Source organism: Vitis riparia, chromosome 7 (assembly GCF_004353265.1).
Source record: "Vitis riparia cultivar Riparia Gloire de Montpellier isolate 1030 chromosome 7, EGFV_Vit.rip_1.0, whole genome shotgun sequence".
NCBI classification, from domain to species: domain Eukaryota; kingdom Viridiplantae; phylum Streptophyta; class Magnoliopsida; order Vitales; family Vitaceae; genus Vitis; species Vitis riparia.
In genome coordinates this window covers 18,093,298-18,163,720 of record NC_048437.1, presented here as the reverse complement: position 1 = coordinate 18,163,720, position 70,423 = coordinate 18,093,298, and the positions used below count along the sequence as shown (strand labels likewise).

General features: G+C 31.6%; 2 protein-coding genes and 1 long non-coding RNA gene across 4 annotated transcripts; all 3 read right to left on the bottom strand.

Moving 5' to 3' along the window:
• Positions 1–16,793: 16,793 nt before the first annotated feature.
• LOC117919293 (cyclin-dependent kinase inhibitor 3-like) lies at positions 16,794–20,405 on the bottom strand. Of its 2 annotated transcripts, none has more exons than XM_034836442.1 (3): positions 19,890–20,405; positions 17,411–17,617; positions 16,794–17,293 (listed from the first exon to the last, which is right to left on the bottom strand). In XM_034836442.1, coding segments are annotated over exons 1-3 (591 nt in total). In that variant the 5' UTR covers positions 20,273–20,405; the 3' UTR covers positions 16,794–17,292. The 2 variants fall into 2 exon arrangements, with proteins under 2 accessions (XP_034692333.1, XP_034692332.1); XM_034836441.1 differs by having other exon boundaries at positions 17,414–17,617; positions 19,890–20,404.
• A 14,152-nt stretch (positions 20,406–34,557) lies between these two features.
• LOC117918438 (E3 ubiquitin-protein ligase PRT1) lies at positions 34,558–48,091 on the bottom strand. The gene is made up of 7 exons (XM_034835101.1): positions 47,622–48,091; positions 44,590–44,618; positions 44,314–44,493; positions 39,613–40,011; positions 39,307–39,507; positions 37,263–37,384; positions 34,558–35,323 (listed from the first exon to the last, which is right to left on the bottom strand). Exons 1-7 carry the CDS (start codon positions 47,702–47,704, stop codon positions 34,925–34,927), a joined length of 1,413 nt encoding a protein of 470 aa, XP_034690992.1. The 5' UTR covers positions 47,705–48,091; the 3' UTR covers positions 34,558–34,924.
• A 15,264-nt stretch (positions 48,092–63,355) lies between these two features.
• Positions 63,356–63,823, bottom strand: LOC117919465. Its single transcript, XR_004652065.1, has 3 exons — positions 63,789–63,823; positions 63,639–63,683; positions 63,356–63,422 (listed from the first exon to the last, which is right to left on the bottom strand). It is a non-coding gene; the product is annotated as an uncharacterized LOC117919465 (long non-coding RNA).
• Between the last annotated feature and the right edge of the window lie 6,600 nt (positions 63,824–70,423).

The window sequence follows — 70,423 nt, the reverse complement described above, 5'->3', positions numbered from 1 at the left end:
CAAAGGAGTATCTTGTAGGTAGAGTCATGCTGACAAGCAACTTGCTAATCTTATAGTGCATTTGGGATTGATTTTAAAAAGTGTTTTTAACATTTTTAACGCTTGAATGATAAATTTTTTTTAAGTATTAGAAATATTAAAAGCGTTTCTTAGAATCACTATCAAACGGGCTTTTAAAAAAGGTGAGAACAGACTAATTTTAATTAAAATGCTTTTACATGGAATGTTTTTAGAATTAATTAGTTAAAAATGGTTAAATGATTCCTAAATTTGTAAATTTAGCTCTTCTCATGTTTTATTTAAAAAATAATCCATTTTTTTTAAATAACCGTCTTTTACCATTTTAAAATGAAGAAGAAATCATGTAATGATAAAAATTCTTATTTGTATAACTAGTAATTCGAACATGAACCAATATAAAGAAATTAATGATTACTTCTTTATCTTTTGTACTGTTTTATTGGATTGGTTGCTCAAAAAATTTAGTATATGTTGAGAGTCAATGAAAAAATAGGATTACTTCTTACGGGCTTTGTTAAAAATCCCTATTATAAATTTAAATAATCACTTAAGTAATTGATACACCATTTAATGGATATTTTCATTAAAATTCACTTTTTTCGTCCTTTTTTTTTTGTCATGGAGATACTTTTTATAATTCATCTCTAAATACTTGCTAAATCTTTATAATAGCATTTATGACAAAAACATTACTCATAGAAGTAATGTTTTGTCTTTCAATTCACCCGCAAGGTGGGTGAGGTTTGCACTTAATTTATGGGCCCACGTGTCTTTATATTATATGGATTGTGAATAGCAAGAATTGATGATAGTGATAAGACTCCAAACTTGTTTCATTCCACCTACCCTCCCTTGTTTTTTGGCTTTCATTTTCCTTTGTACTTTCCAAAAACCTCCCATGTGGCCAAATTTGTATACATCTAAAACTTTGCTCAAACACGGTTTTCCAAAAATACCGGTGAAAGAAAAAAAAATATATTAATTATTTTCCAAAAAAAAAAACCATCCACAGATATAAAAATCATAAATAAAAAATTGCATAATTACAATATATTAAATATGATAAAAGAATGATATAGATCTATCAAAAAGTTATGATTTTTTGAGATTTATAATCCATAACCTACACGTAAATGCTAGAGAAAACGGATCTTCTTTTACGATGTTTAAAAAAACTCCATTTCATTTTTTTTCTGATGATGTTTTTGAAAAACGAACTTGATTGATTGATTCAGAACATCTGCTCCTCAATAGTATCTATCGATCCTTTCAAAGTTAGAAGAAAGAAGGAATCACTCGATTTTTTGGATGACATGGTATAATATATATATTTCCTTATATCAAATATTATACAAATCCTTTTTATACTAATAGATTATCACGTAGCATCATGCAAACTCCTTAATAAACTTTTCTAACACTTAGAAAAAACTTATTGGTCTAGTAATCAATTTAACATGTTTTACAAAATAAAAAATAAAATTAGGAAACTTAAAATTTTTCAAAAGATTTTAAAACTTTTCATAACTTACCAAAAAAACACAAACTCGAAAACTTAAAAATTTAAGAATAATTTGCTGATTTTCATATTTTTAGTTTAAAAACATTTAGAAAGAGTTTTCATTTTAAAATTTTAATTTAAATTCTTTTCTTAAAAGATTAGTAAAATTTCTCTTTTTCAAATTCTCAATTTAATTTTTTAAACTACTTTTATTATTAAAAGATTATTATTATTTTTAAAATTGTTTATTTAAACATCTATTTTATCTTTTGTGACATTATTATAATTTAATTTAACGTGCATAGAATAAGTAAAATCCTAAATTAGGATGGATAAAATAAAATTGTTAACTTAATTTAAATAGCTTAATGTGCTGATAGAAGGATTCCTGGCATATCAATTATTTTTGGCCATGAAAATAATTGAAATAAAAAGGGAACAAAAATAAAAAGAGAAACGAAAAAGGAAAAAACACTGTTGAAATTATTAAATTTGATTGGAAATTAATGATGGGGGGCAAGGTCATGTGGCAACTTGTGCCACTTGACATCAACCTGTCGGCGCCGCCATCTTATCCTATCAGAACTTTTATCCACGTTTACCATGAAATCAAATAGAAAAAGTTAATATATTAATAAGTTTTTATCCTTTTTTTACCCTCCCTTTTCAATTAATAATTGAGGGGTAAAAGCCCTCAAAAGTTCAAAATGTCTCATTTTTCATGACTTCCAATGGTCTTTTTGTTTTATCTTGACCACATTTTTTATTTCTAAATTGTAATTTTTTCTCATATTTAAATTATCTTTTTTTTTTATATATCTTTACTTCATAATCTAGATTTGATCACATTTATAGATTTTAAGTTTAATGTGACATTGAATGAATACCTTAAAAAAATTTAAGGTAATATAATATTCACCTAATCCATGTGTTCATCTTTTGTCATGTTATAAAATCTAAGATCTAGTTTGATTTATTTTAATTTCCCTTTAAATTCAAAGAAAATATAAGTCTTATTTATTTATTATTGAGAATAATATAAAAACTTACTAATTTTTAACTTTTATTATTTATATAAGAAAAAAAAATTAAAATGATTGAAGAAAAACCTTATGGGGGAGGCTTAAAAGTGAGAGTTGTCCGATCTTGAAGCTTTAATTGGATGATAAATATCTATTTCACTTGATTTGTTAGTGGTAAGAAATCTCTAATTCAACATATGCCAGACCACGCCACCTCTATTCTAGAGTTGGGTCCTTTTCTTGTAGCTATCTTTAGTAGGTTGATTATCATAAGGTAGTAAGAGATGTTGGTTATATAGTGTTTAAATTATTTTCGTTATGCTAATCTTTAAGGTTCTGATCAGAATGAAACAACTATGGTATGACTTTATTGTGTTGTAGCATGGTGGACCCCTTAATAGTGTGTCATGTGGTTCAAGTGCACCACTTTTATTAACTTGACATATGACAGAGGATCTATGAGTGCCTACATTTTTTTTTTCTCTCATTTTCTAGGTCATTTTGATGAAACGAGTTGGAAAATCGAAGTGGTTATGACACATTTTTTCAAGGCGAGTGATCGTTTCATCTTCAAGAGATGTCTTAGGTAAGTCAATTGTCACTTTTATAAAAGGGGGTTTGGTTCTAAGAAGTTTTGCTTTTCTATATCCTTTCTCTTCTACCTCATTCTCAGATTCTTTAGATAATGACAAATTTTAGTGAAATCAAGAAGCGCCATAAGATTCCTTCATGTGTAAGGATTTTTTTCTTCAAAGGTGATCTCCCTTTGTTGAAGCTTGGGGAATGCTTAATTCCTATTAAGCAATTTGAAGGATGGCCTTTGACTCCTTTTACCCTTGCTTATGTGTTATTTATTTTATTTTGTTTTTTGCTTTTGTTAAGGTGTCTTTCCACCATTTTAATCATAATACTATAAGTGTTCTAATGGCACTAACTGTTATGAACCATATGCTTGATCATAAGATCGATTTAGGGTAGTTGCACTTCTTATACTAGGTGAAATGCCTTAACACTAGTCCATAGTATATTTCTCCAAATGATCAATTAAGGATTCTAGTTTCTGAAATTCCAAACCTCAAGAAGCAAATGAGAGGAGCAAGGTTTTTTCATTGGTCAATGAAGAATGAGAAAGGCTGAATATGCTAGAGGTTGCATCTTCAATGCCTTTTAAAAGGCATTTATGTTCACCCTTCCATCCTTTTGTTTCATTTTCCTTATTTTTTGAGTTGGGATTGCTTATTATTTTTTATTTCTTAGAGAGTCTTGTGGATACTAGGCAACTCACTCGTTAGGGGAGTAGTTTTTTGGAGTGGTTAAGATGGTGAATTTTGGTTCTTCTTACTATTTTTCCATATTAGAAGTTTTTTTTTTTTGGTTTGAGAAAGTTAGTTTGACTCCTTACTCTCGGGAGCATGTTTTTGTTAGGGTCATTAAGGGGGGAAATTCCACTAATTTTAAGATTTTTAGTCTAATACCTTTCCTCTTTGCAATAGTTTAAGGATTTTGTGATTCATCTCAATAAAGATATTCCCATTAAGGATATAAAGACCCCCATTTTAGATCTATTAAAGGTGTTATAGATCCTTGTGCTTAACCCAAAAAAGAAGTTAGTTGGTAGTGAAGGCTAGAGTTTTTGTCATACACTCGAATTTAATTTGATTACTATTAAAGGATTGCATATCACACATTTGTTGCACTTTCGATATAAGGCATTTGTTCGCTTGTGCATTATGATTTTTAGGCCTGACCCATCATAGAGGATGTTGAGCTTATTGACCTAGGACTAGAGGTTTGACATGGGGAATTCAAGATTGTGACTCATTTATCTTACAATCCGAGTAGTACCTTACCTTATCTACTCTAACACCTTGATTTTATTAACCTATACCTATCTATTTTGAGCCTTGTATAGCATCACCCCTTAACACCATTACATGACTTTTTCATTCCCTATATAGAGCCTTGTATATCTTTTCAATCCAACTAGGTAGACTCCAAGGAGATTGAGCCTAAGGCGAGTCTTGCATGATGAGGAGTGATTTATGATGAGAAAGTGGATTGACCACTTGATGATATCGTTGATTATTCTATTATTAAGAGTAGCATTTTTCAGGTTGTTGCAAAGTATCCAGTTTGGGCCCTTACACATGACTTTAGAGAATTAACATGACTATAGAGGTTGATTTCTTGGATGATGACAAGGGGCTTGTGATGAGTGAGTGGTTTGATTGCTCTATGAGTTTGTTAACTATTTTGTGGATGAGGGGAGTGTCTTTGAGGTTATTGTAGAGTATTCCAATTAGGTCTTTACATATGACTTTAGAATTCGCATGACTATCGAGGTTGATTTCATGAGATGATCAGGGAGTGACTAGTTTCTTGATGAGATGCTTAACTATTTGATGGATGAGATGGATAGAGAGGTTACACAGAGTATCTAGAGTAAACTTTCGCATGATTCCAAAGAAGGTGACATGATATATTATATGGATGTCAACCTTTAGTGTCAATTGTTAGGACATTAAGTCTTGTTTACTTGTTAGCAATTTTGTTCATTTTAATATTTGGCCATAGAAATCCTTTTAGATAGTGATTTGTTCTCCATTGAAAATCAAGGGTTGTTGTTCGTCTAAGTAAGAAGTTACAACTATGTCTAAAAAGATTTGGTTTATGGCAAGTTAAGCTCTTAAGAAGTATAAAGCGGAACAATACCCTTTCAATTAAAGAAAATTGATTTCTCATGAATCTAGAAAGAAATAAGGGACACTTGAGCAGGCAGCAATGCTCAACTGCTTAGCACTGCTCAATGGCCTAAGGCGTTCAAGCAATGGTTAAGTGGGCTTGAGCACTAAGGTGTTTTCTACCGAAAATTAGAGAATATTTTTTAGATTTTAACGTAAATTAGATTTGGAAACCTATTCATATCGAACCTCTTTGGGTTATTTACCTATACATACCGCATTATAACCTCAGAAGGGTTAGAGATCTTAATTTCTTTAAAGAGGTTTTCATTGAGGAAAAAGCTTAACAAGCCACACCATTTCCTCTCTCTCATTCAAAGGATTCAAGCTTTGAATTTTGGGTTGAAAACCTTCATCCTTTCAGGGAGGCTAAAGTACTCTGTTCATTGAAGCAATCAAAGGTTATTATTTTACGGACATGGGTCAAGTTTTAGGTACTAAAGAGTAAAGTCTTTAGGGTAAAGCAACCAAGTAAATTTGTGTAACTTTATCTCATATAATGGATTTAGATTAGCGGTTTTAAACCTTATGGTTTTTTTATTTCCATAGTTAGTGTGGAGGTTTTTCGCATAGAAATCCTTATGCCTTATTGCATATATTTATTATCTTGTTTGCATTGCCTATAATTGAAAGAATTAATAATCCCTAACTTCTCGCATGGAAAAATTTAGTTATAATATACAAATAATTTTTTAAATACACTCATTCACCCTCCATTTGTTACCCGACTGGAATTCCAGGCTTTTTCAGTTGGTATAATCCTATTGATTAAAAATCAAATTTTTATTGATCATATTGGTTAAAACTCAAATTGTTATTAATTATATAGGATAAAAATCGAATTTTATTGATCCTATAAATCCAATGTGGAACAATAAAAATATAGGGCTCCTTTGAATAGTCTACCTTACTTCAATGAGAGTAACTATCCCCACTGGAAAACTCGGATGAAGTTCTTTCTTAAAATGCAAGGTGAACGGGTATGGAATTTAATGGAATATGGATGGGGACCCCTATTAATTCTTTATGTCCATGGAAGATGAACTAGAGAACTAAAACCTAAACAAGATTGGGACAAAGCCAATAATAAATGGAGTAAAAGCCAATGCTAAGACTCTAGTTAGTATCTTTAATGGAGTTTGTCAAGATGAATTTCACAGGATAGAAAATTGTACTTGTACTAAGGAAGCATGAGACATTCTTCAAGCCACTTATGAAGGTACATTTACTGTTAAAGTTTCTAAATTACAAATGCTTACTACTAAGTTTGAGAACATTAAGATGCATGAAAATCAAAACTTTTCTTCCTTTTATTCTGAACTAAGTGATATAGTTAATTTGTCTTTTAACCTTGGAGAACCTATTCTAGATTCAAAGGTTGTAAGAAAAATTTTGAGATCTGTTCAAGAGAGATTTAGACCTAAAGTTACTGTCATAAAGGAGAGAGATTTTGATATAGTTAATGTTGACATTGATTCAATGAAAGTTGATGAACTTTTTGGCTTCATACAAACATATGAGATGAACTTACCTAGTTCTCAAAAGCCTAAAGACATTGCCTTTAAGGCTTTTGGGAATCAGGAAATAGATATTGAAATGCCATATAATATAACTAGGGATGAATTGGCTCATATGGCTAAAAGAACTAAAAAGGTCATGAAATTCAATAAGAAGTTTTACAAAAATCAAGAATCTAGAAAAGGAAAAATACTTATTAAAAAATCCTTTAAAGAAAATGATAAAGGTTTCTCCAAAGGTAAGAAAGTTGAATGCTTTAATTGTGGTGGTATGGGACACTTTGCCATTGATTGTCTTAGCCTCAAAGATATTAAAAAGTCTATGTAGACTACTTGAAGTGATACAGATTTTGAAGAAAGTGGTTCCATGACTTCTGAAGATGCAAGGTAAGATCCTAATGACTTTTTAGCTTTTATTACATCTACGAAATTTGTGCATGATAGTGATAGTGATGATCATTGATGATCAAAAGACTGTTTTTTTGAATTTCTTATTGTTGTGCATGAAAAACTAATTAAGAATTATCTAAGAGATCATGATATACTTAAAGCTCACAAATTTAAGATTGATGTGCTAAAAGAAGAGAGGATTAATCTACTTGAAAATTTTTTTGAGTCTGAACATCATTTTTTCCTTGAGAAGAATAATGCTCTTACTCAATAGTTGAAAAATAATAAGCCTTCTTCATCTGTGAATGAGATCTTTCATCCTAAAACTGAAATGCTTAATGAAATGATTGATAAATGTAAAACCCATGGTTATAAAAAAAGGTTTGGGATACATTAATAAGGATAAAAATCCCTTTAGTGGAAAAACCATGTTTGTCAAAGGTAAAGATAAACCTTATAACCAAGCAGTATCTCTTGAAAACCCATCACTATGCATGCATTGCAAGAAAACAAGACACATCAGTATAAGTGCTACACTAAATTCCTAAAGAGATTTGAATCTCAAATGAGTAGGCTAATGAATGACTTTAATCTCTTAAAAATAACATCTTGAATAATGGGAAAGAGAAAAAATTTAATTAGAAGCTTAGAAGTCAACAAAGCTCCTCTAAGTCACCATGTAAGATTAAACAAGTTTGGATGAGAAAAAATAGGGTTAAATGTCAAATAGCCTTCCCGCACTTAAAGTTAAATCTTCTAGTGAGTGGTACTTTGATAGTGACTACTCTAGACACACGATAGGAGACAAGTCTTTTTTCACTTCTCTTAAGGACTATAATGGTGGGATAGTTACCTTTGGGGATGGGAGCTTAGCTTGTGTGAAATACAAGGGAAATATATCTATCCTTAGTTGTCCTAAATTAGATGCAGTTCTCTATGTAGATAGATTTAAGGTAAACCTCCTAAGTATTAGTCAAATATGTGACAAAGACCATAGGGTGATTTTTTGTCAAAACTTATGTGAGGTAGTCAATAAAGAAAGAAAAGTAATTATCATAGGACATAGGATAGTTGGCAACCATTATGCAATAATACTAACTTTAAAACACCTCTTATGTGCAATAGAGCTAGATTTTATTGAACTTTGGCATAGAAGGCTAGGTCACATAAACTATAGGGATCTTGTGCACTTAGTGCATAGTGTAAAAGTCAAAGATATCCTTGAACTCTGTGGTGAACCTAAACCCATTTGTGGTAAGTGCATGAAAGGTAAATGAACTAAAAGCTCTCACAAAAAGGTTAAGGAAATTAGGGTCACTACACCTTTAGACCTTCTTTATATGGATCTTATGGGTCCCACACATACTGAGAGTAGAAGTGGTAAGAGATATGTCCTAGTTGTTGTGGATAATTTTTCAAGATACTCCTTTGTGAATTTTCTTAAGGAGAAATAAAAGATCATAGAGCACTTGAAGTCTTTGTTCACCAGAACATAAGTGGAAATAGGTCATCCAATTGTAAGGATTAGGAGTGATAAGGGGACAGAGTTTGACAATATGGATGTTGACCTTTTTTGTGAGTCAAAATGTATCAAACATGAATTTTCAACCCTTAGAACTTCTCAATAGAATAAAGTGCTTAAAAAGAAAAATAATGTTACAAGAAATGGCTAGAGTGATGAATCATATGCATAATACCCCTATGCTATTTCAAGCTGAAGCTATAAATAAAACATGTTATACTACCAACAAGACTTTTCTTATACTTGGAACAAAGAAGACATCTTATGAATTATGGATTGTGAGAAAGCCTAACCTTAAGTATTTTAGGACTTTTGGCAATAAGTGATACATACTCAGGAATGGGGAAAACCTAGGGAAACTTGATGCAAAATTTGACATAGGTAGTTTCCTAGGTTATTCTACTACAAGTAAAACCTATAAGGTTTATAATCAAAATTCACAAATTATCCAATCTAATGTGGTTATAAATGATACAAGGTATGATCAGAATATAATTAAGAGTCAAATTTTGATAACCTTAAAAATGTGGTGACCATAGAAGATAACCTTAATAATATGCTTGAAAGTAATGTTAACCCCAACAAGGATGAAACTGTACCTCAAGAAGTTAATTATGAAGAAACGAGGAATAAGCATAAATCCAGAGTACCCAAGAACCACCCTATCTCAAATGTTATAGGTAACGCGAATGAATGTGTGGTTACTTAGAGACAATCAAGATTAAATGAGATGGGTCTTATATGTTATACCTCCCAATTGGAGCCAAAGAGTGTGGAGGAAGCTGTAGGATATGAGTTTTAGACCATTGCACTCCAAGAAGAGTTAAATCAATTCACTAGGAATGATGTATGGTATTTAAACCCTAGGCTTAAAGATAAGCATGTCATAAGTACAAAATGGATTTTAAAAAATTAGCAAAATGAAATTGGGGTCATAGTAAGGAACAAACAAAGACTAATTGCCCAAGGATACTCAAAGATAGAGAGGATTGATTATGAAGAGACATTTGCACTTGTAACTAGATTAGAATCAATCAGGATACTTTTGGTAGTAACATACTCCTTGAGGATAAATTTTTATCAAATGGATGTTAAGAGTGCTTTCTTAAATGGGATTCTAAGCAAGAAAATCTATGTTGAGCAACCTAAGGGGTTTGAGGATTCAAAATTCTCCAATCATGTCTATAAGTTAAAGAAAACCCTTTATGGATTAAAGCAAGCTCCTAAATCTTGGTATGAGAGGCTCACTACCTATCTTTTAGAGAAAAAGTTTGACAGAGATGGAATTGATAGAACCTTATTTATACATAGGTCCAAGGATGAGTTATTAACGGCACAGATTTACGTCAATTATATTGTTTTTTAAGCCACCTCTAATGACTTTACCCTTAATTTTGCTAAGGAAATGAAGATTGAATTCAAAATGATTATGGTAAGTGAGCTAACTTTCTTCCTAGGATTGCAGATTAGACAACTCAAAGATGGAATCTTTCTTTCTCATTCTAAATATGCTAAGGAGTTGGTTAAGAAATTTGGTCTATAATCCACCAAACACTCTAGGACACCTATGAGTACTACCACTAAGCTTAGTAATGATACATTTAGAAAAGAAGTTGAGCAAAAGCTTTATATGAGTATGATAGGAAGCTTATTATACCTCACAACAAGTCATTCTGATATATCTTTTAGAGTTGGAGCTTGTGCTAGGCACCAAGCAAACCTCAAAGAGTCACACTGAATCTCTATTAAAAGAATTATGTTACATTAATGAGACTCTTAACTATGATTTGTGGTATCTCCATGATTCTTTTCTTGAGAATGCTGGCTATTCTAATGCTAAATGGGCCGAAAATATTGAGAATAGAGAAAACACATCTAGTGCTTGCTTTTTTGTTAGTGATTGTCTTGTGGCTTAGCTTAGTAAGAAACAAAATTTTCTATCTTTATCTAATATCGAAGTTGAATACATTGTTCTTGAAAGTTGTTATACACAACTCTTGTGGATAAAACAAATGATGAAAGACTATAGGATTGAGTAAGGGACCATAAACATACATTGTGACAACTTTACCGTTATAAATAACTCAAAGAATACTATTCTTCATTCCCATACTAAACTCATTGAAATTCCTCATCATTTTATTAAGAATCTTATTGAAGAAAAGGTTGTCTTTCTAGAGTTTATCCTCATTGAACATCAATTGATAGATATCTTTACAAAACCCCTAGATTCTCTTAGGTTTGAGTTCCTTAGGAAATCCTTGGGCATATGCCTAATCAACTAACCATCTAGAGCTATAGGTCTAAAAGGTTTTAAGCTTGGTTGTTTCATTTTCTGCTTTTCTTTGGCCTTATGATTTTTGTTTACTTTGGGCATATGATTTTTGTTAAGTTACTTGATATATTAGCATGATTCGTAATATCTCGAGTTTGTGATCTAGAGAAATATACTATATCTATAAGACTTGATGTGAATTGGTTCTTAGATACTTGTAAATCATTATTGACGTATTTGATTCCTGATAATAAAATGTCTTTGTATAGTGGAATTTCAATCTTAGTTACACTTTGTGCTTGATTAAAAAGGAGACTTCTTAAGTTTAACTCATAAAATAGACTTTTTTTCACTTTGGAAAGATCATTTTTCATGCTTAAATCTTATAATCCATATGCCTTGTTTGACTAAGATTATTATAATTGTTTCCAGAGATAAGTCAACAAATTCTTGACTCATTGCTTAAGCAAAAATCTCATATACTCTCCAAGATTCATGCTCTCAATTAGAATGAAAGGAAGGAAAAGTTTCTCATTTGCAACATTTTGGAAACACCCTCAAAGTGGATACAAAGGCAACCATGAATAAAAATAAAAAGAAATATCAATAAAGATCATGGTGTACAATGCATCCACTTTCAAAAGAAAAAGAAAAAAGTAATATATATATAAATTAAGGGAAAGTCAAGTTGTGTTGTATATAGATTAACGAGGTCGTGTTAAACAGAAATCCAATGATCTTAAATCAAATTGACTAGATATGTACTTTAATTTGACTAGATCAAATTGACTAGAAGTGATCAATTTCGAAATATAGAACTAGATAGTGAGTTGTATTCCCTTGAATATCAATACTTACGTCTCTATGTTGGTCTTCTCATACACTAATAGTTATGCATTGGGTTTCAAATTTGAGATTATGATTAACTCTAATCCTTGAACTTGAAACTTCATTCTGAATGGATTGATATATACTATCTAGGAAATTCACATGGTATATTACTAATTAATCCAATGTTGAGAGTTTAAGAACATTATGATTCTACCTCAAGATGTTTCTCATAACTTTCCTTCAATTCTTAAGAATTTCTTTAAAGTTTCAAAGATTTTAGTTTGTCTTTCTTTCCCTTCTCAATGCTAAGTTTCTACTTCCAACGCTCAAGCATTGTTACTAGTGCTCATTCCAACGCTCAATTACTATTATTAGTATTTAAACACTCATTCCAACACTCAAGTGCTCATTCTAGCACTCCAAGTGCTCATTATAACGCTCCAAGCACTCATTCTAGCACTCCAAGTGCAACATTATAAGTTATTTCCAGTGCCACTTGGAGCAGTTCGAGAGCTATAATTCGTATTTAGCTACACTTCCAACGCTTGTGACACTCGAGTGCTAATTTGTATTAAGCGATCTTGTAGGCTATTTAAAGCCATTTAATGCACCATTTCACCTTTCCTGGTTGTTTTGAACACTTTCATCATAGACTGTACCTTTATGATCGATCACGTTTAGTTTTGTTTGAGTTTGGATTGCACCTATATTGATCTGTTATTTTCATGTCAGTTTTGTTTTAGTTTGGCTCACACTTATATATTGATTGATCATTTTCATGTCAACTTGTTTTAGTTTTAGGCCACACCTATATCCATCATCATTTTCATGTCAATTTTATTTGAGTTTAGGACTGCACCTATATCCATTTATCATTTTCAGGTTAGTTTAATTTGAGTTTTGGGTCGCACCTATATCGATCAATTATTTTCATGTCAGTTGAGTTTGAGTTTTAGACCACATCAATATCAATCAATCACATTCAGCTTCATTTATGAGTCTATTTGGCTTTGAGTCGCACCTTTATTTTCATTTGATGAGTCTTCTTATGTCAAGTCTATTATCCTCTCTCTGCATAGTCCTTTGAGCTTACTGCATCATGTGTTAGGACGAAATTCTAGTTTTTCTTGTCATATGGTATAGTTCACTTTGTTCCACTCATTACTCACACTTGCATGTATTTTCAGTACTCACATTATTTACACTTGTGATCTTTACCGAAGAGGGACATATTTGTAGATCCATTTTATCCTCATAGCACATGTTATTCATCATATTTGATCCCCTTCACCTTGCATGTTCATGTAGCATGCGCATAGGATCCTGTTTTACTTAGTCGTTTGTCATGATCCTTGGTGGTCTGCATGTTACTAGGTTTAGCATGGACTCTTAGGCCACTTTTGGAGACCTTTAATAGGGAGTTTTTGGATCCATAGTGTGGTTTTAGAGGTACCCTAGGTGTTCCCAAAGTTTCATTGCAATTGGAACTCATTTGGGCACTTTTTAGTGACCCGAAACTCATGTTAACTTCTTTTGACCTGTGTTGAGGGTTCAACCGGTTACCATAACAACTCAACCAAATACTGTAGCAGTTCAATTGGTTATTGTAGCAACTAATCGACCTCTTTCTATATTTATTTGTATTAATATTTAACTTTGTTAAAAATTGAAATTAAATAATTTAATAAATTTATTATTTATTTTTTATATTTATTCTTATTAATTGTTTTTCTTTTTTTCTTATTAGTAAATTCAAATATGAACTCAAATATACAACGAGTGATTAAAAATATTGAAATTATATGGATTATGACATGTCTATACATATGTTCTAATATTAATATTTTGAATAAAAATTTAGATATTAAATAAAAAGTAATTAATTATTTTTTATTAAATTAATTAATTGTAATGAATATAATTATATTTTAATTCAATTTATTCTTTATTCTTTAATAAATAAGCATATTTTATTATTTGTTGAGTTTTGAAAACTAAAATAATAATCCTATTAAAATAAGATTTCTAACTCTTATATATATATATATATATATATACACTTTAATTATAATTTTCTTCCATAATGTATCAAAACTAAGTATGAAAGTAGGGGCATTTATAAATATTGAAGAAAAAAAGTAGGCCTTAATTTTGTGACACCTATTATAATTAGAAAATAAGTTTGTTTTAAATTAAAAAGAAACTTAAATTTTAAATTCAAATAATTATTTGAATTTTGAAATCAATGTGTCATTGTCTATAATTTTATATAAATAGAGAAAATATTTAGAGAAAAAGAAAAATAGAAAAGAGTTTAATATAATTTGGTAGTTTTATTACAATTGTAACTAATCTTTAACTAAGTCTATCAAAATAGCAATATCTTCCATTGGAAGATAGAATAAGAGAATTATATATTTTTTGTTTTAAAGAATATACAAAATTCTTAATTTTTTTTTTTGTTATTTAATTTTATAAATTGAATTTGTTTTAAATAAAAATAAAGTTTGTATTATATATATATATTATTTCCATTCAAATAAGTGTAATTATTTTATTCCCCATAATTTCTTGATTTTCCACTCTTCAAACGTCTATGAGAAAATTCTAGTTTTGAGAAAAAAAAATTAAATTTTTTATATGAATTCTATAATCATCCATAATAGTAAAAAAAGATATAATAATGAAAAAATGTTATCTAAGCACGCTTTTTAGATAAACTTTTTATAATCTTATTGTATTGTTATCGATCTCTCACATGTATTTAACCTTGAACAAAATTTACCACCTGATTGGGGCATGAAGTATGCCCCGACCTTTGGCATGGTGTCATGACTCGTGCCAAGACACGTGATGCATGTCACCATCCGTGTCATAACGCGTGCTAAGGTCCCTACTGTCAGCCCCTTAGCCTCTTCAAGGGTGTGACACCTACCATGGTGTCATGGATAGAGCCAAGACAAGTGAGAGCATGCCTGTCAGGACCCAAATGATGGTGAACTATACTCGAGTGAGGTGAAGAAGACAAAATAAGAAAATTATATATATTTTTTATTTTAAAAAATATCTTAGAAGAGTGTACTTATATTTTTTTTCTTTTAAATATAAATTTGTTAGTATACACTTACTATTAAATTTCATATATCAAAATTTGTATTTATTAATTTTATTATGAGATGTTTATTTTTCTAAATTAAAAAAAAAATTATATATATATATATATATATATATATATATATATATATATATATATATGTATATATCTAAATCTTATATATTTGACAACACATGAGGTAAGTGCAAGAAAATCATCAAGGGGAAGGGGTAATGTGTTTCTCATATCCCTCATGTGTCACCATCCCATCTTTTCTCTCACCGACAATATTCAGATTACATAGAAGCAAGGAGACTAAGGCTATGTTTGGTTCCCGGAAAGTACAAAGGAAAGAAAAAAAAATGTTAAGGAAAATGATTTTCTCATGTTTGGTTATCCTATGAAAAATATCAAAGAAAATAAAATATAATTAAAACTAATTAAAAACTTATGTATTTTAAAATTATTTAATTTTTATATTGATGAGTTAAAATAAATAAAATGAGTTTGAAGTAACAAAAAAAATAATTTATCAACTTTTAATCTATTTCTTTATTTTCCTTAACTTTTTCTTTCCTTCTACTTTTCCTTTGTATTTTATTTCCCTCACATTTTCCCTCAAATTTTTCGGAACCAAACATAACCTAAATGATTATTTAGAACCTTATATATTTATTAAACATCTAACTTTTGCAAGGGACATACTCATAAACATTAGGAATTGCTTCTAATCCTTGTTGAATTACTCCTAAACCGACCTTAAAATCTGGAAAAATGAACAAATAAGGCCTAAGTTGAGATGGAAATAAGAAACATATGTGGAACCAACTCTCAGTGAAACTTTCACCCTCAAATTCATAAACCTGGTACCCTTCCTAATGGCCCAAAAAATTTAAACTTTTGTTTTTATTAAGGGGAGGGGAGAGGATTGGTGGAGAGTGAAAAGGGCAAGAGGAAAAACATGGAAAATAGTAGAGGAAGGGTGCCCCACAGGGCCACAACTAACAGGGGAAGTAGATTGATTAAGAAAGAAATAGTAAAAGAGAGGAGAAGAGGACATCATCAAATCTATGTTGAAGCCAATGCTACAAACTGTACAATACAAACACTGCCAACACCCGTACTGTGTCCCATGTGAATAGCCAAGTAAAAGTTTTTTGTCACACAATCCCAACACCCCCAATGCCCTCTCAGTCTCACACACTCAATAAATGAATGCCCACTTGTTATGCTGTCTTCTGCAGCTTTTTTACCACACATTCAACACTCCCTCTCTTGTAAAATGTATAATACTACGACACTACATTAGTGGAAAAGTATCAGCACATCTTCATTGTCAGAACAGCCCTGAGCCAGTGAACCCCTCCCTCTCCCTCTCCCTCTCCCTCTTCCCCTGCCCCCCTGAAGTTAAGACAGTAGTCCTCAGCCCAACCCCACCATTCTTTTTAGGCATATCAGGAAACCAAAAGTCCACTTTCAACTACCAGCCCATGATGGAGAGTTTGAAGAGAATTGGAACCCAACATATCATTGAGCTTTAGAAAGGAGGGAAGGTGAGCAGAGTAGAGTTGGGAAGAAAGCCAGTGGGGTTTTGGCCATGGCCGTTTCTTTCAATCTGACTGGCAGGTGCAGTTAGGGCCCCTTTTTATTTTCTTTTTCCCTTTTTTAGAGTACCACTGACCACCATCCCCATGATCACTACAGGTTAAAACACGGACAGAAAACAATCTTACATAAGATTTACATACTGAGAGTCATCACTATCAAAACATAAACTGAAGCTGCAGGCTTTGTTTTTTCATAGTGGAGAAATGGAAATGGTAAAAGAAAAAAACTACTGCAGGATGCGCAACACGGGCAAAAGATAGAGACGAGAGACTTAAAGAAAATAGGCGACCTTTATTGCTGAGGACCATCCCAAACAATATAGGCATAATGGATAACAAGAAGAGAAATTGTGAAAATTTAAATATACCCATTGAAAGAAGAAAAGAAATTACAATGATGAAAGCCATCAAGAAACTATGACTACCAATTCTCCCCATTATCCCTCTCGAATGATTTTCTTGTTTTTTCCTTTTCCATTTTTTTTTTTTTTTCTCTTCATGAACAAAGGATTTTGGTTAGTGTAGTTCAGCAGCTCTGATGTGTTAGTCTTACAGAGGATTTTGGATTACACATCTTTCACAGCTCTAAGTCTTTTTACATGGATTTAGAAAAGGGCGATGAGAAATGAACTGAACCGCATCCACTCTTCTGAACCCCTTATCCAGATCCAGAGACCCCTCCAATGCAATGGCATTCCCCATTCATGGGCTTACTTGAACCCATTCAAAGCGTCCAGGGAGAGGTGTATCATTCACTATGTCAAAGTTGTACCTGCAAGTATCACATGGAAAAACAAAGGATTTTTCAGAAATCTGCGGGTGTGGATAAAGTTATTACTAAAGAAAGAACTCTTTAAACAACTAGAATAGAAATGAAAGTAGTATATACTACTTGTCCATGAACTCTTTCTGGGCATGTTCCTCTGCATGAGTAAAAAACTCCTCTAACTCAGCAGCTGTTGGGATGTCCCCCAGCACATTACTCCGAACTCTTCGGGTGGTTACACTTGAGCTTGTCGGCCTTGTTGTAGAACCAGGGGTTGCAATGGTGTCTGGGTCCCTAATCAAACTGCAGGGTGTACTTTCCCTTGTGCTTCTGCAAAGCAAATCAAAGTTAAGGCACTACCTGAATATAAAACACTTACCACATTTGAAAAAATTTCAAATTGCATGACTTGTACTCAAAATAACTTCTTCATTGAAGAATTTAAGCCCCTAAAACAAATTGTTATTGCTAACTACAGGTAAATTCAACTTAGCCAAGCAAGAACAAGAAGAAAGAAATCCAGTTTACTTGTTTACTAAGGGAAGCAAAAAGGGCTAACGTAACAAAGACTCTCGGATATTGACCAAAAATCCAAAAGGACAAGCCAAATTTTGGCAGACAGCGTCTATACAATGAAAGAGCCTGAGATTTTCTATTCTTTGCCACTTACATATGGCCCAACACAGAGTATCCCACATACAAGTTTCAGTCTGTAACATGGCCCCCGATGAATACGATACATCATTGCAAACACAAATGTGGCAGAAGAGTGAATGTAGCCATTATTTACAAAATTAATATCATGATTCGTTTAAATAAGCACCAAAGTCTCCATGAGGCTATTTTGGGGATCAAAGAGAAAAACCGAAAAAACAATAACCACAATCACAACTGCAATGAATTCATATTCCACAAGATCACTTTCCGACCATTTCCCAGTTCCATTCATCTGGTATACACAGAAAACACTTTCAAATAATAGCCACTCAGATGAAGTAAAATGAGAGAAGATTAAAGATCCCTATCACCAAAGCATATGCAACAACATTAACACAATAAAATGCATAATATTCTATTTGATTTCATTTTCTCTTGTCCCTTTTGAAGAAATAAAGAGCATTAATTTAAATCAGTCACCTCAAAGCTTGTGACATAAATAACCCTGCAGAGAGGTACCCACATCTCAGAAATATAATATACAGTATAAATACGGCAGATGAAAGAGTAAACTAAACATGAGAGACCCTCAAGAAGAAAGATTGCATTCAAGTAAAGAAGCCTCCCCTTTTATTTAATTGAAATAAAATAAAGGAGTATACATGTTCAGAAACACAGACACACGTTCTAGTAACCCATTTAAACTTCACATCCCATGCCCGGGTTGCAGCTCAAGTTGTAAAGAGAAACAGTAGACTAATATCAAAACACATGAACAACTTATTACCTAACTCACAAGCATGACATATTCAATTTTTTTTTAAAAAGACAAAAATCATAAAAACCAAAATCAAGGAATGAAAGAGAAAAGAAACCCTACTTCACAAGGAACAGCACTCTGGATTTTTTATATCTCAGGTTACAGCGACAGATCATACAAATGAACCCACAAATTTCAAACACCAAAAACAGGTGGGTTTTTTCTTTTTTCTTTTTCTTTTTTTTTCCTCATTGTGAAGGAAATTGGTAAAGGAAAGGAAAAGTAGGTGTTTTTTTCTTTATTTGAAAGCTTCTCAAAGAGCCCTTTAAATCAAAAGCCACAAAAGGACCAAAAAATTTCATGCAAAAACTCAAATCCTTAAGCCTAAATGCTATCAAACACATCAAAAGACAAAACAAAAAAGACGAGCCACTGCAAGTAACAAACAAGAACTCTCCCATAAAACACCAAAAATCCAAAAAGGAAGAGATGACAAATCTAACACCAACCACTACCAAAAAGCAAAAGCAGCATTAATATAGACAGAAACACTCTCGAGGATATGTTTGGTTCGCAAGAAAACTGATGAGAGGAGAAGTAAAAAGAATTATGAGATCTTCCATTTTTCTTTTGTTTGATGAGGAATCAAAGCAGCAGAAATCATGTGAGCTAAAGCTCTGGCTTTCTTCATTTTTCCTCCACTTTTTCAACAACTAAACAAACAAATTTTGTCAAAATGAAAAAAATAAAGGAATTAGGCCAAAGCAGAGAAAGCCCATTTTAGAAACAAACAAGATTCCACTTTCTTTCATTTTCTTCCGGTTTCTCGGCAACCAAACAGAGCATAATATTTTCGAAAAACTAAAAGGAAAAAATGAATTATGGAAAAACAAAGTAACCCATTTGAGCAACCAACAAGATTTCACTTCGTTTCTTCCCCACCCCGCTCCTTCGCATTCTCAGCAACCAAATGGAGCATAAAATTTGTTCCAGAACTGAAAATATATATACATATGGAAAAACAAACAAAAACCCAATTTCGAAACAAACAAACTTCCACCTTCCTTCATTTTTTTTCCTCAACTTTCTCAGCAACCAAACAGAAAAACTTCGCGAAAACACCAAAAGAAAAGGGTGAAACAAAGAAAACCCGTTTGAAAAACGAACAAATTGAAGCAAAAGTACCTGTCTCTGCCCTCAAACTCCAAAACATTCTCGCCATACGAAGCCTCAACACCCACATCCTCAGTTTCCACGGCATTAATTTTCTCACCGGGTGGCACAGACCCAACAGAGTTTGAGTTCACTGAACCCAGCTCCACCCTTGAGCTCGCCTTAGGGTTAGGGTTTTGCTTCTTGTTGGGTTCGCTGAGCAGTGGAGGCTTCTCTAGCCTACGGCTTCGGAGCTCGAGATAAGAGGTGTCTGGCTTCGGCCCTTCCTGGTGAGTCGTTTTCTGGAGCCTCTGCAAAGCTAGGGTTTTGGCTCTGGTTCGAACGCCCAGAGAAGATGACACCTCCATGACTGTCACGTCGCCTGTGATTTTAGCTTTCTTCATGTACTTCCCCATATTCTTCTTCTGCTTCTTCTAGCAAAGCTTCATGGGATGTTTAGAAAGAGAATAGAGGGGAGAATTTAGAGAGAGAAAGAGAAGAGTTTCTCAGAGAGAGGGAGAGAGGGGTTGGAGAGGAGGGAAACGGAGGCACCAATTTGTATATATGGTGAGAGAGAGAATGAGAGAGGGAGAGACTGTGAGATAAAAAGGTTAGGGTTACGGTGGCACACTTTTGTGCTCTATCCCAATTTCTCGTGATATTTTCATGGCATGTTCTCACTGATTCTTTATTATTCTTTTCCCCCTCTCTAATTTTGTTTTTGAATTTTCAATTTTTATTATCTATTACACAGATAAAATATATATATATATATATATATATATATATATATATATATATATATATATATATATATATATAAAGTATATAATTTTAATTATTAAGTATATTTGGTAAAATAATTTAATTATGTGATTTAAAGTTAAAAATAACTTTAAGTAATAAATAAAAATAATTAATTTATTCTTAAATTCATATTTTTATTTTATTTTTTATCTTGATTCGTATTAATTACTTTTAACATCTTTTTTTTTATTTTACGACATTTATTGTTACTCAATTTCTTTTACCTTATTTATAACTTATTTTTTTTACTCTACTTATAATTTATAAGGATAAATATGTCAATTTGATGATTTAAAATAAATTTTTATTTAATTTTATCAAACAACTTAAAATAAAAATCAAGTAATAAGTTTTAAATCAATAATTTAAATATAATTTAACTTAAAAGTTAATTTAAGTCTTTAATTAATAAGTATTAAATTTTTAAGTGATAAGTTTTATCGAACATTCCGTCCACTTTTTTTCCTTTTTTTTTAACCTCCTATTCTCTCTTTCTCATGACTAAACTTATTTAAGAATTAATTTGTAACTTATTTCTTAAAAAAAATAAATAAATCTATACATTAATAATATAAAGAGAAAGCTACGTTTTAGCACATAGTAGCTGTGGGAAGTGAAGAGAATATAACCCAAAAGCTTAGAGCACCTTTCCTCCTTATGGAAACCTCTTTATTGCACTCCTTCATCCCTTGCTGTCCACATTCTTCATCCACGTGTAAATGAAAACATGCATTATTTCTTTTTCTCAAGGATGAAAATAAAAATCGATAAACATAAAATTGATCAAAATTTATAAAAATATAAAAAAATTTTCATAAAAATGTAATTAGAAGTATAATGACATTTTTAAATTGTTTTATTAAATAATTTAATATATATATAATATAATTTATCATATTTGATAATAATATTATATGTGTTAATAAAAAAACTATAAATTTCATAAGTATATATTTATTATTAAATTATATCAAATATTATTCATAATAATATTTGTGATATTTGATTATAATATGTTTAATTTAAAAATATATTTAATATTAAAATTATAATTAATTTAATTTAATTGTATTAAATGTTATAAAATAAATGATGATATATGTATAATTTTTAATACTTAATTAATATATTAATAATATTAAAAACACTGTGAAGAAAATTATCATGATAATTTTTATATTTTTGGTATTCAAATAGATGAAAAAAATTTATTTAATTATAAAATAATTATAATTAATTTGTTCTTTAAAACATTTTTTAAAAATTATGTTTATATGATGAATTTGACTTTATATATATTTGGTGCACGTTATATATCAAGGGGCAAACTTGCCACAACAGTTGGTTTGCTGCCAGCTGGGGTTCAAGCCCCCGCAGGCGGAAATCCTAAGGCATTTCTAAAAGTTTGACCGTTGATCCTCATTTGACCGCCCAAATTATCGCGATATATTGAAGATAAAATGATAAAATGTCAATAAGTCACGAGAAGAAGGTGAAATTCACGATAAATTGATAAAAACATCATGGAATCGATATTTCTCTAAGATATATTGTGTCGAGATGCTCCGATACACGAAATATCGCAATATTTTCCTCCCGCTTTTTCTTTCTCGTCAACTTTTCTTTTTTAATTAATATCTTTTGTTAGAAAAAAAAAAGAAATGTTATTAATTCAAAATAATGAAAACGAGGAAAAAAATTATTTTTCACTTCTATTAAAGAATAATTTGATAAATTAGTACTCACAAGGTAATTAGATAAATTGGTTTAGTTACGATATATTTGATCATTCTAATTTAACAACTAAAACCTAAATCTTACATCGATTTTAAAACTATACATTAATAATTTATTATTCAAATATGACATTGTTTGAGATAATAAAGGCTTAAGATTTACTAATGATGTTTCGGTTATAGTTTGTAAGATCGTGATATTCTCTTATTTTATCAATCTTTTAATAATTTATTTATGTTTACTTTCATATTTTCTACCAATATTCCAAATATATGGTGTAAAAGAAAAAAATTATCTTAGATGCTCAACATAAAAAGGAAAAAAAAAATGATTAATAATGCAATGTCACATGCTACCCATAAGCCAACAAAAGAAGATCTTTTAAAAACAAATTTTTTTTTTCTAATATTGATTGGACAATTGAAAAAATCTTTTACCAACCTCTTACATGTTATAAAGCTTGAAATAAAATACACACCTAATCATTTGGCATTTTAGGGGACAAATCTTGTGTTATTTGAGGCAATCAAAGATCTAAACTTAATATCCCAAATGATAGATGACATTGAGGGGACATTTCCAATGCACATCCACATGGGTAGTTCCATTAGCAATCTTCTAAAGTTCTCTTGATTCATCTTCTTGATATGTTTCTCAACCATGTTCTTTATTCCTAGTATTTTTCTATGGATATCCACAATGTTAGCTAAAAAAATAAAAATAAAAATAAAATAAAAGCAAATTTTAATTCACTAATATGATAACACACAACATCCTTGGTAAAAAAAGAAAGAAATAAAAAAAGAAAAAAGAAAAAAGAAATCTTTCATTGGTATTGATGGGCAATAGGATAAATCATGACAAAATCCTTAACGTTTGATAAAGTTTATGTCAAAGTCTTATTTAACAATTATGGCATGGATAAATATAATTTAACATAAAATTAGTGTCACTTACTAAAAACTAATTTAAAGTGTGCTTAACACTGATTTTAAAAAACGTTCTTAGTTTTCTTACTACTTAAATAATAAAAATTTTAAGTATTAGAAATATTAAAAAAGCTTACTAGAATCACCGGTAAATGAGATTTTAGTATTTTATACCACAAATATGTTGTTGTATGAGATAATAGTGGGTCCGAATATCCTAAACATTTAATACTAATGGAATACAAAAGAACATGATTTGCCAAGTCAAATATTGTGACACTAGTAAGCCTAATTTAATGGTAAAGCCCATGTCACTCCATAAAAGCCTAATTTAATACTATAAGACATGCATATGATATATCATGAGGAAGTTGTGATTAAACCCTAATAATGATTGGTCTTTGAAATCAATGTCTTTCATTGATGACTTATAAACTCTTAATATTTTCTTGTCTATTTCCTTTTTCTTTTTTTATCTATTTTCTAGATTCATAATTGTTATCCTTAGTATTTTTTTTAATAGTTATCCCAAATGTTTAAAAGGAAGGAAAATGTTATTCACCAATAGCACAATGCCTTATGGTGCCATAGGTTGACTCAAATGTTTTTGAAAACAAATATACTCTTTCTCTATATTTGTAGAACCATTCAATAAACCCTAGAAGCCTAATTTAGTAATTCAAACGCAATCTTGATCTCAAAATCTAGAGTTAGCGTTAGATGATATCAAGGCTTTGTTATGTAAGGTAACAATTAATGTCCTAATAACCATGCTTAAATATTCATTGGTGATGATTAGATTGTTGAAATGCACATTTATATAGTTAATTTCATTGATTGTCTCATAACATTAAGCTCTTTCCTCGTCTTCTTGATCTTTTTATTAATCCATGTTCAATACTATTGTTAATAAGTTTCCTAAACAATGGTTGTGAAGAAAAATATTATTTACTAACAATGAGACTTTGCACAACTTGGGTAAACAAATATGAGAAGATCTTTGGTTGATATTAATGGGACAATTAAGTAAATCCTTGCAAAATAGCTAAATTTAGACAAAATCTTACTTAACCCATTAGTAATACTTTATGATCATGGATTAACCAACTTATGACCCTAATATGCCTCATTATCGTAACAACCATTTCCCATTATAGATGGGATTTAAGTGGTGTTAGTGTTTTTTTTACTGAATAGAAAAAGTTAAAATATTTGAATTTTTTTATGGAACTAAGAGTAATAATTAAAGTAAACTTGTTATCAATAAATTCAGTTTAATTATGTTGGTTGATATTAATTAGTTACTTTTAACTTAATATAAAAAACTAAATATTTTGATTTTTTTTTATTTAGCCAAAAAACAAATACCACTTTAATTTCCTAAAATAACTCTTCTTATTTGCACCAGTGAACCATTTGATTTTAGGGAAATGGATTAATCCAATCTCAAAAATAGGCTACAATTTCTCTCATAATTCACCTAGAATAAAAAGATAGGGATTTCAGTCAAAGAGGGTATACAAGAATTGGAATGATTCTTCCCAATCACACCAAATTAATCATTGTAGTTTATTGGTTCATCACCACATCAATGGATTTTGCAAGTTAAGGAGGCTAAGAGCACAGTTGATGCTAAATTCCAAGTTTTGCTCCAATCTCTGAATCTCATGAAAATATAACTTTGGCAAACAAGTTTATATTAAATTTAATTCATTTTTATTATCTAATTATAAAGGACATTAAGGTTTACAAAAATTGTCGTTTTTCCTTTCAAATGATACATCCACGATAATTAAAAAAAATTATCATTTTAATTTAATCAAATGTTTTTTTTTTCTTTTTTTCTTTTTTTCTTTTTTGCATTTTGGAAATAATTATTTAGCATATTAGACAACTTGATATTGCCATTGAAGAGTCTTCTCTTTTCATGGAGGAAGGCTAATACAACTGCTGATTACTTAAAAGGTTAAATTTTCCTAAAAATACTCTAAGCTTCACTTCTTTAATCATTAATCTATGTTTTTACTTGATCATGAGCTTAAAAGTTCAAAGTATTTGCCTTTTTTGTTAATAAAAATAATTATTTTGAAAATAATAAATACAGTAAATTAATGCTATATAAAAAATAGGTGGCATAAAGATATAATATTAATATTACAAATATATACAATGAAAATAACATCACCTCTAAACACTACAATTTGCATATTATATAGTGGGTATATATATATATATATATATATATATATATATATATATATATATATATATATATATATATATATATTGGTTCCTGTGTGATTTTACACCTTCAGCCACTTGTAGTTTGTCTTGGCATGATTTATTTCCAACTGAATAAATGAATGATATTTATTTGTACCCTTTAGTTTGTTCTTTTTTACTTTGGCTTCCATTCATTGCAACTCAAATTATTTATTTTTAATTTCTTTAAAATCAAAATTTATAGGATTTTAGTAAATATGAAAAGAGACAAAAAGAGAAAAAAGAAGATTGTATTTAGATTTTAAGTAAAGAAAAGTTAAGAGGGTCGGGATTATGAAATTTATTAGTAAATTTGATTTTCCTTTTTTATAGACATAAATAATTATGTTTGACTGAAGAAATACTTTATTTTCTTTATTTTACTTTTTTTTTTATACATTTAGGTGCTTTAATTTTCCCAACAATATTTCATCTATAATTTCTTTTTTGTTTTTCCTTTTTGGTTTGCATGATTTTTTTGAAATTAAATGAAATGCATTTGTTGAGTGGAAACCCTAAGCTCAACTTAATGTTTTGTTGGGGATACCTCTTAGGTGGAGGTGGGAGCCCATCAATTATTATGTTGGTAGCTAAGATACTACTACATCTCAATGAGGGTATTCAAAGTTCATATTTTCTACCAACTTATTTTCAAATAACTTGAGACCTAGTTGGAAGCTACTCTTTGAAATAGTTGTGTTATGAAGAAAAATTAATTTCTAACTTTCAAAAACATGTAAGATAACTATGCCTAAAAATATATTTTTTAAAAAAAAATTATTCCAAAAACATGTTTTTAAAGAAGAAATTTGAATGCTTTCAAGTAAATTTTATAAAATATTCCAAAATATTAGAGAGTTTTGGACTACATAAAAAAATTTCTCATCTATTTGATAATTTTATCTATAAATAAAATAAAAAGGACAAACATATAGAGAGATAACCATATGATAATAGCAACCATATTTTCAACACTCCATGATTTGATGCATGGATATTAATTAAGCTTATCTTGGATAAAGCACTTTGTAACATACTTTCAGAAAAGGGACATGGTAAAAACATTATCCTATTAATTTATAGAGTGAATGTAGGGAGTAGAAATTTCTCAAGCTAGTACCTTTTTTAAGAATGAAGTGACAATCAAAATGTTTCGTGTATTCATGTAAAACAAGATTAAAGGCAATGTGAATGGTCGCTTGATTGTCACAAAGTCTAGGGGAAGCATATAAAATTGGGATACCTAACTTATTCGCCATTTTTGAAGCTGAATGAATTCATGACATGTGTGGGTTGTGATTCGATATTCAACTTCAACATTATTATAGCTACCATGGATTGATTTTGTGGTATTCCATGTTACCAAGTTGCCCCATAAAAATTTACATGATCCTATAGTAGATCTTATATTATCGGAAGAACTCTCCTAATTTGCATCTAAATAGTCAACAATATTTAGAAAACCTTTCTTTTGAAACAAAATTCCTTTTGATAGAGCATTCTAGATATAATGAAGAATTCATTAACTACTTCCAAATGTTCAGTACATGGCACATGCATGCATTTATTGACAAGACTAACTGAATAGGCTAAATTAGGGATGATTCTCTCCTCTTTTATTTTTCGTTCTTCCATCCTCTTACATATCTGGTTCTCATATGCCTACATTTTTTGAAATATTTCCTATCATTTTGGTAGGTGGAGATGGAATTGCTAGAGTCGATGTTCCTTCTAGAAAGGCAAAATCAAAGTATAGTGTTGAACAAGTAGGTGTGATTGTTGAGTTATATAGTGGCGAACTTGATGAAGTCATTTCAAGATAGTCTACTATGCTCTATTGGTCAGTTTTCCCTATTGTCAAAAATATTAAACTTTTTTATATAACAATTCTGATTAAAAAAAAAAGAAGAAAGAGTTACCAGGATTTTTATAATACTTCAAATGTCATCATCAAGGACTAACCTATGGAAATTGTTCAAATTAGGTAAAATAAAAATAAAATTGTTTTTTTTTATCTAATTCTCTAAATTTGAATGAAATTTGGGTTTGTTAAATAAATCTAATTTAAAATGGGAGAATTCAAGATTGGATGTTCCACAATACAATTTTGAGGTTTAGTGTTTTAATTAAAACAAGGGTATTTAGTTTTATTAATCTTATGGTATTCAAGACTTATGGTCAAACAAGATCAACTTAAAACAACATACATTTCCTTTTCTTTCTTTTTTTTTTTTTAGAAAAAAAAAAGTATGTGTATCCAAATGGATACTAAAAATCAATTTAAATAATAATAATAATAATAATCCTACATGAGAAGAAGAACTTTATACAAAAATATATAAAAATAGATTTTAAATGAAGATTGTAAAGATAGACCCAAACCCCAATTTTCAACAATTTTTTTAAAGACAAAAAAACTAGCAATGCTTTATGTTGTTGTCAAAAAAATGAAAGAATAATTATTTTTTTGTCCTATTTTCTTATTATTGATGCAGATTTTATATGTTTAGCTATTTATATTTCTTTTAAAAATTGTACTAGTGATGTATTTTTTTGGCAGGGAAAATTACTACTAACAAACATGACTTATAATTGCCTATTAATTCATAGACGTTTGTTTTTGCTACCATAATGTATTGAAATTTTTTTTTTATTCTTTTTTTTTTTGTCATTAAATATGTTTAATGAATAAATATTTAGTTTTGTTGACAAAATATTTCATCTCTAAAACCAACTCTCTTTATAGTGGAGTTCTCTATATGATTGTATATCACACATTGACAATAAAAGGTTGCCAACTATTTAAGAGTTCAATTGTTGCATATCTCAAAGTATGAATCCATAGGCATGCCAAAGGCATCATGGATTTGGCCTCAAAATGCTCTATCAAAGTGACCTCACATTGTCAAGCTCATGATGTAGATTGAGCACACTACCTCATAACCTAATGTAGTAAGTTAGGCTATTATATATATTGACTTAAATTGTATCTTTTCATTGTTTAATAAGGAGATAGTAGTTTCTAGAATTAGAGTCAAGGTATATTATCATACCCCTTGTTTCTCTTCCCACTAAACTCATGTAGATGAACTATATCTTTCAAGACATTGACATCTAACTTACTTTTACCATCAAAAATGCTTTCCGAAATCAAAGTGACCCTCAAATGAAGGCAAATTCAATTTTTCACACTCATACAAAGTACATAGAGTTGGTTTGTCACCTCATTCATGAAAAGATTGATATTGAAGTTTTCGCCTTGTCTTTACACCCTTTAAATGATAAATTGCTCATCGTTTTGTAATAAAGCTCTGCAACAAGTTCCCTTTAAGTAGTTTCAAGTTAAGTCAGGTGCTCATAGCTTTCATGCCGTAACTTGAGGGTTGATCAATGTTTCAAAATGTGGTTTCAAAAAAATTTAAAAAAATAAATAAATAAAAGTAAAACATGAAAAAAAAAAGTCATCATTTTGAATAAATGTTTTAAAATAGAACTCAAATACATATTTTTATTAATAAAAGTGTCATTTTCAACCAAAACTTTTGATCTCGATCATTCAAGGTCAATAATGACACACTAAATAAAATTTTCATATGATACCAATTAAAACCCAAAAGATTCTCTCACTTGGTAACTATATTTACTTTGTAAAAACTATATTTACTTTGTTTACAAGGCAATACTTGTCCGACCATATCCTATAAAAGTCATTATTAAATCACAGTTATTTCTAATATAATTTTGACTATATTATATTAATTAATTAATTTATTGCAATATCGTGATTTCATGAGACCCTTATGTATAACTGCTTAAAGATATTCTTTTATGGGATATAAATGTCATTCAAAATTTAAATTTCAAACAAAAAAAATTAAATATCTTTTTTGAATTAACAAAAAAGTTAAAAGAGAATATTTGGAACGTATTTTCAAAAATACTATTTTTCATGCTTTAAAACATGTTTATTAATTTTTTGAGAACTCATTATAAAAAAAGGATATTTTATAGAAATATATATTTAATTGTTTTAAGATGAAATACGATCGAAAATAAAATATTATAAACAAAGTTATTAAGATAGTAATATTTCAAGTTTTTAAATAAATTTATGTTCAAAACCATTATAGACTGTTTTCGAAAATTATTTTTTTATGTTTCCAAATAGGCTCTAAGTTTTTTCTACATACTTTTTAACAATCAGGTCAATCTTTTGCAATAGGTTTTATTTCTTATATAGAATTATTACTATCTTTTGAAAGTGATTTTTAGTATCCATTTTGATATTTTTAATTTCGAGAAAAAGGAAAATGGATCCAAATGTACATTGGAAAACATTTTTCAAAAATTGCCAAAAAAAAAAAAAAAGAGATATGAAAAAACTTTTACTTCAATTTTAAAAATTTTAAAAGGAAAATATATATTTTTGTATAAAAAGTTTTTCTTCTCATGTAGAATTATTATTATTTTTTAAGTGATTTTTAGTATCCATTTGGATACACATACTTCTTTTTTTTTTTTTTTTTTTTCTAAAAGAAAGGAAATCTATCTAAATGGATACTTGAGAATCACTTTCAAAGAATAATAATAAATTATGTATAAAAGGTTTAACTTTTTATATAAAATGTAGATATTTATTTTATATTTTTAAAAATTACTTTTAAAAAAGAATTGCCAAAAGAAATATGATTTTCTTATTTTGAATTTACTATAAAAACTAGAAAAAAAATTGAATATTGTTAAATTTAGATAAAAATTCACATATTTTTAAATTATTTAATTTTATATAGAAAATTTAAAATAAATTAAATAAGATTGGTGTGAAATATAAAAATAATTTATTGATTTTAAATATATTATTTTTTTTTATTTTATAAAATTATGTTTTTTCATATTAAAATGATTTTCCTTTATTTTATTTTCCTTCATCCCACACAATAATTGGGTGGGTTCTTCATAAAATTTACATTAATACTGCAATTTATTTGTTTCCTTACCTAAAAGTAACTTCCTTGCATGCTTAAAATATTTTTATAGGTCTTTTTTTGTTTAATTTATCATTTTAAAATAATTTTGTCTTAATAATAATAATAATAATAATAATAATTTAAACTAGTTTTTTATTAGAAAAAAATATTTTTGAAAAATCATTATATAAGAAAGAATAAAAATAATAATATTGTTTCATGAGGAAAATAAATTTAATTATTAATTTTTAAACTTTGGTACTTAAAATTGAAATATGTCATATTTTTGTGAAATGTTTTCAAATATTTTATTTAGTTATAAAAAATAAAAAATAAATAAATTTTATATGGATGAACTCATCCAATTGCTAATCTTCATATACAAGACTTAATAATATTATGATAATATTTTCTAATTTTCATATATTGATTGTGGTAATGCTCCATTCTTTTGGCTATATGCATCTCATCCCCACATAATTTTCAACTAAATTGGAATTTTTTTTTTCCTAATTCATAAATATTTCCTTGAATAAAAAATAAATAAAATAATTTTTAGTGCTTGTTCTTCACAAATATTGTTTCTTGAGATACTAAAAAATAAATAACATGTCCTTGAAGGCTTAACAAAAGCCAAAGTTTTCCAGAATTTAGGGCTTTTTGTTGAGAAAATAAAAAACAAAGAGTAATTAAAAGCACACTAATCAATGCCAAATTGCCAATACATCGCCCTCAATTAATTCTTCACCCCCCCAACCAAAAAAAAAGTACAATCCTAGAAGGAATCTTTCTATCCCTAATTTTCCCGCCAAAATTTTGTCACTCAATTGGTCCAACCCCTACATGGACCAACAAACGCACCCACCGACCCCCGTCACCATTTCAACCCCATACATGATGATTGATGAAGACCCACTCACAATAGGCCCCCTAATAAATAATTATATATACATATATATAATATAATAAAATAATATAAAGTGAAATTTTCAAATAGCTTACAAACTATCATGAGTTTGGGATTTTTTTTAAAACCCTGTTTTTTAATATCAACCGTCAAATTTTATATATATAAAAAAGTGGGTCCCAAGGAGATACTATAAAATATTTTTGTCCATTCTAATATTAATAATAGTTTCTTTCTTTAAGATTAATGAATTCAAAGCCACAAAAGGATATCAATTTTGTAAAACTAACATTTCTCTAATTTAAAAACTTATTTTTGACTTAAATACTCTTAAACATTTTTATTATTTTACATGTGTATTTTAAAAGAAAATGTTATTTTTACATTAAAAAAATAAAGACATTCTTATCCAAAATAAGTATTTTTGGGTAAAAAAAAAAAAATGAAAGATTAGATTTTTAATTTCATATTTATTTTGTCCCTTTTAATTCATTATCTTTTTTTTTTTTATCAACAAAATTTTTATATTTAATAGCCTTTTGGTACTTTGAATCATCATCATGCATCATGTAAATAAATAATAAAAATGAATATTTCTTTTAAAATATGAATAAAAATTTTTAGTTGGGATTTTGAAATCTTTCTCCACCAATTGAACCTCAAAGCTCTTCCTCCTTGGGAGGGAATCTCCTGAAAACCTTAAACCCTAGAATGAGAAAACAAAATGGAGATAATATTAGTTTATGGTGGCAAAAATGGTAATTACACGTTGTTGGGCACAAATTTCATGGGCCAAAATATTTGCTGATGGGCTTTTCCAAGGGCCGTACATTTGGCGACGTGTGACTTCCCACCCAATCATCGCCCCCCTTTCCCTCCAAAACACTCAACCCTTTTCAATGCTTTTCTCACGTCCTCCCGCCATTTTCCTGACTTCATGAGCGTGTCGCACACTTGCCATGGAGGGGGTGTGGAGAATTGAGTCTCCCTCTCTCTCTTCATGGGCCTCTGAGGTCAGAGAAAGGGAGCAAGAAAAAGACAGAATTCACGGCGGGGTTTGGCCTATGAAGCCAATAAGGGAGAGCGTGGTGTGCACGCAGAATGAGGGTGGGTTTGGGTTCCGAAAAGAGGAATAACATAGGATTCCCTGTGAAAAATATGTGATTCTTGGGAGTTGGGAATTGATTTAATTAATGTTGTTGACGCTTGATCTTGATCTTCGTAGGTACTTACCATATTAATGGTTTTATCAAAGTCTCCTTTACTTTATTAAAATGTCATGAAAATATTCCTACCCTACTGCCCTAACACCTACAATGCTTTGACGGGGTGATCTTCTATTCCTTCTCCAAAATATTTTCATTGAGGATGATTTTTATTTTGATCGTAGTCGTGGGGATTTTTTTTTCTTTTTTTTTTTTTCAAATATTAATAAAAAGTTTATTTAAAAAATAAATATAAAATATAATATAATATCTCGTATAGCTAAGAAGTGAATGAAAAAGTGTAATACATATAAAGGACTTTCATAACACACTATCAAAGTAATCTCTTTCGGATATAGACTTAATAAATAAGAAAATTCGGGATTGATTAATGGATCATATGTGCATCACTACAATCGTCAATTTGATAATATTAGAGGAAGAGTAGAGTCATAACAAAATGGTATTGGAGCTTGATTTTCGATCGAAAGTGTACCAATGAGTACGTTGAGCCCTAAAAGAGGTGGATTAATGCATTTTAAATTCGTAAAGTTTGGATATGTTATTACGAATGATTATGATACTTTTAATTATAATTTCTTTTGAACACAATGAAATAGAGTTTTTATATTTATATAATTTCAAAAAATGGGTTCATTTTTTTTTATTTTTTATACTCAACTTGTTTTTTTAAATATTTAATTTTTTTTTAAATATCATATTGATGCAACTAAAAAGAATATTTGTAAGGAAAAAAATATTACAATAATAATAATAAAAATAAAATAAATATAAAAATATGATACTTTCTATTATATGAACTCATGTTTTCAAATGATGAGTTGATGTTATTTTATTTTAAAAAGACAACTTCTTTTTTTTTTTTTTTTTCAAAAGACCATGTCTCATAAATAAAAAGTAATGTAGTAGTGCAAAAAGCCCCTATAAAGCATATATGTAAGGAGAAAGAAGGAAGGGACGTGCTTTACAAGATATAAGGAAAATATGCAAGGTTATAGGCTGATAATTAAAGATTTTGCCTTATTTATGAAGAAAACAATCTTAAAATAATGATTAACTATAATGCTCCTAGTTGTTCCTTAATAAAATAAAAAGAAGGGGACAAGAACTTACAATTAGTTATTTTGTTTTAAAAAAAGAACGAGGTATTTTGATTTGTAAGAAATTAAACTAAAATTCAATTCTGATTTTTATAGTGTTTGATAAAACTTAATATTTATTACTTAACTTGACTTTTAAGTTAAGTTATACTTAAGTTATTTACTTAAAACTTATTACTTAATTTTTACTTTAGATATTAAAATTGTTTGATAAAATTAATTCAAAATTTATTCTAAATTATAAAATTGACATATTTATCATCATATATTATAACTAGAGTAAAAAATATCGAATAACAATAAAGTAAAGGTTATAGAATAACAAAAGAAATCATAAAGGTAACTAGGATAAAAAAGATTAAAAATGTAAAATGAAGTTACAAATTTAAAAATAAGTTAATTATTTTTACTTATTACTTAAAATTATTTTTTACTTTAAGTTACACCATTAAATTATTTTATTAAATATACTTAATTTAATTAATAACTTAAATTAAATTATTAACTCATTTAAAGTTATTAAATCGATTTATCAAACACCCACTTAATTTTAAAATAACATAAAAATGAATTGAGAAATTTCAATCAAATCTGGGGTTGAGTTGGGGTTGGGGGGAGGCTTCTCCAACCTATATTTTATGTATATTAGTTGTGTTAATATAGTCATATTTTAGAAGTTAGTAAATAAATTTGAAGTTGTTATAAATTATTTATGTATTTGAAATTTTTTTGCTACTTTTGAATTCAATTTTATCCAGTACAGGAATTTAAAGCAAAACTCCTTTGAAAATAATTGCTTAGTAATCATCAGCAGTTCTAGTAATAATAAAGAAAGAAGACAAGCATATATAATGGGTTGACAGCTTAAGAGGGTGGAGAAGATCTTCTGGGAGGCAGAGGTCTGATAGGACAAGAATGATATACAAGAAATACAGCTCATGGAAAGGCACTCAACAAAAACATGGCTGTATGGGAAACTCATCAGAAATGAATTCTAAAATGTATGTCCCAAACCTGTAGTTTAGATGGAGGATTGGAGATGTTATTCCTAGGGCTGGAGTTTTTTAACTTGGCTGGATCAGGCTGCATCATCCCCAAAACCCTGCAGAAGCTACTCATGAAGTTTTCTGGGCTTATAGCTCCGGAGCAGCATCAGAGGCAGCCAGGCCATTCACATCATTTTCTGCAGTCTCCTCAGCATCATCATCTAAAACAATGGCAGCAGCATTTTCTGCTGTCTCCTCAGCATCATCTAGTGAGACAAAAGCAGCAGTAGGATCTCCCGGTTGTTCTAAACTAATACCAGAGAAATAGGGAGCAGCAAAACCATCTCCTAGTTGCTCTACCATCAGCCTCATCATTTCTTGTTTCAATTTCCAATTCACCAACTCAAATTTGTGCTCTGGGGTATGCTGCTGATTAAACCGGCCTGGAAGCTTGGAGTTGGTATTGTAGCAATCTCCACAAAGGTCAAACCCCATTTTCTCCTTGCAATCTTTGCATCTGTATCGGTCCCCAACTATCGGATACATCTACAAAGACAAAACTCAAACATTACGGTGCTGCAGATGAACTCTATACTGCAGACAAGGAAGAGAAAAAACTTACCATATTGCATTTCAAAATGGTACAATAATTTTGATTTGGAGAGAAAACTACAGAAGCAGAAGTTATCTGGGTTTCTGCTTTTAGTTCAACAGCCATTGTGATACCGATAATGTCATTTAATTCTAAATATTAGTACCCTTTGAAAAGGTGAACAATCTTTCTACTTATCAGAAAGAAGACAAAAATCTGTGTTCAGGAAGCAATGTCGGTAACTCAGAAGGATGTTGCCTAAACTCCAACAGGCATGGGAAGTGTAAAGCAAACACAGAAGAGAAAAATCACACAAGCAAGCTTCTTATCATCTATCCAATTTCAGATGCTAATAGATGTCTGTGGGCACACATTTATGAATATTTTTGTACTCATTTGTCCTCAAAAGCATTTCATGGTTTTTTAGTACTAATTTTAAGAAATCTTGAAAATAATCTAAACAACCGATTTCCTGGGACAATAATGCATTATAAATAATCAAATAATGAAGTACTTTTTTTTTTAAAATCAGAATCAAATAATTAAGGTGATGTTTGGATACACTTCCTATTTTTTATTTTAAAAAAATAGAAACTCCTATACAAAATATAAGAATTCTGATATAAAAAGCAGAAATTTTCCTAGTGTCCTTAAAACTCTTTTCAAAATTCAAAATTATCACTTTCACATTAAAACTCCTTTCAAAGAACTCCCGTCATTCCGACACCATCCTAGGTTCTATGTAAGTTTATTCTTAGCTCCATTGGACTCACATCATTGCGACACCAACCTAGGTTCTATCTAACTTTATTCTTAGTTCTTTTGAACTCCCCATCATTGTGGTGCCATCCTACGTTCTATCTAAAAGTTTATTCTTAGCTCCTTTGGACTCCCATCATTGTGATGTCATCCTAGGTTCTAAGTTTATTCTTAGTTCCTTTGGACTCTTGTCATTGGGATGCAATCCTAGGTCCTATTTAAGTTTATTCTTATCTCCTTTGGACTCCTGTCATTGCAATACCATCCTAGATTCTAAGTTTATTTTTTGTTACTTTGGATTCCCATCATTGTGACACCATTCTAAGTTATATCTAAGTTTATTCTTTGTTCCTTTTGACTCCCATCATTGGGACGCCATCCTAAGTTTGAAGTTTATTCTTATAGCTCCTTTGGATTTTGTGATTAGGCCATCATCTTAGGTTCTATCTAAGTTTATCCCTAGTTCCTTTGGACTTCCATCATTACGACGCCATCCTAGGTTCTAAGTTTATTCTTAGTATCTTGGGGAGTAAAATTTGTGAAAGTGAAAATTTTTTACTTCCTTAAATTTTAAAAATTGTAAAATGTGTTTTCAAGATCGCAATGTATGTATTTATTTTTTATATAAGAATTCCTACATTTTGTATAAGATTTTCTATTTTAAAAACAAAAAATAGGAAACGTATCCAAACATGCGCTAAGTAATAACCGTACAGTTGCTTCTAAAAAAAAAAGACTGTACACTTTCTGCACATTTCAGGAAGATCCATAGGTTGAATGTTTTGTGGCATGCATAAAGAACTGTGTAACATACTACCAACTGATAGGAAGAAGTGTCCAATACATCATAGAAACAATTCCATTCCATACCAATGTGATGAGGAAGCAAAAAAATGTCTGCCAGCAGCCTTTTCTTTTAGCATAAGCATGCAAATGTTGTTTTATGAATTATCACATAATGAAATGTGAAGACAATATATACCATTACAGTTTTCCTTCTGAGAGAACCAAACTATCCTTGTTCATTATTACAGAATGGAATTTTACACTGAATTTCATGCTAATTATAGGACAGGCCACTCAATCACAGACTTAATGCACACATGTAGGAAATAATGGGAAAAGGATATTTACCCCACAAGAATCACAACCAACACCAGGATGAATCTTTGGCCCATTATCCCTCAACCATGTACAATATTCCTCTTTAGGCACCGAGGACCACTTGAAACCTTGTATGCCAGAATTTTTTGAACCTGGAGCACACATCAGGATTAATACATGGCAAAATTAAAAAAGGAAATGAGTGCAGAACTAGCAAAACAACAATACAATAGCCATATAACTGAACTCCACTAGGAAACATTTTGAGAGGTACCATAGATATACCTGACATATCTGTCATACGACAATGATGTCATCAAAATAGCATCAACTATTTTATCTTAATACTTCGGTAGAGAGCAGAATCATACTTTTTCTAAACATCCCACCATTGTAATGGTATTTTTCGCTTCTAAGGGTAATCAGTAAGCAGTGAAGCCAAAACCCATAGCATCCTTCCAGATGCCTGTACCACTGTGCTACGGTTGTGTTGGCCTTTAAAATACCATTTCAACAAGGTTTAAGATATCATTCATACCATATTTCAACATGTTAAGAGTGAGCACTGAAATGGAAGGACTTTCTATATAATTGTCCGTTTTAGTCAGGCTTCCAAGAATGAAGTCACATCTGGTATTTCCTAATAATCTTGTACATTTTACGAATTTCATCATCTATCCCCAAATAAAGGGATTCATCCAATCAATGTTGAAAGCTGTAAAACAAGTATATAGTAGTTAAAAACTGAAAGCGTTGGGAGTATCAGGGAGTGGTGCTACTCACACGATCTGGTTTAGACTTTGATGTTTTACCTCAGACATTACTTAATAAAGATGCTAAAGGGTTTAAGGGCCATTACACGTGCTCTATATATTTTGGATCAATTTCAATAATGAATAATTCTTTCCCTTCAAATCAGATTTAAGAAGGTATTACATGACCAATAATTTTCCTTTCCCCTCCCTCTGTTCCTGTTTTTTCTCTTTTGATTGACAACTCTTTTCCAATTGTTCTTAGTTCAGCTACTCAGGATGGTCTGACACCTCTAGTTCATCCTCCAACAGTTTAATCACTCTTGTTGTCTCCCCTTCTTGAACCAGACAACTATAAGTTTGCACCATGTCATAGTCCATGTAGGAAGGACAAAATGGAGCCGTGTCCATGATGGACACAACCACCCTCTGACATGAATCTAGTAGACATGCATGAAACATTCAAGTTTTTCCGGAATTTTAAATAATCTTATACATATCATACATACAATTACACTGGCAGAATATGCAATCAACATGTCAAGACAACATCAGAAACAAATATAATAGTGGGAGTATGGATTACATTTGTTGATCTTCATCTTCCATGTTATGCATTTGTAAGAATAAAAATCAGATCAACTGCCTATTTTTTTATTTTTTTATTTTTAATGCTAATTTGAGTCACATTCAAATAATATTGTAACGCTAGTCCATCGATTGTCTAAACATCAAACAAGGAACTGAAAATGTGGATTACTCATAAGACTTTTTCCATTCTATGAATAGACTTTCTCCAAACAAAAGAAGCAGATTTTCATTCCACTCCTACACCCTTCCCTGTTGCATTCACAAATGCAAAATGCCCACAATTTCTCAAGTTATCCTTTATATTCTTCAGTATTTTTGCCCATGAGACCATGGGGTTTTTCAAAGACAAAGTTCATTAAGTACCAATATTCTAATAATTATTCTCAAGTTTCACCAAAAGGGAGGTTGACCATATGTTATTTTTACAAAATAAGAAGATGCGTTTATTTCCAAAATTGGACAAGGTCAAACAAGATTTCTAGCCCCTGAGGATTGGCCCAGATGGTAAGGGGCTGGGATTGGAGTTGGGGAGGCTCCAAGTTGTCTCACATGCAAAAAGGATAAAAAAGGGTAACTATAAAGCAAAAAGTCATTTGTGGTTGTGTATTGCTCATAAAGAAAAATAGCTTCCAAAAGTATAACTTATAAGAGCTCATGTCATAACTAATGAATAAACTCAGATGCATGAAATTAAATTGGCAAAATATAATGAAGGGTATAAAAAGACATACAGGTACTTGGAGCATCATCCAGATGAACTGCTTTGAGCTGAACAGCTTCTCTTCTCAATGCATATTCTTCAGGAAATTGTTCCTCCAAGAAGTGATCAAGTTCCAAACAAACTTTTGGAAACCCACTTGGATGCAGAACCTGGCAAACCTCGCATCTAAACCTCTCATCCACTGGTATATTGAAACAAGTTTCACAATATACTGAACAATAAGAAAGAATAAGGAACTCAGTAAGTACATATCGATCAGATAATTAAAAGGAAAAACCAATTCGTGATGTACATGGGCTTTATTAGATAAGTGTACCATGGCCACAGTTCAGAACTACAGGTCGAAACAGCAGCTGCTTGCATGCAGTACACTGTACATCAGCGATTGAAAGCTCCTCACAAGTTTGATCAAGATTATTTTTAAGCACAACATTCTCTTCATCAGCAAGTGTTGCCCCTTGAGGATTTCCACCAGAGGTTTGTTTGGAAATAGGAGTGACAAAATCTTGAGGCAGCGACACAGGTTGTCGTTGCATCAAATTAGCAAAATGTTTCTTTACCCTATTGGAAGAAGAATCTGGACACAATTTAAACTCAAAAACTGTGATGGAAGGATCTGCAGGATCTGCTTCGATCTTCAATTTTTTATAAGTATGTGATCCACCTCCATAAGCATCAAACCGTGGAGAGAAGTGGCGTGTTTCCTCTTCTCTTTCTGGAACATGCAAAGACCACAATACATTCCTGATTAAGAAACAAAGACACAAAATACAGTGGCCTATTTCCACCTCATCTTTCACTAATCCAGTCTAAGTGTGAAAAAACACATGCTGCATAATGTAAAGCACATGCAATGGATAAGCCAAATGTGAAAGCATGCTAATATACAAGGTAACTTTAACATAAGGCATTAACTCCACCACAGCATCTGTAGGATAGAAAAATTGTAGATCCCTCTTAGAAAATTTTTATGGGTGCATCCAATTCCCCTCCACCTTTTGATTATTCACAGCATGACTGAGATAACGTGTTTTGCATAAACAAAAAGATATGGAGAGTACAGACAAGAATAGAATAGAAGTAAACATTCTTTTTTCATTCATCTAAAACTTCAACATGCAAATTTCTTTTACTTTTACATCTAGCTTTTCTATTGCAAGGCATGCACATAAGATTTAAGATTTCTAGAAAGCTTCAATCATCTAAACTCAAGATGTGAATCACACTTTATTACTCAATTAATAGTTAAAAAGAAAGTAACTATCTGAGACCTTAATAAACAAATAATAAGAATTGAATCTAAGAGCATGTTTGACAATATTTTCAAAAACAGTTCTCAAAATAAGTTATTGAGAACAATTCTTGATGATCTTCAGGAACAAATGCTGCTTAGAAGCTCTCTTTGAAGGCACTGCACACTTATGTACAATGCAGAAGTTCCCAACCTATTCTCTATGTTTCCAATTGTTTATCAAAACCTGAAAATATTTCAAATTTGTTCTAAAAAATCAACCCGTTTCTTAGAACAAATTCTCAAAAAAATTTATCCATTAAAAAATTTGCAAAACATGTTTCAAGTTAGAATTTTTTTTTCAAAAGGAGTTTCCAAACAAGCCATAAAGCTCCAAGTGTTTATAACTACAAATACTGTTATAATAAATACAGACAATGTCAATGGATGCAAAAACCACAAATAGAATAGACCTATGTTGCATAGCTTTGATGAAGGTGCCAAGTGCATGCATGTGTCTAGGTGTCCAATACTTCATAGCTTCAAATTTTAGGATATGGGGAATCGGCTAAGGATCTCATAAAAGTAAAGACATTGGACATATCTTAATAAAAACAAATAAATAAAGAAAATAATTAGAAATCAATTGAAGGCAAACTATTGGTCACAGAAACTCCCTTTCTTTGCTGAATGAAAGAAAGGAGATGAGAAGAGACTGAAACAGGAAATAAATGCTTGAGAAAGTTCCACTCCCTTTCTTCTCTTTTATTCCTATCTTTTATTTCTTATCTTTGAATATTCTTATAAAAGTTCACTTTCTAACAAACTCTGTTATTCTTCAATATAACTATTTGCTAAGCAAGTTGAAAGTGAAAAATGAAATCAATTGAAGTCAAACAACCATATCTGAAACAAAAGAGGAGTATCCAACAAAGGGGTGCATCAAGGTACACATCATGTATAAAATATGCGCTAAAAGGTGAAATAAGCGAGAAAGGAAACCCAAAAAACTTTCACCCTTTGCTTGGAGCTAAACCAATCAACAAAGTCTAACATAGTTATGGAATAATCATCAATTTACGCTCTAATGCATTCTAAAAAAGTACTCATAAAAAAAGCGGATTTGAATGCTTGGTCTGATAGTTCCACATCTTTGAAAGATTTCCCATTTCTTTTCTTCCAAACAATCCAAAACATGCACAAGAGGGCATACCACAAAATAGTAAAAAAAAAAGGGGTTCCTTGCCCTTTTTTTTTTTTGTTTGTTTTTTTCTTATTAAGTATTCATGCCAACTAAGAAGGGTTCCTCTCATTGAAGTGTGCAACACCCAAGCCACTCTAAATATTAAAAAAATTAACTACCACAAAATGCTTGTCTTAAGGCAATGAAGGAGGATGTGATAAGTCGATCCTTCATCCTTCTTGCACATGGTATACCTACTCGGTAAAACCCATCCCCTCTTTTTTGCACATGTCAAATGTCAAAGTTAAAATCCTACCTAAAGTAGCTTCCTAAGCGAAGAAACCCACCTTTATAGGAGCTCAAGAATTCCAAATAATGGTTAGGGGAACAGACTCCCTACTAGTCTGAATGAAGAAGGAATAAAATGACCAAACAAAGAAAATCCCTCCTTTAGAGACCTTCCAACTCATTTTATCCTCTACTTCCCTTCTGATACAAATGGTTGTAATCTCTAGAAGAAGGAAGCCACATGTTCAAGGTCCCAACCATGGAATTGTGTAGAGAAGCACATACTCCACCTACTTGCTTCTCCTACATGCTCCCACACCTTTGTACTATAGTGTCCTTAATAGAGGCACAAATCTAGGAATGACTTCTCTAACGAAACGTCTCTGCACCATTTGTCCTTAAAAAACTTAATCTTTCTCCAATTGCCAACTAAAAGGCAAACTTTGCTTTTAAAATCCTTCCAACCACTTCTAATAGCTTTCCATAAGCCCATGCCATAACCACCCATCACACCCTTAGAATACCATTCTCCCTCTTCTTCCCCAAACTTTCCTATGATCACATGCTTCCAAAGGGACTCTATTGCGAATCTCTAATTCCACTTACCAACGAGGGCCTTATTGAGGAAGGATAAATTTCTTTTGCCAAGACTATATGTTTGTGTCAACAAGAGTACATTGAAACAACAAAAGTGTCAACAAGAGTATGCCAAACGAATTTGGAGTGTTTACGTATTATCAGGCTACAACTAGTGTCCAATTCAAAGATCATTAAGACCAAAGGATCTTTCACCATCATTAAATGATTTGTCTCATATGGGGGATTTTCTTTTACCAAAACCATTACACAATTTTGGGTGCCCAAAATATGAAATAGCAATAATTCTTCTCTACCTTGATGCTAAGGAAAAATTCTTGTCTAAAAGCAAGGACGAAAATATGGGGATATATCAGCGAAATATCGTCAATATATCATGTATCGGAGAAATGGATACGATATATAGGTAAGATATATCGTCTAATGGAAATATCGGTAAATATTGATAAATATTGGAGATATATCGGTAATCATGGATATAATGGCGATATAAGCAAAATATCGGCCCTAAATAGGAAAAACCGCTAATATTTCGAAGATATATTGGTAAAAAATTAATTATTATAAATAAATTAATTTTAATTATCTTATAATTTATTTTGTATACTAATTAAATATAAAACAAATATAAAATCATAAATAAAATTATCAATATTTTAAATAAAAATATTTTGTATCAAAATGTACCAATATTTTTAAATAATTAGTACATTTGCAATAATTTGGTTTTAAATTAATAATTTTATTTTATTTTGATATTCAAGTGTAATAATAGTATATTGAGAATAGATTAACTTAGTACATTTTTAAATTAGCATAGCGTTGAATTTAAATTAATACATTTTTACAATTAATTAATATATTTTCAATAGAGGTAAGTAAATTAACTTAACATAGTAATATATTTGAATCACATAATTAGTATATCTGTAATAATTTAACTTCATAATGAATGTACACTTATAAAATTCACATTTTTTATCAATCGACACTATATAATTAAATTTAATATCGCAAATCATATCATACATATATCAATTTCTTCAACAAAACAACTTTAAAATGTCTATTATACTTTTAATTTCATTTTTAAGAGTTTTTTTCTTACATTTTCACAAGTTTTGATCAAATTTTGGTTTATCAATATTTTGTATCAAAATATCCGCCGATATATTTGTAAAATCCAAATACCGATATATTTGTGATTATCGATATTTTCATCATTGTCTAAAAGTAGAGTCTAAAAGAAGAGTAGAATGAGAAACCATCATTGAAGGAAAAGCCAATAATTTGGCTAAATGAAACTAAATCCTTCAAAATTTAAGTTGAAGATAGAAGTAGAGGAGTTTGGGTGAAGATCACCCATGAGAACAAGTAGATGCTAAACAAGCCCATACTACACTAGATTTCAATCATATGAAAATAAATTTTTGATAATTTTTTATCGATTCTTTTCCAACATCTTTATTGATTTCCCATTTATTTTCCAATTTTTTTATTAAGTACATTTAATAAATTATGATACTTACACCTTACACATCCTCTTGTTGGAGGACCAAAGTCTTTGTCGTCACTTCTCGCCTTTAAAGAGCACGTTTCATATTAAATAAAAGATAACAGTTTCACCAGTGCACCTTTCCATAACACATTTCACATGCAAACATGATGTCTGTAGGTGTGTGCCCATTTAAGCACTTGAGATAAAATATGAACCTCACCTAGAGTTTCCTTCTCCCGTCTTTTGTAGGCAACAGGATACATCTTCAAGAGCATGAAGTGAAGCATCTGACAGATGGTTGGGAAGTGACTATATGGATTCCTACAAATTGGACAATGAGATTCATGTGCGCCATCCATGGAAAAATGGACACACCAGAAACAGGAAATATGACCACAAGCTGCAACGAAAGAAAATATTAGAAATCAATTGAAAAGTAACATCTTTCAAAAAAACACACTTTTAATGTAGCAAACTTGCAATAGTAACATCTTACCCAGCACAATGGGCTTGTACAGGAGATCCCTACACCAAAAAAACAAAAAGGCACATTAGAAAGGATTCAACAATAAAACCCATTTACAACCAGTGTATGCTAATAGCTAAAAAATATAAAACCTATAATTATCTTTTCTTCTTTAAAACAAGTTGTCAATTGGGTTTGAGATTTTATGCTATACTTCCTTTTGCTGGCTAATTAGGTGTTGTCCTGTTTATTTGTTGATCAAACTATTTCCAGAAAACCAAAGAGCAACTCTAAATTCTGTTTTCTAGAACAAAATTGTCCACTATTTCCTTGCATTGATCATGCTACTGTGTTATATGCAGAAAGTTAAATCTTCTGCTCTCATATTTTGTGATGAAAGAAGTCAAGCTAGCTATTTGTAACTTCAAAAGATTTTTCATAACCTTATTGACATGTATATAAATGTTTTTTCATCAGAAGCTAAAAGATTTTCAGACATGTATATATATGTTAACAGCAATATTTAAGTTAAACAACTTTTTTTGAAGCAATAAATCAGAAGCATGTTTCTGATTTTAAGGATTTGAACACAAAAAGACAGAAAGCAAAATATGGATATCAAGATGGCATGCATTAGAAACCTCCTTGTGGAGGGGCACTCCTCAGTTGTTATATCCTGTGCTTCCCCATGGTACAGATGCCCCTGGCGGATTAATCATTGAATCTGTAGGATCCATGTTAACATCAATACTTAGGTTAATCAACTTCTTTTGAGAGCAATAAATTAGAAGCATGTTTCTGATTTTAAGGATTTGTACACAATGACAGACTGTGAAATATAGATATCATGATGGCATGCATTAGAAAATGCCTTGTGGAGGAGCACTTCTCAGCTGTTATATCCCATGCTTCCTCAGAGAATAGATGCCCCTTGTGGCTTAACCATTAGATCTGTAAGATTTATGTTTTCTCTAGTGGCCTAATCCCATCATGTGGTTGGAATATGAGATCAGCTAAGCATCTAACTGATTATTTGAAAAAAGATTGGCCAGATCCTTGGACCATGTAGTGGAACTCTAACCCCATGGTGATGGTTAGATCTCCTATAGTAGCACAAGGTTTTGTTGGGTTTTCTTTGGGCCTCACACTGCTATTTTGTTGTTTCTTGCAAGTTGTGTCTATTAAAGAATATCTCCTCTGTTTTTTTCATTTCTTACATTTAACAAGTTGTTTACTTATCCACTGAATAAATGCTGGCATGCAAGTAAAATAGACGTTTTAAGCTACCAACTGAACCAAAAGCTTAGACTGCTAGGTAATGGGCAAACAAGGTGAATCAAGTTTATTTAGGCTAAAGCCCTAACACCTTGTCTCACAGGCTGCCTTCTTTGAACCCATGCATGGATTTAATAAATTGGGGGATATAAAAATCTGATGAGGGTTAAACTTATGACCTCCTTCCATAAAACAAGGCTTTGGTACCATGTTAAATTACCAATTAACCTAAAAGTGAAAACTCTTAGGGAAATGCGCCAACAATGAATATCAAACTTATTTGGCTAAAGCTCTAAGTAGTTGCAAATTCCTATAATATCTAAAACTGTCAAAAGACTGTTTGAGAAATAGGCAATATAGTGAGAGTACAAGCATAAGTAAAAGCAAGGGCATAGACAAAAATTATAATGGCCATAGAAATTACTAAAAGAAATTTTGACCCTGGTTAATCAACTTCTTGCTTAGAATTCAGTTAAAATACAACAAAAAAGAAGGTAAATTCAAATTCCATTTGTACTGCTCTCAACCTGGTGAGAATTTTGGCTTCATGTCCCTCATAAAATGATCTCTAAATGTAGCTGGAAAAGCCACATCTCAGCCCTCCATCATCTATCATGGGAGTTTAAATCATGCCACCAGATGATCAGTTCTAATCTTGGAACATGGGTTCCCTAGTTTATATCCTCTTTGAGATTCTTGAAATTTAAGGTTCCTTTTCTTATTTTCAGTTTATTGAAATTTATGTGGTATAAGCAGGATAAGATCTCTTTCCTTCTTGTCTAAATAATCATAAAACTATTCATTTATGCTTAATTCATTAGAAATGTTTCAAGTCCCAATCAGGCTACGAGTTTTGTTCAGTCTTTTTCTTGCATTTGAGTGTGGTTGTCCCAGTGACAGTAAAGTTTTCAACTCAGGGCGTATAACCTTTCAATTCAGGATGAATGGTTATTTTCGTTTTGATAATGGAAATCCTCAACACAGTCCTTATAATGGATAATAAGAGAAACAAATGGAATTAATAAGCGGTACAGACCATCTCCATTATGTTGCACCAGTATGGTATACCATACCAAACACCACATCCAATGTTTTTTCCTTTTCCTTGTCTATTAATCTCCTTGTCCATTTTCAATTTTTGCTTTTATCACACTTTTTTTTTTTTTTTTTTTACAATAATTTGGACACATCCCTGTGCAGTGGCTATCTTCTAATCAAGTCAAATAGTCCCTTTGAGCGGGATAAAATTAACAAAGGCATACAACTAAAGTGATCAACAAATCAATCTTGATTTTAACAACACCAATCAAACCAAGAATTTAGCAAGCTTCACTAAATCTGCTTAATGCACTTCGAAGAGGCACAGGCCATAATAGAACATTTCTGAGTCCTTACACCAATTTTTTTGCATCACTCATCAATTCAATTTTCATTCCTTTCCCAAGGAACAAGCTAATCGAAATGAAAACTTTTGAATTCCCTCAATTGCAGTACAGCCTGTGAACTGCAAATAACTTTCCAAAGTTCCAATTTTTATCTGATAAATAATTTGTTCTTTATTTATTTCGGGCAAGAGTTAATTCCCAAGGAAAATTCAATCAATCAGCAAACTACACATTATCATTCTCTAGCAAAGCATGCTCAATTCACTGCCTTACAATTGCAATCAAACAAATCAAACAATGCTAAAGAAGAAAAACACAGATTGAACCAAAACCCAAACCACATATAAAAAAAAAAAAAACAAAATGAAAGGATCAAGAGAGAGAGAGAGAGAGAAAACTGACAAACAAACGCAGCAGATAAAGGTTCTGGAGATCTCATCCGAATCAGCGCCATCCGAGAACTGATCTTCCATTGATGGAGGCATATTCTTGGGCTTTAGAGGGAGAGGAAAAAAAAAGAGAAATGGAAACCCTAGGCGAGAGAAAGGGATCAGGAAAATAGTAGGCTCACACCGCCACAAACAGAGATGATATATTCATTCCAAAAGACCGGTGAATTAGGTAATCATGTGATTGATTCCTAATCTTCACTCAAAACCGGAACTACCCTTCAAATATAAAAAATAAGAAATTCGGATAATAACCAAAACGATTGAATGGTAAGTCGACGCAACTCCATGAGAGTGACGGACAAGCCAGTGAGCACCGAGCGAACTCCTGTGCCAAGTATTTCTGCTTGATTGATGCCAGTCAATTTTCCCTGTTGGGATTTATCCCCCCGTCACTAAAACTTGTATGGCTCTTTAGTCACTTCCTTACTTCTCTCTGTGGTCCAGCCCAGTGGACAGCGGAGGCGTTTTAACTATTATTGGACATACACCGCCCGCGTCCGTTGAATATTCCTCATCTTTCCCTCTCTTTTTCGCTTTCAGTCTCTAATTGTGAGAAAAGGATGTCACAAGTAGGCAAGCTACTTTAATGTAGATAGGACACCAAATCCCCCCAACTATCATATAAATATATTTTATCATTTACGTTATATAAAATTATCATATGTCTCATCTAGTATCGTGTTTCTAGAAGCCACCAAAAAAGTAGTTGAATTTTAGGTTTGCTAACGAAACCTTAAAATAATCATATTTATCGTTCCAAAATTCTAAATTAAAAATAAGTGAGAAATACTCGATCATATTTGATCCGACTTCTGAGAAGTTAAAAACATATTTTTGTTCTTTTTTTTTTTTTTTCAACTTTAGTAAGAGCTTCTATGTTGACTAATTTTATTAAGAGAGATTAAGATTTAGGGTGAATATAATTTGTTTTTGGATTTTAAGTTGGGTTTAGACTGAAAGTGTCTCTTCAAGAGACACTTTCCACAAATTTCATACACAATGGAAAAATTCGAATTTATGTTGAAGAGAGACATCTTTAACTTTAAAATCATTTCCACAATTTTTAATACATATTGGATTTTGTGGAATTGTGGAAAGTGTCTTTTTAAGAGACACCTTTAGTATAAATCCAATTTTTTGGAATTGTAGAAGGTATCTCTTGAAGAGACACCTTTAGTATATATTGGAATTTGTGGAATTGTGGAAAGTATCTCTTCAAGTGACACCTTTTGTATAAATTAAAATTTTTAGGAATCGTAGAAGGTGTCTCTTCAAGAGACATCTTTAGCTTTAAAATCATGAGACATTCAAATTTGTCAAATTGTGGAAAGTATATCTTAAAGAGACACCTTTAATGCATATTGGATTTTTTGCCACGTGGAAAGTGTCTTTTCAAAAGACACCTTTAATATAAATCTAATTTTTTGGAATTGTAGAAGGTGTCTCTTCAAGAGACATTTTTAGCTTAAATTCAATTCTTTCATGATTTTGAAAATTATGGAAGGTGTCTCTTCAAAAGACGTCTTCCACGTGGCCAAAATTGTCGTAAATCTATCAATATTGTCCCAACTACCATTTTTTAATAATTATTTTTTAAAATTGCTGCAAAAGTTAAAAAAGCCCGCCTACTTGCATAGGAGGGCCCAAAGTCACATGCCCTCTTTACAAGAAAAAGGAAAACACAAGTTTAGAAAAAAAAAAGAAAAAGAAATTCAATCCACGAGAAACCCACTCTCGAAAAATATTTTCTATGAAATTAACAAAAAAAAATATATGAATAAAAAATGATAAATATGAATAGTAAATAAATACAATAGAAGAGTTCTTGTGTTTTTATTTTTAATTTTATTAAATATTTTTTTGTGATAATTTTTTTTTGTTGAGATTTTTATATTTACTAGATGGACGTGTCCTATATGCGTGAGCATATACATGATATTATTTTAATAATGTTGTAAAATGAAGATAAATGCAACACAAATAAAAGTAGAGATAATATATTACTTTAACAATATATATAATGGGAGGAAGGAATCAGAGAAAAAAAGTGAAAGAGTTGAAAGAAATAGAGAATAAGAGAGAGAATGAGAGAAATAAAGATTTCTTCCTTGCTCGGGATGCATCTTATACAAGGGATGGGAAGCCTTTTTATAGGCTTTCCAAATGGTTTCCATTAATGAGTATTAATGGAAGTCATAAATAATACTTAATTAACATTTATTATAATTAATAATGTGGTGACATTCACCACTTCATTCATAACACCTCCCCTTAGATGTCCACCATATTAGAAGAATATGCCTCATTAAAACCTTACTAGTAAGAAACCCTATGAGAAAAACCTAGTAAAGGAAATAATAGTACAATATTCTTATAATTCTTTAAGCTGCTCTTGGTCTGTTAGAACTACCTTGTTAAAAACCTTACCAGTAAAACTGGTCGAACAAAACTTGGGCGAAAAGAAAAATAGTACAGTACGCTAACACCCTTTTACAGACATACTCCCCCTCATGTCGATATCCTTGAGTTGATGCATTCCAATCTTGTGTATTAACTTTTTGAATGTTAAGGTTGACAATGACTTTATGAATAAATCTGTTAGATTATCACTTGAACGTATTTGTTGAACATCAATTTCACCACTCTTTTAGAGTTCATGTATATAAAGGAATTTTGGTGAAATGTGTTTAGTTTTATCTCCTTTAATATAACCCCGTTTTATCTGTACAATACATGCAACATTATCTTCAAATAATATCATTGGGTCACCTTTGATAGAGGAGAGTCCATATGCTTCATGAATATGCTAGATCATATATCTTAGCCATATACATTCACGACTTGCTTCATGAATTGCAAGTGTTTCTAAATGATTTGATGATGTGGCCACTACTGTATGTTTGACAGATCTCCATGAAATATCACTACCATTGCAATGAAACACGTACATTGTTTGTGACCTAACTTTATGTGGATCTGAAAGGTATCCTACATCCACATATCCAAGCAATTGTAACTTTGATTCCTTTGAGTAAAATAGACCCATATCAGTAGTTTCATGAAGATAGCACAATATATGTTTGATACCATTCCCATGTCTTCGAGTTGGAGTAGAACTATATCTTGTTAATAAATAGATATGGTCATATACAATTGGCAATATATATAAGTGCACCAATAACACTAAGATATGATACTTTAGGACTAAGAAACTCTTCACCTTTTTTGTAAGGACGAAATGAGTTTTTTTTTTTTACATCAAGTGATCAAAAAACCATTGGAGAACTTAAAGGATGCACTTTATCTATATAAAATTGTTTCAAAATTTTCTTAATGTAAGTTGACTGATGTATTAAAACTTCATTTGGAAAATGCTCGATCTGTAAGTTGAGACAAAATTTTATTTTTCCAAGATCTTTCATCTCAAATTCATTTTTCAAATAATTTGTTCTATGAGCTCTTCAAGAGTTCCAATAAGATTTAAGTCATCAACATACACACTGTAATAAATGCAAATTCAGTTTCTGATTTCTTAATAAAGATGCATGGACATATAGGGATATTCACATACCCTTCTTTTAGTAAGTTTTTGCTAAGGCGATTGTAGCACATGCGTCCAGATTACTTTAATTCATATAGGGATCATTGTAACTTGATTGGGTACATGCTACGAGGTGTTGTACTATTTGCTTCAAGCAATTTAAATCTTTTAAAGATTTTCATATATATATATATATATATATATATATATATATATATATATCATTATCCATGGATCCATATCAATATGATGTAATTACATCAATGAGACGCATATCTAGTCCTTTTGAGACTGCCAAACTAATTAAGAAATGAAATGTGATTGTTTCTATGACGAGAGAATATATTTCCTTGTAGTTAATATCAGGTCTCTACGAGAAACATTGTGCTACTAATCGCGTTTTATATCTTATATATGATTTCATTATTCTCATTGCGCTTTTGTAAAAATACCCATTTGTACCCAATAACCTTTACATCTTTAGGTGTTTGGACTATAGGTCCAAAAACTGCTCATTTTGTTAATGAGTTTAACTTTGTTTGCATAGCTTCTTTCCATTTGACCAATCATTTCTATGTCGACATTATTCCAAATTTCATTGTTCGAGATCTTCATCATTTCTTATGATATTAGAGGCCACTTGGAAAGTGAAAATATTGTTAATAACAATATTATTTTGATATCATTTTTCTCTCGTGTTTACATAACTTACTGAGATCTTACAATTTTTAGGTACTTGTGCCTCTTTAAGGCCTACATGTTCAATATGTGCTTCTTCAAGGGCTTCTTATTTAATATTTGCCTTTTTAGGGGTCTTTTTCATTATTTGTGCCTCTTTTAGGGCTATAGATTTATCAATTTTAGACTGATCAGTCATTTTGATGGCCTCTTCTAGAGTGCTAAGTTTTCTTTGTGTTCTTCTTTTCTGAGGAATTACATCATTTGAGTTGATAGGTCTACCATGTTTCAAGCGTATCTTAGATTCAATTTGTTAACCGTCTTATAAGGACATCAATTCGTGTTGGAGTATTTGCAACCGAGATATATGACTTTTTCACTTTCTTTGTATAAATGAATACATCAGGTAATTGATTTGCAAGATTTTGCAAATGAACGATCCTTTGAACTTCTAGTTCACATTGATTTGTACGAGGATCAAGATGAGACATAGTACATGCATTCCAAGTAATTTCTCGCCATTCTTCAGGAATCAGCTTTTCTCTCCCTAATGGTGGGAAAACACTCATTAAAATGACAATTTGCCAAATGGGATGTAAAAACATCGCCTATCAAAGATTCAAGATATCTTATGATAAATGGAGAATCAAAACCGCTTAAATTCTAAGTCTTTGTTGGGGACTCATTTTAGTGTGTTGTGTAGGTGCAATTGGTACATATATTACATAACCAAATATTCACAATTGAGAGATATTTGATTGTTTTCCAAGTACAAGTTGTGAATGAGAGTATTCATGGTAAATTGTAGGTTAAATACAGACTAAAGCTATAACATGCATAATAACATGTCCCCATGCAGAAATAGGTAATTTGGTTTTCATTAGTAATGACTGAGCTATTAATTGGAGATGTTTGATAAAGGATTTCATTAAACCATTTTGGGTATGGGTATGAGCAACAAGATGCTCAATATTTATCCCTACTAACATATGATGTGAATGTTTAAGAAGTGAATTCACCAACATTATCAAGACGTATTATCTTAATTGGATAAGGTGGAAATTGTGCTTATAATCTGATCATTTATGCAAGGAGCCTAGTAAAGACAACATTACATGTAGAAAGGAGACAAACATGTAACCACCTAATAGATGCATCTATTACGATCATAAAATAACGAAATGATTTACATGGTGGATGGATAGGCCCACATATGTGATTACTACTCAAAAAGTGCTATTTGATAGCTTATAATTAATCCTTTTAAACACTTTTGAGTAGTAGTTAGTGCCTTTTAACCAAATTAGCATGTTAAGGCCCCTTTCAATCAATTCTAATCAAAATGTGTAAGTTTTGGTGTTTTTGTTAGTATTTTGATCACCAAAGCATTATGAGATTGAGGAGAGTTATATGGAATCCTTGGAAAGCAATGGAGAGCTCAAATTCATGAAGAACCAAGATTTGGAGCTCCATAGCCCTTTGCCAAAGTCGTTCAAAGCAAGCAAAGAGGAGAAAAGCAAAGAGAAAAACAGAGTGAAGAAAACAGGGGACAGTAGCTACAGTTTTCTTTTGCACTTTTGGAGCACTTCCCGAAGTCCATTTTCTACATGCTATATACCATTTCAAAGCCCAGGAAGTCAAGAATCCAATGCTTCAAACCGTGTACGATTTGGAGCTGAAATGAGGAAGTTACAGCCGTTGGAAGCCGATCACTCCAAGCTGAAGGAAGGATTCAGCAAAGTGTTGCGAAATCACCCTTTTGTTGCGAGATATTTCGCAACACTTTTGCACAGTGCTATGGATTTCCCCTGAAGCTTCACGCCGCGATGGAAGCCCAGCACTACCAGATGGAAGTCAACTTTGTGAAGGTGTTGAATCAGCTGGTTGCTATGAAGAAATTTCGCAGCCCCTCTTGTGCATCTGCAAAATCTCGCAGACCTCATTTTCACCTGCGAAACGGTCCTGAAGCTTCCCGATAGCTGTGCACCGACTCTTTTAGATCTTTTCTTCTGATATTTTTGTTGCCTAAATGCCCAAATTCTCCTTGTAAACCACCAGTGATAGAATTCCTTAGCTTTTAAGTTAGGAATTTGGCAAAATATCTATGTAATAGCTGTAAGTGTAATTGTGGTATAAAGTGAACCCGAGGAGCCTGTTCTGAGGGGTGTTAGAGGTGTTGGATCCTTTGTACAGTTTTGGGAAGGAAGTAAAATACAGAGCACTTGCTCTGCTTTTCACATATATTTTTGTTTTCTCTTTCATTTTCATTTTCTTTCTAGCCAATCAAACTTTGAGGATTTTTCCTTAGAGGATGAGAGGCTAAGCTCTTTGTCTCTTGGAGTGAAGAAAGCCGGGTGAGTTTCCTCATGCATAAATTGGAAGTTCTGTTGTTTTAGTTGTTAATGAAGAGAAAGTGTGACCCGTTGATGGTTTTTATGTTTTTAGTTAGCTTAAAACACCTTGGAATCACCTGGGCCAACACTTGGTAAGGCAAGTGATCTCTAACCATGGAGATGCACTAGTTTACCCCTTGCGAGCCTCTGGTAGGTGACTTGAAGGTAGGATTTTCTAGAATAGCCAACACTTGGTAAGCTTTTGGACTCTTAGGAGACATCCATTAGTTACCTCTTGCGAGCTTTTGACGGGTAATCCAAGGTTAAAGATCACCTTGAATGGTAAAGGCTAGTGAGAGGCTCAAACCATTGCAAGTTGCATCAGTGAGAGAATTAAAGCTGAAATCCAATTGAGGGAAGCATTTGTGCAGCACCTGTTAGAGAATTGACTTTATGTTAATTCTCTAATGTGAGGAATTGAAACAAGTGACCGGAACTCTCCTTTTTGTATAAGGAATCTGAGCCTAGTGATCTGAAACTCCAAGAAACACTTTTCTTTGTAGGAAAAATCAGTTACTATTTTTGGTTAGCTTAAAACCAATCTTTTTCATTCAAACGTCTTTATGTTTTCTTTTAAAGCTAACCTTGAAATGAAAAGGCACCAATTCAGCTTTGAATTAATATCATTTGTGAAATGAAAACCCATCCCAGTGAACGATCCTAGAGCCACTATGCTATAGTAGCTTTGTCTTTGCTACCCTAGTATATGGTGTAATAGGTTATAAATTTTGTTGATTAATCCCTCAATCAAGGAGCACCAGCTGGACACGAATCAGCTGAGACACCAATTAGGCATGAATCAATATGCCTCCATGTATTCTTTCTAAAAAGACTGGTGACTTAGATAAGACTTTAATAAAATATGGTTTGACTATTAATTTACCTTGTGAGCAGGCAACAAATGAGTATTCATTGGGCAAAAAAATCGTTTGGTTCTTTAGTGGGGATGCCCATGTGAGTGTTTGATTATTCGACGCATCATTAAAGACCTTAGGTGAACTAGCTTGTCAAGCCAAATGACAAAAACTTTTGGGTCGTTGAACATCTGGTTCACAACAAGATATGATTCAATAGGCTTTATAATTGTATGATACAACCCAAAGGAGAAAGCCGAGATTTTTTCCACTATTAGCTTTTGACTAGATATAATAGAAGTAATATAAATATATTCTACATTATCTTAATTCATAGTATATGATATCCCTTTTTGCAGGTACCTTTAAAACTGAGCAAATTTCTTCTGAATTTGCTAAAATATAAAACATAATTTATATGGGATCTAGTTCCATTTGGTAGCATTATGTTTGCTCAACTATGCATTAACTTAGTTAGAGGCATAGTTGGGATTGTACGAATAAAGTGAAGGGAGACACAAAAACAAAGATAAATTTTTGTATTTTTTTTTAGGAGAAAGAGAAAACCTTAATAATAATAATAAAAAAAACGAAACTAAAAAACAAAAAAAACAAGCTTCACGAGGAGAAGGTAGTTGAAGTTTTACCTCTTAAGACAACCAACCCACAAGGTTTTGCTTCATTGCTTGTGGGACATGAATCAGACTAGGGGTTTACACCATTGGGAAAATGTTCCAACTGACAATAGGATTGACTACCTCAACAATAGATCAAATCGATCCGTGCTTTTTTTTTTTTGTCCTTGCAATTAGATTAGTTAGATTGGTCATCCCCTATGTCAGAAGGCTTGTTTATGGTTTATTGGGCTAACAATGGAAAACAAAGACATGTGACTTGGTTTCATGGTTTATGACCCTTATAACCTAAACTACACATCCTTGTTTTTCCCTAAAGGCACTCATTTTAATCCTTATAGCCCTAGCTTGGTTGAGTGGAAACTCCTTTTGGTCTTTGTGACCACTCATCCAAGAGAGGCCATGTTCAATGATAAACCGCTAAACCAAAGGTAAGATGACTCAAGGGATTGTGACTCCCATTACTACTAATGGAGTAGGAAAACATAAACAACAAACATAAAAATGTAAAAACTAAAAGTTAAAATTTTTATAAAAAGAAAATGAAACATTACAAAAGAAAGAAAAACTTAGATCGAGCTTATTATGCTCCTTTTATCCATACCCTTGAAGGGAACTCATTTTCTATTTGCAATTTTCCTATTTATATGTGAAAATCTCTCTCCTCCTTTACTGCTTCCAAGCTACCCCTAATAGCTATACCTCTTGCCCATGTCAATGATGTAATAGAACTGTACAGTCGTTAGTCATAAAATGTCTAGGTGAAGTGTAAGACTACGACTCCTTTATTTTCAACTTAGTGGCTAGGGAGTATGGATATATCAATCAAATCTTCAAGAGCACTACACAACCTTGGTCAGTGCACAAAGATAGGAATATGTGATTTGAGTATAACGTGGAACGACTAAGATAGTGCACTAGAATGGTTGCTTTGCAATGCGTGCTCCATAGGTGGATGAAGGGGAGTTTTTTTATTGAGAGGTGTTGTTATTGGTCAAAATTGTGCGTCTCAGACTATTGATATGTGTTACACTTTAGTATTATAATAGCTCACGTATATGATCAGCCATTGTGAGTCCTTGTAGGCTTAGAGTCATGAAGTGTGCTAACTTTCTTAGTACACTTTAGGATTGTGCATTGTGAACACCTAAGTGAAATGGGCTTTTTGCTTACTCACTTTGCTTAACTTAGGCCATGACCTTTTAGTGCACTTGGTGAAGTGCTTAATCTAAATTGGGCTCTTAAGTGTACAATCCAAGTTGACGTTGAAGGGTGCACACTTTAAGTACGCTTTCTCAATGCATAATTTGGGTTCACACTCTTGAGGTTTTCCATTTAGGCTTGGCTCTTCTTAGTGCACAAATGATAACATACCCTCATTTAAGTGCTTTTTTTGTCCATGAAGGTTTAGAAATGTGTTAAACATGCTTCAATCCTACAAAATTATGACAAAACACATTAAATGAATTTTCTAAGGTATTAACAACAATCTAAAGTTGGGAGTGTCACAAGTGCTTTAAACATATTGAAATTAGTTCTCAGGGAGCCATCTTAGTACACAAATTTGATTTCTCATTAGTTTATTTTTTGCCTATGCATCACTCATGAATAATTTCTTCAAATTCACTCTTTCTTAATAGACTATTTAAGGCAATATATTTTTTTGGCAAATCTTGTTGCTCATAGACAAACTATGTCTTCACCACTAAACTTTCTTATCTGTGCAAGTAACCAACTATAATTATAAATGAAATTGATTATCTTTTTGGCAATGCTTACCTCATGTACAACTTTTTTCCATTTACTAACATCTTCAAACATTAAATGGATGTAGTGTGTTGCACATGGAGTCTAATAGAAGTCAAACTTCTTCATTAGCATTTTCTTGGCCTTCATGAATGCAAAACCATTATTAATGACAATCTGAACCACATTTATTGGGCTAACACACTACAAGAAAAAGGGTCATTGTTGACATATATTATCTTTACTTAAAGTAGTATATGTCAATATTTTTGATTTAAATGGGCAACTATGACATAAAACTTAGTTAAAAGAAATAATGACATATATGAATTCCATTTATTATTCTATGATTTATGACGATGCAACCTTGACAGAGAATTTATAAGTCAATATAAAATTAATATATTCGCATGTCAAGGTAGGTAAATAAAGGCAATAATGACATATGGAATTTGCTAAAATTTTCTTTAATTTCTAGTAATACAATCTTGATAGAAAAATTATAAGTCAATATATATAGTTAAAATATTCTTATGTCAAGGTTGGTAAAAGCTATCTTGACAAATAATTTATAAGTCAATGTAATTTCATTTATAAATCTATCAAGGTTATATTAGTAAATATTGAAAATCTCACTTCTCAATTTTTTTTTTCTTTTAATTATTTTGTTTTTCTTTTAATTCTATCTAGACCCATTCCCATCTAGAAGCAACTTGAAAGAATTCCTAAGAGGCCACCATTAAAAATTTTGTGAAAAGTAAAAATAGTTTTTATGAAAATTTATTGGATTAGATATTTATTCTCCATGCAAATATATATCCTTTATAGGGTTAAAACTTTTTTTTTTGTTTTTTGTTTTTTGTTTTTTGTTTTTTTTTTACATTTTTGATGACATTTATTAAATGATGTATGACTTCGTTTTATTTGGTTTATTATTGCAACCATAATAATTATGAAAAAATTCATTATAGTATTTTAGGAAAATTTGGAACTTAAAAAAATGTGGTCCTTAATTATTTTAGGAAACTATGGTACTGTTTACAAGTACCATTATATAATTCATTTGGACAACAAGAGAAGACATAAAAATTGTATATTAAATTTCATTAATTATACTCTTAAGATAATAAATTTTTTTATATTTATGCATAAAAAGTTAGAAATAAAATATTTAATTTTAATTCTCTCTTATCTAAGTCCTAAGGATGCTTTGATCTCATAATATGATAGAAACCACTGGCATGAGGTTGTCCATAATCTAACCTTAAATATGAATGAAAATTTCTTTGATCTTGAGCTCGGGTTGTGCAAGGAATGCTTACTCAAGGTTCAAGAACATTAATAAAAGGAACATGCATGAAATTAAAGTCAAGTGAAAGCCCCATGAAATCTTCTTGAAGAAATAATTAAAAAAGAGAATAACAATTAATGCATCAGTGTTTGTTCTCCTATAGTGCATCCGTGACATATCTTCAGGTTTAGAAGTGGCTTGAGATAATTGTTGTGTCAGTTAAAGAAAAACACAAGATTATATACATACATACACACATATATATATGTATGTATATATTCATAAAACTGAAAATGTGGCTCATGAGGTGGAGTGTCCAAGGTTATTTAATTCCTCACTTCTATATTAACCAAAATTTGATATCATATGATGTAGGAGTCTACCAATGAGAAAAACCCCAAAATGGAAATTTGTTGAAATTAACTATTTTGTTTCTCAATATGCATCCAAGATGTTATGTTAGAATACATGATGCAAGAGCTTAGCAAACCACAAAGCTTTTTTTGTCATTTTTCGTTGTATTGATGATCATTTGTTATGAATTTGTAAAATATAAACAAAATTAAATTTAAAATGAAACAAATATTAATAAGATAACATCTATAGAGTGGGAGTTTTGACCCAAAATAGTACATTGAAAAAAAAATTCATAAAATAAACTTTTTTCCAAAATAATACTCAATCTAATGTGTCTGTATCACATAAGTTGCCATGTCATAAAACCGTAATTGGTGACTACGGTTTTATTTTTCTAAAATGGTTAGAAACCGTAGTCACCAACCACGGTTTTAACTTTAAGTTTAAAGCCGCAATTAGTGACTACGGTTTTGAATTCTTTTAAAAATGATAAAAACCAGAGTCATCAACTGTGACTTTAACTTATATATATATAATTATGTTGTTTCATTTAAAATATTTAACTTTAATTTTTTTAAATTAAAAATTATATTATTTTGATTTTAAATAAACTTATCTCATTATTTAAAAAATATCAATATATGAAATTAAATAATTGATATTTTTAATATGGTATAATTTTTTTTATTTTAATAAAACAATTGACACTATATCTAATATAAATATAATTAATTAATTAAACTTAAATATGAATAAAATAATAATAAATTATATTTATTTAAAAAAATAAATTATGAAAGCCTATTTATGAACTTAAATAAAAATATGATAATATTTTCATAAATTATGATCCTATGGACATGATGTGATATTATGAACTAAAATTAAAATATGATAAATTTTAAATTTAAATTGAACTTATATAGACATGATATTATATACCACTTAGATATAATATATAAAAAATTATTAATTAACAAAAGAAAACAAGACATGTTGACCACGGATTATTAAAGAACACATGGGATAAGTGGAATGTACAAGTTGCACCACATGCCAAAGGCTAATAAAAAATTATTTCTAATTCGTAATTATTTTTTTAGATTTAAACCAAGCGAATGGATCGTATCTTGTGTCTTGGTGTTTTTCTTAGGTCAACTTGATTTATACCATCCAAAACCACGGAATTTGAATAGTTCAATTAAGATAAAATTCTAACATATTGGAATCATATCAACTAATGATCAACTTAACTTAAGTAAATCAAATCCATTTTTCGGCTTACTGGATGTGACCCTTTTTAAGTTCCACAACTAAATTTTTAGTTGAGATAATTTGCTAATGCGTTGAATAGTAGGCCCCTTATAGAACACACCAATCTTCTACAAATACCGGCAAGAAGAAATCTTAGCTCAGCGTTGCCACTTTGATATGAAGGGACATAATGAAGAGAGATGCCATGGAGTTCTCATTAAGATACTAGCATTCAATGCCTTAGAATTTAAGCTTTGAGATGCGCCATTGCTAGATTTGAGGTCATGTACTTGAGAGCCAAATTTGATAAAAGAAACAAATTGAGAAACTGAAATGGGGGTGACATACTTGAAATCATTTTTTCTACTAATATCAGAGACGAAGTGCCTTCAGATGCAGTAAAATGCCTTCTTTCATGGTCAGCTGAGTTGTCCTCATCCTTGGCTGCTAAGCACCATATCATTTAAAAGTTTCTTTGTATTTTCCTTTTCTCAATATCACTTCATGTATAGCCCGTGTTTAAGTTGAAATTGAGAATGCAAGTTTTTCCCATGTAAATTTTTATTTTATTTTTATTTTGATGGTGGAGAGGCAATTGAGATGAGCTGAACACTAGAAAAGAGTTGGGAAAATAGCTAAGACTAACGGGTTTTCCACTTCATGTTTCATATATTTTATTTTATTTCAAAGTTCTACCATGCAAGTAAGCATCAATTGAATCTTGAAGCAATAAAGTAGAATCATAATAGGGAGAATGAACAAGAACATCTGGAACAAGAAGCATATGCATTCCCTAGGTTAACAAATTTCCAAACCTTATCACCAGTGAGTTTCTTGCCAAAATCAGTAGTAACAGACAACAAAAGGTTTATAACATTCTAAAAACATAGGAACAAGAAACCATCACAAACGGTATCCTAATTATTATATCTCAATCAGTTTAGAACTGAACTACATAAGCAATCCCATGAAATTTTTTTGCTTATTATTAAGCCAAAAAAAAATATCAAGGTCTAAAATATTAACCAATAGCCTTGAATAATAACCAGTTCAAATATATACATACACACCTCAACAAATTCAATTAAGTTGATATACTAACAACAATGTGATATTTTGGCAGGGGATAGACGCTTTTCCAAATGGAAGGGGTTAGTTGTGGACTTAGTGGTTAGAGTCTTCCTCACACAGAATGTTTCAGATCACCTTTCTAGATGAACTACTATTTTTGAGATAGTTGTTAATAGAATTTAACATCATAGACAAAAAGTGAGAAAGCTCATTAGTCCATCTCTTCCTTCTTTGCAGTTCTGCATTCATGTCACTTGCTACCCATTTTCCCTGTAAGTGCAACCACAGACCATCAACTGAATTGGAAACGAGGATTTCAGTTGTGATCATATCACTTGATTCAATAGATAAAATATTTCAGTCTATTTTCTGTTTAAACTTATGGCAATCCTGTACCATGGGTAAATCAGAAAGTTCAGCACTTACTTCCAACATTATATAACCAGATTTCTAGAAAAAAAATGATGTACACCCTCTTGATACTATCCATGACCCAAGGGAACAAAGCAGTGGAATCATACAATACTAAATTGTAAATTATGCATAAATATATATATAATTTCTTACCTATACGGATTTGGGAACATGACTGCTCTTCCACCATTCAAGTTCATGGAGAACTCTCAAACCACACAACAAAATAGATAATTACAGAGGGATTTGGAAAACACTACCTCTCCAAAGTTGAAACCTTCAAATGGAACAACCATCTCCACTTCTTCACCAATCCTCTCGGCATGCTTAACAAGTACACTAGATCCATGTTCTACTGCCCAAAATATTGTGGAGTCATCATCAACATATTTCAGCTAGCACATTACAGAAAATTTTCATGTGGTCAATATGGATAGATAGAATATCCATTATAGTAGTAAATCATGCTCCTTCAGGTCAATGGGTTTGGCCAAAAGTAACATTACTAAAGAACTTAGCTTTAAGAAAAATGAGACAAAAAACAGTTGCTTAGAAATTCATCAATTCAAAACTTATTTCCTTCACTTCCAGTTGGATATATTTCATTTGCAACTTTTGACAGGGATGTATGCATGCAGTTCATCTACATGGAGGTTCCTTTGAATCCTTCCTTAAGCTATTCTTCCCTCTAAAAGATAGGAGACTTCACATTTCAGTAGATTTAGAATGTTAGTGAGAACTAATGCATGTTCCTACATGGCCTTACACTGAGCAACAATAGAAATAAAACTGCATGTTGATTTGAATTTGGTTATTATGAACATTAATCATGAGAAGAAAGCTAAAAAGAAATTGCAGGACTTTGAATCTCAGGACTACAAAACTTGAAGATCATATGAACTAGAAGGTCATCCTTAAATATGATGATTTTAAAGATGGACAAAGGCAAAAAAGAAAAATGCACACAATTTATAAATCAATCCCATCACTGATAAAAGTATATGATTTGTATAAAGTAACCGGTTCCTATATTAAGAACTAATATAAATTATTTTTTACAACATAATAATTGAGCCTCCCAAAGCATCAATAGTTGAGAAAATGAAAATTGGAACAAGAAAATCAAAATTGAGTATTTGCCAAGAGAAAAATGAAATACAATAGTTTTGCTCAGCTCAACTCAACAAAGCCATTACTCCCAATTTTTTAGGGCTGGCTAACTAGAATAAATCCATTTTTCTATTTATGACAATTCATAACTTCAGATTAGGCATTGTATCTATGGATGTAGAAATAAATGGAATTAATGAATAACATAGGCGGACAACAGAAATTTGGCAAAAGATAGTTGAAAAACAACTATTATCGTAGTTAGGATGGAAACTTACAACAAACATTGGGAACTTCCTATAGTTGTCAAGAAAGGCTTGTTTCTTTCTCAACTTCTCATATTGGCTTAGGCATTTGCTGAATAGGTGTCGGATACTTGTATGGCTAGTGAGCATAAGACCACTGACCTAAAAAATGCAAGCACAAACATAATTTTCTTTTCATTCTTTTTTCCAACTAACCTTCCAATAATCATGGCATTACTCTAAAACAAATGCGCATTTTATATTTGGAAGAATGAAACTTACAAACTGAAAAAACTAAAGATAGAAATGCTTACATTCTCCAAAAATTTCTTAAAAACAAAAAGCAAATACAAGCATGGCAAACTAAGTAATCCTTACCCTATGGGCAGTTTGAACATAGGGAGACTTCCTAGATAGAGCAACCTACAAAAGAACATAAATCACAAAAGATAATGTTTACTCCAGATAATAGTAGATAGAAGAATGGATTGAATGATATAAATAAATGCTTTTAGCATGGAGAAAAACCTGAATGCTTGCAGGTCCCCATTTAATAAAATTAAGAAGCTTTCTTTCACATATTCTCTGCAAACTTTCATGAACCTGATTTGAAGATCATAAAAAGTATCAAATGTGGCACCTCTAGTAGAATTCACAATTCTGAGCAAGAGAGAAACCTTCACTAAAATGAATGGCAACTCAATTAATAACAAGATTAATGTCCCAATGACAAAGAAAAAGGAAAAAGATACATGGACAGGGACAGAGACACATCAAACCACGGATATGGTAAATTGCTAATATTTCAAATTGTAAAATGTGCATTATGATTTTATAGTCAATATTATTTATACTGCATATAGCAAATATATGAGTTTGGATCTAATATCTAGATATTGTTGCTAACAGTTGCAAACAATAAGGAAGCTCAACCATGAACACACTACATCGTTTCTCCTCTCTTATTAAAACTGGTGTTAGAAGTATAATTTGTTGTTATAGCAACAACTTGTGGACCCCGCATTTCGGCTCATGCGTTTCCCACTCGATGGCGAGCTCGATTTTTGTTTTGAAAAATTATGATTTTTATTTATTAAGAAAATGACTTGGAGTCGCCACTTATTTTAATTTTTTTTAAAGGGAAAACAAAATAAGAAAGAAAAACCCTAAGTGTGACTCCTTATTTTTGGAAAAGGTGGTCTGTGAAAAACCGGATCAGGATCGGGGGTCGGGTTACTTGTTGGGAAGGTACGGTAAAGACCATAGCACCCCTCTAAGTCCCTAGAAACGGGTCCCCACTAATAAAATAGAGTTGATGTGGCAATTGATGAGGAAAACAATGAATACCCGGAACTATCATGCACCTATGAGAATCAAAACATGTATATAGAAAGACCAGAATGGGAATAGATACGTACCAGGGTGACGAGCCACAATAAGCTTATCAAAAAGTGAGGTTAATGCACAATTAAGAAATAATTTCCAGCATGTCACATAGCGGAATAAATCAATCATGTATGATAATCAAGTCAATCAATCGATCAGTCACATATGTGGGGCCCCCACCAAAGCCCGTTTATTTTTGCATGACTTAATGTCACAGATTCCATTATTTTGAAACTATGAAAAATTCATTCATGCTTATTAAAATCAAGAGTAGAAGATTGTTTGAAAATCAGAGTGGAATTAAAACTATTTGAGAGAAAATTGGATTTTTGAAATTTATTTGAAAAATTGGAGTCTCGAAAATTATTTGAAAATTGATTTTTTTAATAAAATAATAATAATAATAATAATAATAATAATAATAATAATAATGATAATGATAATAAAAAATAAATGTGAAAATTGGAATTTCGGAAATTGGAAATTGGATTAGGAAATTGGAAAATTGGAATTTCGAAAAATTGGAATTAAAATTGGAAATCGGAATTTTTGAAGAAGTATTTAAAAATGGAATTTTAAAAATAAATACATAAATAAAATAAAATAATAATGATTAAATGAATAAATGTGAAAATTGGAATTTTGGAAAACTATTGGAAAATAGGAATTTTAAAATTTTAATTTGGAAATTGGAATCTTAAAAAAAAAACTTTTGAGAATGGAGTTTTGAAAAATTAAATTTTGAAAGTTATTTGGAGATGGAAGTTTGTTTTGGAAAATTAAATTTGATATAACAATAATAATAATAATAATAATAATAATAATAATGATAATGATAATAATAATAATAATAATAATAATAATAATAATAATAAAATGAAGAATTAAACGTGAATGAAAGTGGATTGGAAGAGTGGAGAAAATGGTGGGAGAGAGAAAGAATGAATAAATAAATAAATAAAAAGTTGGTTTGATGTTGAAATGGGTGGAAGCTATCAAACCCATTTATTTTCTTTCTTTAATAGGTTAGCAACTGGCATGGTTAACTCATAGACAGAGCCCCATTTTTATTATTATTATTATTATTATTATTATTTAAAGAAATGAGAACAAGTCTCCTTTAGAAATGATTCAGAGAGGGCGGGATTAAAAAAAAAAAACCATGGAAAAGTTAAAAAGGAAAGCCAGGTGTCTCTTGAAATAATAAAAAAACTATGCCTGCATGCAGTAGTGGGAAATATGTGAAAGGGCTGGTGGGGTCATTTTCCATTTGAGATATTTAAGGAAATGGGTTTCTTTCCAACAAATTTTTGACTGGCTCTAGGAGCCATTCTTTCCCTCAGTCGACCCATCCTCACGAATCATCACTCCATCTCTCATATTTATGTCAAGAAACTGATTCCACCGCCGCCGCGTAATACACGTCCAACAACTCCCTCTTTATAATCCATCTCTTCGGTAATTTCAGTTCCAGAATGGTCTCCGGAACAGAGAAAGAAAAATGCGAACAAGAACAGAGCATAACCACGGGAAAACAAACATACCATTGAGCTAGGTCCTGCTTCATGTACTAATCAGAGGATTCGCAACGGGTGGAAGAAACATGGAGTAATAGCATGATTAATAAAAAGACCGAGCTAAAAGGAGCAAATCGAAACAACAATTATTCCTCAAAGGAATCCAAAAAAAAAAAAAAAAAAAACTAGGAAAGCACCGAAACAGAGTAAGCATGAAAACTCATATTTCACACAACTCAATGCCCAATAAAATAAAATAATAACATTCAAGTGGCAAGATGAGATGATCAAAACCTGTGACGATGAGGAAGAGAGAATAAGAAAGGTGCAAAGAAACCATACCCGAAGTGTTCCTTTGATATTCCAGAAATCAATAAGTTTTTTTTTGCTACCCTCAACTCACCCACTATATTCGTCTCCCCTTTGCTTCCTCTATCTCCCTATGGTTATCTCGCATCTCCCTTCCCTTCCCCTAAAAAAATGAAGACCTTCCCCCTCCCATTTTTTCCTATCTTCCTTCCCATGTTTTCTACCCAACCGGTTGCTTCTTTTCCCCGCCTCCAACTGCCCTCTACTTCTTGCCCAGCAGAAGTCCTCACACCTTTCTCTCTCTCTCATCCCATCGGTGGCCCCCCAATCCTCTATCTCGGGGTGGCAAACACAAGAACTAATAAGAAATAAAAGAAATAATAAAAAAAGAAAGAAAAAAAGCCCCCAGCTGAGGGAGGTCTACAAATATGCCCCTCTTCGGTAGAGTTCATGAGTGTAATGAATACGAACACTGAAGTGAAAAGAAAGTATGAATAATCAGTGAAATGAAGTGAACTCTACCGAAGAACAGAGTAGACCCTCAAAAGGACACTAGTGAAATACGAACTCACTCAGACCAACAAAAGAACACAAAGACTCTAATCCTAAGAGAAAATGATGTTTTTTTTTTTAAATGACTCTGAAGCCACACTAAGGATCTAGGCTCCCTCTAAGACGTCTCCAAAAGTGACTCAAATATCAATGTCAAAGATGAGTAACGGTCGAACCACCCTAGGACGAAGCGCGTCTAAAGGAGACGGACGAAGCGCGTCTAAAGGAGACGGATGAGGCGCATCTAAAGGAGACTGCCCTATGTGGACTACGTGATGAATATGCGATAAGCACAAGGTAACGAAGTGAGGAAAACCGAGGAAGAATGCAAAACCATGAAGGTAAGATGTACAATGCCAGTGGATATGAATGCCAAGAACTGTGACTGTGAATGATATTGCTGAGGAGAAATGACTCTGAACATAAAAAAACACGTAAAGATGGTGACTCAAAATCAAACAAGACTCGACTATGCAGGCGCGACTCGGAGGTGAACAAGACTCAACTCAATTCGACAAAACAATGACCGATCGATATGGGTACGGTCCTGACTCAAACTGAACATAAAAAGTGATAGGAACATGGCCGATCGATATAGGTGCGACCCCGAAAGCTTTACAACATCGTGCCCGAATCCCCTCAAACTGACATAGAAAATGACTGATCGATATAGGTGCGGTCCCAAAACTCTAACTGAACACGAAAAGTGATAGGAACATGGCTGATCGATATAGGTGCGGCCCCAAACTCAGACTACATGGAAAATGACCGATCAATATAGGTGCGGTCCCAACTCAAACTCAAACAGACAAGATGTTTAGAAGACGGCTGATTGATATAGGAGCGGCCCAGAAAACTGAACTCGAACTAACAAGATGATGACCGATTGATATAGGTGCGGTCCCGACTCAAACTCAAACAGACAAGATGATAAGAAGATGACCAATCGATATAGGTGCGGTCCCAACCCAAATTGAACTCGAATTGACAAGATGATGAACGATTGATATAGGTGCGGTCCCGACTCAAACTCAAACAGACAAGATGATAAGAAGATGGCCGATCGATATAGGTGCAATCCCGACTCAAACTGAACTCGAACTGACAAGATGATGAGAAGATGGCCGATCGATATAGGTGTGGTCCCGACTCAAACTGAACTCGAACAGACAAGATGATGACCGATTGATATAGGTGCGGTCCCGACTCAAACTCAAACAGATAAGATGATAAGAAGATGACCGATCGATATAGGTGCGGTCCCGACTCAAACTGAACTTGAACTGACAAGATGATGACCGATTGATATAGGTGCGGTCCTGACTCAAACTCAAACAGACAAGATGATAAGAAGATGACCGATCGATATAGGTGCGACCCCAAAAACTCAAACTAACACGGAAAATGACTGATCGATATAGGTGCGGTCCCGACTCAAACTCAAATAGGCAAGATGATAAGAAGATGGCCAATCGATATAGGTGCGGTCCCAACCTAAATTGAACTCGAACTGACAAGATGATGATCGATTGATATAGGTGCGGTCCCGACTCAAACTCAAACAGACAAGATGATAAGAAGATGGCCGATCGATATAGGTGCGGTCCCGACTCAAACTGAACTCGAACTGACAAGATGATGAGAAGATGACCGATCGATATAGGTGTGGTCCCGACTCAACTCAAACATACAAAATGATAAGAAGATGACCGATCGATATAGGTGCGGTCCTGATTCAAACTGAACTCGAACTGACAAGATGATGACCGATTGATATAGGTGCGGTCCCGACTCAAACTCAAACAGACAAGATGATAAGAAGATGGCCGATCGATATAGGTGCGACCCCAAAAACTCAAACTAACACGAAAAATGACTGATCGATATAGGTGCGGTCCCGACTCAAACTGAACTCGAACTAACAAGATGATGACCGATTGATATAGGTGCGGTCCCGAATCGAACTGAGCATGAAAGTGATAGGAACGTGGCCGATCGATATAGGTGCGACCCCGACTCAAACTAAACTAAACCTGACAGGATGAATGACCGATCGATATAGGTGCGGTCCCGACTCAAACTGAACACGAAAAGTGATAGGAACATGACCAATTGATATAGGTGCGGCCCCGAAAACTCTAATTGAACTGACAAGATGATGAATGACCTTATCAAGTGGCCCAAAACCAATGGATAACCCAGATAATGATGTAAGCAAACCTGGACGAAGGGGATATGCCCTAGTATGACAACTCATGAGGATCAACAACTAAGTCAGAAGGTGAACGAAAGTCTACTGAAAGGTCCGATACTCTCGGAGAAGGGGGTATGCCTCAATATGACCACTCAGAGGGGTCAACAACTAGATCGAAAAGTGAATGAAACCTATGGAAGGTCCGATGCTCTTGGAGAGGGGGTATGCCCCAGTATGCAATGATGGACAGACAGAGATGCAAAATGCCTCAAAACTACTGTACTTTGAAATATGCTCATCCATCATGTAATGAAAATGTCCAACCTCAAATAGGTAATGACAGGACCATGTATCGTGACACTATGCTGACAAAACAAGACTAACTGGTGAATAACAACAATAATTATCAATGCTTAAAATGCAAAGAGAAAACAAATCAACAGTCAACATGCCAACTATCAAAATGAAAACATCATCACTAATAAATCGGCAATCCGTCAAGCCATCATGGAATATGTTGAATCTAAAGTCCGAAATATGTATGAAAGCACAACCAAGGTGATCGAGGACTAATCTACATCTCCTCCTAATTGAGAGAGAGGTGAGGTCATGTGTCATAGTGGGATGTGGAGGATAAAAGAAGGTGATGATCAGGCTCTAGTACAATAGAAGGCGTGAAAGTATCCAAGGTGAAATGTCTGAGTATGAAATGAAAGGTAGGCAAGTATCTGAGATCACCCAAGTATGCTGAGAAGACTAGACCCAAGGCGTTAATAGCTCCATAATCCATCGAAAGCGGTAATCACAAACAGAAAGTCAAATCTCGATGTCGAAACATCCAACTAGGTGGCTATGCCCCAGTATGCAATGAGGACAATATGAAATAGTCCAATGATCCATATCATCTAATAGATGCTCCAATGTAAAGAACCAATCTGATCTCTCTCCAAAAGATGGATATGCCCCAGTGTACAGGATCCAATAGGGTGGCCATGCTCCAATGAAAAATGCTCTCCATCCCGGCTATGCCCCAGTGTAAATCAGTGCATCCAAGTCAACAACTGCTGAAAAGGACGACGCATAGTGCATATCAATAAATCAATCGATCTCCACTCCTGATGCCAAAAATGGAAACATCTCAACATAATCCATATGAATCAGAATCCCCGAGCTCTATGAGTACAAATGAACTGGCTATGCCCCGG

Excerpts from the sequence above, each read along its gene's own strand:
- LOC117919293 (XM_034836441.1), bottom strand. The coding sequence starts at position 20,272 with ATGGGGAAGTACATGAAGAAAGCTAAAATCACAGGCGACGTGACAGTC. Across the intron at positions 17,618-19,889 it reads GAGTTTGAGGGCAGAGACAG|AAGCACAAGGGAAAGTACAC; the intron begins GTACTTTTGCTT and ends TTTGCTTTGCAG. Across the intron at positions 17,294-17,413 it reads CAGAAAGAGTTCATGGACAA|GTACAACTTTGACATAGTGA; the intron begins GTAGTATATACT and ends TGATACTTGCAG.
- LOC117918438 (XM_034835101.1), bottom strand. The coding sequence starts at position 47,704 with ATGCCTCCATCAATGGAAGATCAGTTCTCGGATGGCGCTGATTCGGAT. Across the intron at positions 44,494-44,589 it reads GTACAAGCCCATTGTGCTGG|CTTGTGGTCATATTTCCTGT; the intron begins GTAAGATGTTAC and ends CTTTCGTTGCAG. Across the intron at positions 35,324-37,262 it reads TTGGTTGTGATTCTTGTGGG|ATGTATCCGATAGTTGGGGA; the intron begins GTAAATATCCTT and ends TTGTCTTTGTAG.